At 47.2% G+C, this 72,089-nt stretch overlaps 2 protein-coding genes across 2 annotated transcripts in view; one reads left to right on the top strand and one right to left on the bottom strand.

Moving 5' to 3' along the window:
* The window catches only part of LOC138645074 (BOS complex subunit NOMO1-like), an 81,288-nt gene extending 76,136 nt beyond the window's left edge, over positions 1–5,152 (bottom strand). The window contains exon 1 of the mRNA XM_069734115.1: positions 4,869–5,152. Within this exon, the coding sequence (XP_069590216.1) occupies positions 4,869–5,006 (138 nt within the window). The 5' untranslated portion in view covers positions 5,007–5,152. The remainder of the gene's footprint in view (positions 1–4,868) is intronic.
* Positions 5,153–15,825: 10,673 nt separating this feature from the next.
* On the top strand, positions 15,826–69,947 carry RRN3 (RRN3 homolog, RNA polymerase I transcription factor). Its single transcript, XM_069734114.1, has 18 exons — positions 15,826–15,923; positions 29,243–29,364; positions 30,976–31,032; positions 33,514–33,603; positions 39,510–39,639; positions 40,155–40,214; positions 40,770–40,833; positions 52,636–52,705; positions 53,703–53,801; positions 54,604–54,696; positions 57,420–57,552; positions 61,329–61,459; positions 61,639–61,769; positions 61,917–62,101; positions 65,079–65,187; positions 65,444–65,596; positions 66,279–66,363; positions 68,157–69,947. Exons 2-18 carry the CDS (start codon positions 29,269–29,271, stop codon positions 68,313–68,315), a joined length of 1,845 nt encoding a protein of 614 aa, XP_069590215.1. The 5' UTR covers positions 15,826–15,923; positions 29,243–29,268; the 3' UTR covers positions 68,316–69,947.
* The last annotated feature ends 2,142 nt before the right edge of the window (positions 69,948–72,089 follow it).

The raw sequence follows: 72,089 nt of genomic DNA, 5'->3' as shown, positions 1-72,089 counted from the left end.
GCGGCAGCACCGTATCAGCAAGAGCCGCGCACTCACCGCATGTGCAGCAAAGGCCGATCGCTACATGTGACCCCACTGAAGGAAAAATCAATAATGTTGTTGTTGTCTTCGTTTGTAGCATTCAACTGATATAAACAGCGTGTCATGTGCCATTGGGTGACATATTAAAGGGATTTTCCGGTTTTGAGATACATTTTTGCAGTCACTAATTTTTTTTTTTTTTTTTACAGTATTGAAGGACAGACTTTTGTCCTCAGTCTGATGGAGGCTGCAGGATGTATGTAGCGTTTCCAAAGAAACAAAAGCAATTAAAAACCATGGGGGAGGGAAGGGGGGGTAAAAAAAAAAGGTGCCACAAAAAACACTGGGAGAAGCTAGTAAAATAGAAAAATGCTGGGGAAACGACCAAGAAAATGGTAAAAGAAAGACACTTCAGGTTTACAAAACATCAGAGAAAAGCAGAGTTCCCTGGACAAGATGTGGTGGGCGCAGAACCAAAAAACCCTCGCTGGTGGGCACAAAACCAAAAACCCCTCGCTGGTGGGCACAGTACCCAGAATCCATACTAGTGAGCACAGAATCCATACTGGTGGGCACAGAGCCCCTCGCTGGTGGGCACAGTACCCAGAATCCATACTAGTGAGCACAGAATCCATACTGGTGGCCACAGAATCCATACTGGTGGCCACAGAACCCAGAACCCCTCGCTGCTGGGCACAGAGCCCAGAGCCCTCCGCCGGTGGGCACAGAGCCCCTCGCTGCTGGGCACAGAACCCAGAACCCCTCGCTGCTGGGCACAGAACCCCTCGCTGCTGGGCACAGAACCCAGAACCCCTCGTTGGTGGGCACAGAACCCCTCGCTGTTGGTCAAAAAAAAAAAAAAACCCCTGCTGGTGGGCACAGAACCCCTCGCTAGTGGGCACAGTACCCAGAATCCATACTAGTGGACACAGAATCCATACTGGTGGGCACAGAACCCCTCGCTGGTGGGCACAGTACTCAGAATCCATACTGGTGGGTACAGAACCCAGAACCCCTCGCTGGTGGGCACAGAACCCCTCGCTGGTGGGCACAGAACCCAGAACCCCTCGCTGGTGGGCACAGAACCCAGAACCCCTCGCTGGTGGGCACAGAACCCCTCACTGGTGGACACAGTACCCAGAATCCATACTAGTGGACACAGAATCCATACTGGTGGGCACAGTACCCAGAATCCATACTGGTGGGTACAGAACCCAGAACCCCTCGCTGGTGGACACAGAACCCAGAACCCCTCGCTGGTGGGCACAGAACCCATAGCCCCTCGCTGGTGGGCACAGAACCCCTCGCTGGTGGGCAAAAAAACAAAAACCCCTTGCTGGTGGGCACAGAACCCCTCGCTAGTGGGCACAGTACCCAGAATCCATACTAGTGGACACAGAATCCATACTGGTGGGCACAGAACCCCTCGCTGGTGGGCACAGAACCCAGAACCCCTCGCTGGTGGGCACAGAACCCCTCGCTAGTGGACACAGTACCCAGAATCCATACTAGTGGACACAGAATCCATACTGGTGGGCACAGTACCCAGAATCCATACTGGTGGGTACAGAACCCAGAACCCCTCGCTGGTGGACACAGAACCCAGAACCCCTCGCTGGTGGGCACAGAACCCATAGCCCCTCGCTGGTGGGCACAGAACCCCTCGCTGGTGGGCAAAAAAACACCACCCCTTGCTGGTGGGCACAGAACCCCTCGCTAGTGGGCACAGTACCCAGAATCCATACTAGTGGACACAGAATCCATACTGGTGGGCACAGAACCCCTCGCTGGTGGTGAGCACAGAACCCCTCGGTGGTGGTGAGCACAGAACCCCTCGGTGGTGGGCACAGTACCCAGAATCCATACTGGTGAGCACAGAACCCCTCGCTGGTGGTGAGCACAGAACCCCTCGGTGGTGGTGAGCACAGAACCCCTCGGTGGTGGGCACAGTACCCAGAATCCATACTGGTGGGCACAGAACCCCTCGCTGGTGGGCACAGTACCCAGAATCCATACTGGTGAGCACAGAACCCCTCGCTGGTGGTGAGCACAGAACCCCTCGGTGGTGGGCACAGTACCCAGAATCCATACTGGTGGGCACAGAACTCCTCGCTGGTGGGCACAGTACCCAGAACCCCTCGCTGGTGGTGAGCACAGAACCCCTCGCTGGTGGTGAGCACAGAACCCCTCGCTGGTGGTGAGCACAGAACCCCTAGCTGGTGGGCACAGTACCCAGAATCCATACTGGTGAGCACAGAACCCCTCGCTGGTGGTGAGCATAGAACCCCTCGCTGGTGGTGAGCACAGAACCCCTCGCTGGTGGTGAGCACAGAACCCCTCGCTGGTGGTGAGCACAGAACCCAGAATCCATACTGGTGAGCACAGAACCCCTCGCTGGTGGTGGGCACAGAACCCCTCGCTGGTGGGCACAGTACCCAGAATCCATACTGGTGAGCACAGAACCCCTCGCTGGTGAGCACAGAACCCCTCGGTGGTGGGCACAGTATCCAGAATCCATACTGGTGGGCACAGAACCCCTCGCTGGTGGGCACAGTACCCAGAATCCATACTGGTGAGCACAGAACCCCTCGCTGGTGGTGAGCACAGAACCCCTCGCTGGTGGTGAGCACAGAACCCAGAATCCATACTGGTGAGCACAGAACCCCTCGCTGGTGGTGAGCACAGAACCCCTCGCTGGTGGTGGGCACAGAACCCCTCGCTGGTGGTGGGCACAGAACCTCTCGCTGGTGGTGGGCACAGAACCCAGAATCCATACTGGTGAGCACAGAACCCCTCGCTGGTGGTGGGCACAGAACTGCTTGCTGGTGGGCACAGTACCCAGAATCCATACTGGTGAGCACAGAACCCCTCGCTGGTGGTGAGCACAGAACCCCTCGGTGGTGGTGAGCACAGAACCCCTCGGTGGTGGGCACAGTACCCAGAATCCATACTGGTGGGCACAGAACCCCTCGCTGGTGGGCACAGTACCCAGAATCCATACTGGTGAGCACAGAACCCCTCGCTGGTGGTGAGCACAGAACCCCTCGGTGGTGGGCACAGTACCCAGAATCCATACTGGTGGGCACAGAACTCCTCGCTGGTGGGCACAGTACCCAGAACCCCTCGCTGGTGGTGAGCACAGAACCCCTCGCTGGTGGTGAGCACAGAACCCCTCGCTGGTGGTGAGCACAGAACCCCTAGCTGGTGGGCACAGTACCCAGAATCCATACTGGTGAGCACAGAACCCCTCGCTGGTGGTGAGCATAGAACCCCTCGCTGGTGGTGAGCACAGAACCCCTCGCTGGTGGTGAGCACAGAACCCCTCGCTGGTGGTGAGCACAGAACCCAGAATCCATACTGGTGAGCACAGAACCCCTCGCTGGTGGTGGGCACAGAACCCCTCGCTGGTGGGCACAGTACCCAGAATCCATACTGGTGAGCACAGAACCCCTCGCTGGTGAGCACAGAACCCCTCGGTGGTGGGCACAGTATCCAGAATCCATACTGGTGGGCACAGAACCCCTCGCTGGTGGGCACAGTACCCAGAATCCATACTGGTGAGCACAGAACCCCTCGCTGGTGGTGAGCACAGAACCCCTCGCTGGTGGTGAGCACAGAACCCAGAATCCATACTGGTGAGCACAGAACCCCTCGCTGGTGGTGAGCACAGAACCCCTCGCTGGTGGTGGGCACAGAACCCCTCGCTGGTGGTGGGCACAGAACCTCTCGCTGGTGGTGGGCACAGAACCCAGAATCCATACTGGTGAGCACAGAACCCCTCGCTGGTGGTGGGCACAGAACTGCTTGCTGGTGGGCACAGTACCCAGAATCCATACTGGTGAGCACAGAACCCCTCGCTGGTGGTGAGCACAGAACCCCTCGGTGGTGGGCACAGTACCCAGAATCCATACTGGTGGGCACAGAGCCCCTCGCTAGTGGGCACAGTACCCAGAATCCATACTGGTGGGCACATAACCCCTCGCTGGTGGGCACAGTACCCAGAATCCATACTGGTGGGCACAGAACTCCTCGCTGGTGGGCACAGTACCCAGAATCCATACTGGTGGGCACAGAGCCCCTCGCTGGTGGGCACAGTACCCAGAATCCATACTGGTGGGCACAGAACCCAGAATCCATACTGGTGGGCACAGAGCCCCTCGCTGGTGGGCACAGTACCCAGAGTCCATACTGGTGGGCACAGAACTCCTCGCTGGTGGGCACAGTACCCAGAATCCATACTGGTGGGCACAGAACCCAGAATCCATACTGGTGGGCACAGAGCCCCTCGCTGGTGGGCACAGTACCCAGAGTCCATACTGGTGGGCACAGAACTCCTCGCTGGTGGGCACAGTACCCAGAATCCATACTGGTGGGCACAGAACCCCTCGCTGGTGGGCACAGTACCCAGAATCCATACTGGTGGGCACAGAACTCCTCGCTGGTGGGCACAGTACCCAGAATCCATACTGGTGGGCACAGAGCCCCTCGCTGGTGGGCACAGTACCCAGAATCCATACTGGTGGGCACAGAGCCCCTCGCTGGTGGGCACAGTACCCAGAATCCATACTAGTGGACACAGAATCCATACTGTTGGGCACAGAACCCCTCGCTGGTGGGCACAGTACCCAGAATCCATACTGGTGGGCACAGAGCCCCTCGCTGGTGGGCACAGACCTCTACTGAACCTGCAGGCAGGGGGCTGACGAGAGAGCACAACCCCTCGGAGGGAGCAGAGGTCACAGGGAGGAGGCAGGGAATGAATGGAGGCTGCGGCCTGCCCCACGCCACCAGTGACAGCTCACCCCGGGGGCTGTCACCCCACACTGCCGGCGGCGCCTCACACCCACCTCGATCAGCGAATAGTTGATGTCCACGTCGGATTTGACGAAGCCCCCGCACCCCACCACGATGTCCTCCGCTCCGCAGCGCAGGCACAAGGCGCAGAGCAGCGCCCACAGCGCCCAGCCCTGCCCGGTCCCGTCCATGCCCCCGTCGGTTGGTTCCCCTCTCCCGGGCCCGCACAGCACGTTGCTGGATACGAGTTGCCTGCTTTTTGCTGACACAGTCGAGAGCTGTCAGCTGCGGGCCGTCCGGGCTCCTCCGCGCATGCGCTACTCGCTCTCTGTCATCCGGCTTTGGTTGTTACTATAGTCACAAGTCTATAGAGAATAGATGCAGTGCTGTGCTGCCATCTGTCGGCGCGGAGGAGTGACTGCGTGTGCTCAGTTAACTGTTGTTCGGCATCGCTGATGCAGTGTAGGAGACCGAGTGGGAGTGGTGGTGCGCATGCGCGACCTCCCCGGCTGCAGTCAGATGGGATGGTGCAGGTTTCCCAGTTGGCATAAGCAGTAGGTTTCTTGTGCAAAATACTTTGTAGAACCTCCTTTTGTGGCAATTGCAGTTGCAAGCTGCTTTGGATAAGTCTCAATGAGCTTTTGCCATCTGGCCACTGGGATTTTTGTCCATTCCTCAAGGCAAACTCAAATCAAGAGCGCTGGATGAGAGGCCTACATCTCCGTGAGCACCTCGTCATAAATCCTATTCCAGTCCCTGCTGAGTAAGATTTTGACTAGCGGCAGTTATCACGTCCCCACCCAGCTCCGTCCATTTTGTCGAAAACGGGGTGAAAACTTCAAAAGTTGCAGAATTTTAGTGTAGCCAAAATTATATAATTTTCTTGTACCTTTTTACAGCAGAATATTGGAATAAAAGCTTTGATCAATCAGGCCCACAGTCTTTACACAGACTGAACAGTGGAGGGGGTATCTGACGATTAACTGCTTTACCAGTATATTCTGCTGTATCTGTGTCTAGAAGACACAGCTGAAGTTGGGACATGCTCTTAGCCTCCCAGGACAGCACCCCGAATTTGGGACCGTCCCACTAAATTAGGGACAATTGACCGGCATGGTGTTGATAGGCTGCGTCAATGAAGTCACCTCTACATCACACGTCACCACTGCAGCCAATCACTGGGCTCAGAGTCTTGTGCCAGTTACATCAGCATAGTTTCTGAGCCAAGTGACTACCTGCATCAATGATGTGCTGTAGCTTTTCAACAAAGACTGGAACAGCGGCGAGGAGGCAGCACTGGACCCGGGGAAGGTGAGTAACAGCTATGATTGCTATTTTATAAGTCTGCAACTTATTTTTGGCCTTAAAAAGTTGGATACCAGAACACCCCTTTAAGGTGCCCTAGGTATAATCTTGGGAAATCACTCTGGCCACTCTAGGTGTTAGGAATACTATGAGGATTTATTAATTCTTTGAGTGAAACTGATGTTTTGGGTTCAACAATTTTATGACTGAAAAATGTGATTCGTGAAACACAACTAACTTTTTCAAAACGTAATGTTTGTAAATGCAAACATAAACTAATGTGACATGACAATAGAACACAGCCTATGGGAAAAAAGGCAACGTCTGATCGACAGAACACATCCTATAATTAAAAAGCCAACATCTGATTGACAGAACACCGCCAATAAGTAAAAAGCCAACATCTGATCGACAGAACACAGCCTATAAGTAAAAAGTCAACATCTGATCGACAGAACACAGCCTATAAGTAAAGAGCCAACATCTGATCGACAGAACACAGCCTATAAGTAAAAAGCCAACATCTGATGGACAGAACACAGCCTATAAGTAAAAAGCCAACATCTGATCGACAAAACACAACCTATAAGTAAAAAGTCAACATCTGATCGACAGAACACAGCCTATAAGTAAAAAGCCAACATCTGATCGACAGAACACAGCCTATAAGTAAAGAGCCAACATCTGATGGACAGAACACAGCCTATAAGTAAAAAGCCAACATCTGATCGACAGAACACAACCTATAAGTAAAAAGCCAACATCTGATCGACAGAACACAACCTATAAGTAAAAAGCCAACATCTGATCGACAGAACACCGCCTATAAGTAAAAAGTCAACATCTGATCGACAGAACACTGCCTATAAGTAAAGAGCCAACATCTGATCGACAGAACACAGCCTATAAGTAAAGAGCCAACATCTGATCGACAGAACACAGCCTATAAGTAAAAAGCCAACATCTGATCGACAGAACACAACCTATAAGTAAAAAGCCAACATCTGATCGACAGAACACAACCTATAAGTAAAAAGCCAACATCTGATCGACAGAACACCGCCTATAAGTAAAAAGCCAACATCTGATCGACAGAACACCGCCTATAAGTAAAAAGTCAACATCTGATCGACAGAACACAGCCTATAAGTAAAAAGCCAACATCTGATCGACAGAACACAGCCTATATGTAAAAAGCCAACATCTGATCGACAGAACACAGCCTATAAGTAAAGAGCCAACATCTGATGGACAGAACACAGCCTATAAGTAAAAAGCCAACATCTGATCGACAGAACACAGCCTATAAGTAAAGAGCCAACATCTGATGGACAGAACACAGCCTATAAGTAAAAAGCCAACATCTGATCGACAGAACACAGCCTATAAGTAAAAAGCCAACATCTGATCGACAGAACACAGCCTATAAGTAAAAAGCCAACATCTGATCGACAGAACACAGCCTATAAGTAAAGAGCCAACATCTGATGGACAGAACACAGCCTATAAGTAAAAAGCCAACATCTGATCGACAGAACACAGCCTATAAGTAAAAAGCCAACATCTGATCGACAGAACACAACCTATAAGTAAAAAGCCAACATCTGATCGACAGAACACAACCTATAAGTAAAAAGCCAACATCTGATCGACAGAACACCGCCTATAAGTAAAAAGTCAACATCTGATCGACAGAACACTGCCTATAAGTAAAGAGCCAACATCTGATCGACAGAACACAGCCTATAAGTAAAGAGCCAACATCTGATCGACAGAACACAGCCTATAAGTAAAAAGCCAACATCTGATCGACAGAACACAACCTATAAGTAAAAAGCCAACATCTGATCGACAGAACACAACCTATAAGTAAAAAGCCAACATCTGATCGACAGAACACAACCTATAAGTAAAAAGCCAACATCTGATCGACAGAACACCGCCTATAAGTAAAAAGTCAACATCTGATCGACAGAACACAGCCTATAAGTAAAGAGCCAACATCTGATCGACAGAACACAGCCTATAAGTAAAGAGCCAACATCTGATCGACAGAACACAGCCTATAAGTAAAAAGCCAACATCTGATCGACAGAACACAACCTATAAGTAAAAAGCCAACATCTGATCGACAGAACACAACCTATAAGTAAAAAGCCAACATCTGATCGACAGAACACCGCCTATAAGTAAAAAGTCAACATCTGATCGACAGAACACTGCCTATAAGTAAAGAGCCAACATCTGATGGACAGAACACAGCCTATAAGTAAAGAGCCAACATCTGATGGACAGAACACAGCCTATAAGTAAAAAGCCAACATCTGATCGACAAAACACAACCTATAAGTAAAAAGTCAACATCTGATCGACAGAACACAGCCTATAAGTAAAGAGCCAACATCTGATCGACAGAACACAGCCTATAAGTAAAGAGCCAACATCTGATGGACAGAACACAGCCTATAAGTAAAAAGCCAACATCTGATCGACAGAACACAACCTATAAGTAAAAAGTCAACATCTGATCGACAGAACACAGCCTATAAGTAAAGAGCCAACATCTGATGGACAGAACACAGCCTATAAGTAAAAAGCCAACATCTGATCGACAGAACACAGCCTATAAGTAAAAAGCCAACATCTGATCGACAGAACACAGCCTATAAGTAAAAAGCCAACATCTGATCGACAGAACACAGCCTATATGTAAAAAGCCAACATCTGATCGACAGAACACAGCCGATAAGTAAAAAGCCAACATCTGATCGACAGAACACAGCCTATAAGTAAAAAGCCAACATCTGATCGACAGAACACAGCCTATAAGTAAAAAGCCAACATCTGATCGTCAGAACACAGCCTATAAGTAAAAAGCCAACATCTGATCGACAGAACACAGCCTATAAGTAAAAAGCCAACATCTGATCGACAGAACACAACCTATAAGTAAAAAGTCAACATCTGATCGACAGAACACAGCCTATAAGTAAAGAGCCAACATCTGATGGACAGAACACAGCCTATAAGTAAAAAGCCAACATCTGATCGACAGAACACAGCCTATAAGTAAAAAGCCAACATCTGATCGACAGAACACAGCCTATAAGTAAAAAGCCAACATCTGATCGACAGAACACAGCCTATATGTAAAAAGCCAACATCTGATCGACAGAACACAGCCGATAAGTAAAAAGCCAACATCTGATCGACAGAACACAGCCTATAAGTAAAAAGCCAACATCTGATCGACAGAACACAGCCTATAAGTAAAAAGCCAACATCTGATCGTCAGAACACAGCCTATAAGTAAAAAGCCAACATCTGATCGTCAGAACACAGCCTATAAGTAAAAAGCCAACATCTGATCGACAGAACACAGCCTATAAGTAAAAAGCCAACATCTGATCGACAGAACACAGCCTATAAGTAAAAAGCCAACATCTGATCGACAGAACACAGCTTGTAATTATAAAGCCAACATCTGATCGACACTGACCGAGCAAGAGAAAACGTCACTCATAATTTTACATGTCTATCGTGTTACTTTAAAACACATGACGCCGATCACATCTTGTGTGATGATCCTGGTCATACAGAAGTCGAGCTGGTCCCAGTGTGATTTGCAATACACATAATGTGGCATGCAAACCTCCTGCAACAAGGAGCCTGATGACAAACAGAGCTGAGTGTTCCCAATGACACAGAACTGACCGCATCCACACGGAGAGCACAATGGTGCTCGATTCTGTTGAATACTCTTTCCCTTGTTATCCAGCTGGATGACTGACATGTTCGTGTCACTGGTATTTACCCAGCTGTGCTGTACATACATTACAAATACAGAGAGGCAGCTGTTGGATCTGCCGAATTTTAACCTCTTTACTGTGAGTTATATAGGTATCACCACTAGATTGCACTTTATTACATAAGTCTTCTTTTCGGGAAACCATTGCCATCATGCTAAAGCCACTGAGCGTTAGCAGACTATTTTCTGCTAATCTAACATTTCAATTATTTATTACTAAGGTCGGCCATACAGATTAGATGGCTGTCAGTCGAACGTTGCTTCGACCAATTGTTCCGCTGACAACAATCTCAGCCGACTTTCCCATACGGAAGAGCCGAACGCTCCAGTGTCTCTATGAGAAAGCTGCCGGCTGACACGTTGACCAATGGATTATCTCAGGGAGAACATTGAGATCGACAGTCCGAAATCCATCATGTGCGATAGACTTCTCTCCGGACCATAAGTCGGCTGGCATCACCATACACATTGAACTGTCGGCCGAACTTGTCAATATCGGCTGGATTAGTCAACATTAGTCTAATATGTATGGGGGCCTAAGGCCGGGTTCAGACCGCCGTATTTCTCAAGCAAAAATGGTTAAAAAAGTAACCAGATGAGTATAAACCCTTAAAAATTATTTTCTTAAATTACTTTAATATTAAAATTGTTTACATACAACAATACTACTGGACAATAAACAAGAATGGGAAAGCCAATCCATACATCATGTCACATAGCGCGCTATGCCTTATCAAGCTAGTTGTATCCAATAGAATATAATAATATCGGGGGTTTACTTTCCCCACATATGGATCAATAATTATATCATGGATCCATACATTATAGCATCAAAATGCAGGATGGCAACACTTATTTAGATACAAACTTGAGGGAAGCGTCCCCATCACCCCAACGCACGTTTCGTCTCAATACTTCATCAGGTGCCGTATTTCATAGAATGTATACGGACCACAATGCCGAAACTCACGGTGGGTCTCCTGTCTATGTAATCCTGTGGGGTTGAAAGTTCATGTCAGGAAACCCGTGGTCTGTCCAAACACTGCGCTTAGTTTCAGGCTGCCGTCACACGGTCAGTATTTGGTCAGTATTTTACCTCAGTATTTGTAGCCAAAACCAGGAGAGGAACAATTAGAGGAAAAGTATAATAGAAACATATGCACCACTTCTGCATTTATCACCCACTCCTGGTTTTGGCTTGCTAATACTGATGTAAAATGCTGACCAAATACTGATAGTGTGACGGCAGGCTCAGACTGAAATACAGTGGTCCAATCCCCATGTAAAAGTCAATTCGCAAAAAAATAAATAAATGATGAAATCTCCATGCTGTAAATAGCCAGGACATGGAAGACGGCTGTGAAAGGGTTATTATCACAGTTGTCATCAATGTAATAAGGCTATATAAAAGCTGTGCTCTGCCAGAGCCTCCTGCTTCATTTCTTAATTGTAATATTGTGAGAGGAGAAACAGTGACCTGCAGGTGGGCAAACATACCAGGCTGAGACCAGGGGTCGGACCTGGTCACCCATCTTGAGCCCATTAGGTATGCATTAACGCTGGATGCTTTACGCCATCACTGTTATCATGGCTGGGGCACTTGTCCAATATCTTTTGTATAGGAATAGACATATATTCTATGTGGCCTGATACGTTGCTATGGCAGGATTTCGGTGTTTTGGGTGATCCAGTCCGTTTCATAGGGCCACTGTAGCACATATTTAGTCCCCCGTTTGCATCTTTTGTACCTGTTCGTATAGGTTTTAGTGTGATTTAATAAAGTTTATATATTTTATGGGACTATATGGCTGCTTGTTCGTTTTCTTGGGTGTTCATATTGGTAGTTGGTCTCGTTATTAATCCGTTATTAATCCGTTATTAATCCGTTATTCTACATCCACATTGTGACAAAGTTTAATCATTATTTTAACATGCTTGCCTCAATATTGTTTTGTCAGGCTGAGATCATGCTGCCCGTCGATTGTGCAGCATCTATCAGCTGTCAGTTTCAGTTTAATCCATATTTAATAATTGGGATTTAATCAGCAGAGGTAAATAGATTAAGGATGCTCCAATACTCATGGGACAGTGCTGTGCACCTGCCCCCATGGCTAAGATTTGCCTGACAGCCCCCCTATATTGGGAAGCTGTCGACAAGGCCAGATACACGATATATGACTATACACATTTGTATAAAAGCCAGTACATTAGGGAGAGGTATTGAATTACTACAAGCCCTGGACAGGTGACAATGAGCCCATCATCCTCCAGGACACTCCTACACGCCTGACTGCATGCAGGTCTGGAAAATATACAAATATGTTCTATGCTTCCGCCAGCCATCCACTGCACTAGGGATCCTGTACCCGGGGAAAAAGGGTGTAAAAGGAATGCTGCAGGGAGAACTGGATCTACATTACAGATAAGGTAATGTGCAGCGGCACAGATCATTTTGGTGTTTTTATGTAGAGAATTGCCTGATTTTTATTTGCATGTTTGCATCACCAACTTGGATGCGTTTGACATGTAGGGACCAAACATTTCAAATCAATGATTTATTACGTTAGATACAAACTAAACTAAAATATTTACTATTTATGAATTGTACCTGAACGTCATTGGAAATATGTTTTTGTTTATTTTTCCGAAAATATACATGAAGGTCTTAAGAGATTTATCTAATGGAAACAATATAAGGCAGTGATCACATCCGCAGTCAAGAATTCCATTCTAGAAATTAAGGTCCAAACTGAACCAGTTGCATAACTGATGCAAACAGAAGCAGGGGGTCCCCCACTCATTATTATGGGGACCGTCTGTGTTTTGTTATGTGTCAGTTTTTCGAATAATACAAGAACTTTTGTCATTGATTTTTAAAATCTAACACGTAACAAAACCCAGATGACTCAGTATTAATCAATGGTGTCCCGCTGCATCAGTCACGTAACTGATCTCTATGATTTCCATTTCTCTGGTTCCAGAGTAGAACAGAATTCCTGAAAACATATGTGAATCCAGCCTAAATCTGCTATTAATCACCATTAAAAAGGGTCACTTTTGACAAGGCGATAGATCTACTTTAAATGTTTGTTTGTTTTTTAGCAAAAGAACGTTTTTGAGAGCATAAAAAAAATCAGGCCCTGATTCTCTATTGCATTTGCGCCTTTTAGTATTGTCAAATTTTTGTTGTTTCTTTTTGCCAATTCATCATTTGCACCTATTTTTGTTTAAATTTGCACCTTGTTAAAATCATTTTACACGTATTTGCCTATTTATTTTTTATGTTCGCCATTATGGGCAGCATTTGCAGTTCACAGGTGTATTGGCTGATTCATCAATTGCGACTTTTTAATAAGTGTCAGCATGTTGGTGCAAATGTCCTTCAGTCCCACAGGAGTAATTTAATATATGCCAGATAATTTCGCATCATTTGCAACTTTTTACTCAAAAAGGCACAAAGCAGGTTAAAGGGAACCTGTAGCCAGGTTATAAGATACGGCCATCACCTTTCAGGACTGATATACAGCATTCTATAATTCTGTATATCTGCCCCCAACCCGACCTGTAAAGAGGAGAAGAATGACTTTTATTATACTCACCTGGGGGTGGTCCAGTCCGAGGGGTGTCACTCTTCTTGGTCCGATGCTTCCCTTCCTCTTTCAATGCCGTCATCTCTCTTGATTTATGTGGATGACGTGTCCTACGTCATCCACACAGTCTCCCCGGCATCGTGCTCCTGCGCAGGCATGCTTATCTGCCCTGACAAGGGCAGAGCAAAGTACTACTCTCCGCATGCACTAGAAAAGTCAGAGCCCCGGCGCATGCGCACTGCAGTCTTCAATACAAGTCACGTGCGACTGCAACATATCTGCAATTTTTTTGGGGGGGGCATTTCAACCCACTTAACATTATATAGTAAAGATAATGGTGCAATTCAAAACTACAACTCGTTCTGCAAAAAAATCAATCCGTCATATGTCTATGTCAGCCGAAAAATTAAAAAAAAAAGTTATGGCTCTTGGAAAAGAGGAGGGAAAAAACAAAAGTGCAAAAATGAAAGGTAGATCTGGCAGAAAGACGGTAATAGATCTTACCATACAAAGAACAGGACATTGTACAGTATATCGATGTATGTAACGGTGAACTGCCAAAATGAGGATTATCTGGGGTATTTCAGGATTTGTTGCATATTATCTATTCATCATTCTGTGTATTGTGTTTTTCCTATGGCAGCATGTCTCTGGCCATCAGTTCTGCGTTATCAGAACAGCCTTTGGCGGAGGAGAACTCCGAGGGCTTGAGATTCATACCACGAGGAACTTATATGGGGCCTGATGTCACAGAGAAGAGTAAATGGTCCTATTACCACAAACCCATCACTTTGCTTGTTTTTGGCGGCATTGTTTTTCTTGTAGGAATCCTTTATACAACTTTCTACTTCACCAAATACGTAGATGTGCCGTATGCCTTAGGACCAGTCTTCCTTTCCATTGGATTAATATTTTTGGTAACCGGGCTTGTTTGGTTACCAATCATCACTGAATCTATAAGGCGTAAAGGACTTCTGAGAACGACAACGGCATAGGATGAGAGCCTCCATGTATAGAAAGTCAATGCTCCTTGGTTCATAGAGGTTTTCTGATTTTTTTTTTGCTTTCTTTGATTGCAATTTACCTTCTGTAAAAATGGTGATTATTATCAAGATAATAAAATACTGTATGTTCATTCTCAATTTATTGATGAATCATTTATTGCTCTTTAAGCACTTACTCAACACTGGGATTCTTTACCGCACAGCAGTGCCCCAAAATCTGCTGTGTGGGAGAACATTATGAGATGGGTAAACGCTTTACCAATATTCTAGAAGGCATAATGGGCTGAGCAATCTCTTAGGCTACGTGCACACAGTATTTGATTGCAGAAATTTCTGATGAATTCCCTTTAACATCTATGGACATAGATCTCACTGCCTCCAGACATTGGCATAAATGAATGGGAGAGTTACCAGTGTGAGACATGTAACGACTGACAGTCCGCTCTCCGTCAGTCTCTCTCTGCATGTCTCACACTGGTAACGCACCCTTGCCCGGGGTCACACTTGCAAGTGCAATGCAAGAAACTGGCACGATTCTCTCGCATCAATACCCGGGACCGGAGTGTATTTCTATACAGCTGAACGCTCCTGTCGAACCTCTGGCAGCATTGCCTAGTATTGAGGAGAGAGACTCGCCCGAGTTTCTCACACTGCACTCGCCATACGGTGAAGGTCAAATTATACACTTTTTTGGGTCTGCACTTCGAGACTCTAGCCATATGGAAGCATTAACTCAGCCCACCCTTACAGAAGAAATGACAGCGCTCATGGACAATGCATTACTATAAAATATGACTTTATCTGACAGTTAATTTAGGCTACGTTCACATTAGCGTTTCCCGACGCAGCGTCGGGAAACGCAGCGGCGACGCACGCGTCATGCGCCCCTATGTTTAACATGGGGGACGCATGCGTTTTTCGCGTTGCGTTTTCCGACATGTGCGTCGTTTTTGACGCTAGCGTCGGACGCAAGAAAATGCAACAAGTTGCATTTTTCTTGCGTCCGATTTTCGTCAAAAAACGACGCACGCGTCGCAAAACGCAGCGTTTTTGCGTGCGTTTGCACGCGTTTTTGCGTGCGTCGTGCGTTGCGTCGCCGACGCAGCGGCGCGCAACGCTAATGTGAACGTAGCCTTACAGTGTAGATACTACAAAGTAATCTTTCTAGAGTTCTGCTTCCTCTGGTCTCTGCTCAGTGTCTACTTCTCAGGAGGACACTCCCCTGCTTCTCGCATTCAGGAGCGGTACACACAACATGGCCGCCGCGCTCTGCCGGGTGCGTGCCCCACTTCCTGTCCGCCTCGATTCACTTCCGGTTCGGCTCTGCTGGACGCGTGCGGCGGGTTGAGCACGTTGTGTCGGTTCCGGAACGATTTCCGTCTGCTCAGTCACTTCTCACAGGTAATGTACGATCGCTGACGGTTGTTTTTATTCCTAGCAGGTGATACTGACGTGATTATTGCCGGGGATAAGCAGCAATGGCGCCTATCGTCTATAATCAGCTGCATAAGACGGGTTTCCACGGCCCACAGACACTGGTGGAGGACGTGTGTGCCCACTCGTGTTTCATCACTCAGATTATGGAATAAAGTGCTGTCTGCGCGACCATAGATGCATATGGGAGCCTGTAAGACCCCCATCACACCTCTGTAGTGGAGCACCCGCTTAACCCCTTCCTTCCAGGGTCATTCCCCCCCCCCCCCCGTCTCTTTCTTCCCAAACTTTTTTTTTATCCTTCTTCTTTTTAAGATTCTGCACAGAAAAATACAAATAGTTTGAGACCCCCCAGAAGAGAACCAATCGGTGGGTCGTCTGCGCTGCTGATGGAGATCTGTAGGAGCGGTCCGGGATACCAAGTGGACTCGATGCAGTTTTATGCTGATGATTAAGGCTGTGTGCACACATGGCAGATTAGGCTTAGGGATTTCTGGTGCTGATTCTGCCTCTCCTGGCCGAAAACGCACCTGCGGATTTGTCGTGTTTTTTTGTGCGTTTTTGCTGCGGTTTTCTTGCGGATTTGCTGCGTTTTTTTACCCCTGTGGTTTTCTATAATGGAATGGGTACAAAAACGCTGCAGATTCACAAAAAAGAAGTGACATGCTGCTACTTTTAACCCCTTCATGACCCAGCCTATTTTGACCTTAAAGACCTTGCCGTTTTTTGCAATTCTGACCAGTGTCCCTTTATGAGGTAATAACTCAGGAACGCTTCAACGGATCCTAGCGGTTCTGAGATTGTTTTTTCGTGACATATTGGGCTTCATGTTAGGTCAATAAATTCTGCGTTTATTTGTGATAAAAACGGAAATTTGGCGAAAATTTTGAAAATTTCGCAATTTTCACATTTTGAATTTTTATTCTGTTAAACCAGAGAGGTATGTGACACAAAATAGTTAATAAATAACATTTCCCACATGTTTACTTTACATCAGCACAATTTTGGAAACAAATTTTTTTTTTGCTAGGAAGTTATAAGGGTTAAAATTTGACCAGCGATTTCTCATTTTTACAACGAAATTTACAAAACCATTTTTTTAGGGACCACCTCACATTTGAAGTCAGTTTGAGGGGTCTATATGGCTGAAAATACCCAAAAGTGACACCATTCTAAAAACTGCACCCCTCAAGGTACTCAAAACCACATTCAAGAAGTTTATTAACCCTTCAGGTGCTTCACAGCAGCAGAAGCAACATGGAAGGAAAAAATGAACATTTAACTTTTTAGTCACAAAAATTATCTTTTAGCAACAATTTTTTTATTTTCCCAATGGTAAAAGGAGAAACTGAACCACGTAAGTTGTTGTCCAATTTGTCCTGAGTACGCTGATACCTCATATGTGGGGGTAAACCACTGTTTGGGCGCACGGCAGGGCTTGGAAGGGAAGGAGCGCCATTTGACTTTTTGAATCAAAAATTGGCTCCACTCTTTAGCGGACACCATGTCACGTTTGGAGAGCCCCTGTGTGCCTAAAAATTGGAGCTCCCCCACAAGTGACCCCATTTTGGAAACTAGACGCCCCAGGGAACTTATCTAGATGCATAGTGAGCACTTTGAACCCCCAGGTGCTTCACAAATTGATCCGTAAAAATGAAAAAGTACTTTTTTTTTCACAAAAAAATTCTTTTAGCCTCAATTTTTTCATTTTCACATGGGCAACAGGATAAAATGGATCCTAAAATTTGTTGGGCAATTTCTCCTGAGTACACTGATACCTCATATGTGGGGGTAAACCACTGTTTGGGCACATGGTAAGGCTCGGAAGGGAAGGAGCGCCATTTGACTTTTTGAATGAAAAATTATCTCCATCGTTAGCGGACACCATGTCGCGTTTGGAAAGCTCCTGTGTGCCTAAACATTGGCGCTCCCCCACAAGTGACCCCATTTTGGAAACTAGCCCCCCAAGGAACTTATTTAGATGCCTAGTGAGCACTTTAAACCCTCAGGTGCTTCACAAATTGATCTGTAAAAATGAAAAAGTACTTTTTTTTCACAAAAAAATTCTTTTCGCCTCAATTTTTTCATTATCACATGGGCAATAGGATAAAATGGATCATAAAATTTGTTGGGCAATTTCTCCCGAGTAGGCTGATACCCCATATGTGGGGGTAAACCACTGTTTGGGCGCACGGCAGGGCTCGGAAGGGAAGGCGCGCCATTTGACTTTTTGAATGGAAAATTAGCTCCAATTGTTAGCGGACACCATGTCACGTTTGGAGAGCCCCTGTGTGCCTAAACATTGGAGATCCCCCAGAAATGACCCCATTTTGGAAACTAGTCCACCAAAGGAACTAATCTAGATGTGTGGTGAGGACTTTGAACCCCGAAGTGCTTCACAGAAGTTTATAACGCAGAGCCATGAAAAAAAAAAAAAAATTATTTTCTCAAAAATGATCTTTTAGCCTGCAATTTTTTATTTTCCCAAGGGTTACAGGAGAAATTGGACCCCAAAAGTTGTTGTTCAGTTTCTCCTGAGTACGCTGATGCCCCATGTGTGGGGGTAAACCACTGTTTGGGCACATGCCGGGGCTCAGAAGGGAAGTAGTGACTTTTGAAATGCAGACTTTGATGGAATGGTCTGCGGGCGTCACGTTGCGTTTGCAGAGGCCTGGTGTGCCTAAACAGTAGAAACCCCCCACAAGTGACCCCATTTTAGAAACTAGACCCCCCCAAGGAACTTATCTAGATATGTGGTAAGCACTTTGAACCCCCAAGTGCTTCACAGACGTTTACAACGTAGAGCCGTGAAAATAATAGATCATTTTTCTTTCCTCAAAAATGATGTTTTAGCAAGCATTTTTTTATTTTCACAAGGGTAACAGGAGAAATTGGACCCCAGTAATTGTTGCGCAGTTTATCCTGAGTATGCTGGTACCCCATATGTGGGGGTAAACCACTGTTTGGGCGCACGTCAGGGCTCGGAATTGAGGGAGCACCATTTGACTTTTTGAATACGAGATTGGCTGGAATCAATGGTGGCGCCATGTTGCGTTTGGAGACCCCTGATGTGCCTAAACAGTGGTAACCCCTCAATTCTACCTCCAACACTAACCCCAACACACCCCTAACCCTAATCCCAACTGTAGCCATAACCCTAATCACAACCCTAACCCCAACACACCCCTAACCACAACCCTAACCCCAACACACCCCTAACCCTAACCACAACCCTAATTCCAACTGTAGCCATAACCCTAATCACAACCCTAACCCTAACCCCAACACATCCCTAATCCCAACTGTAGCCATAACCCTAATCACAGCCCTAACCCCAACACACCCCTAACCACAACCCTAATTCCAACCCTAACCCTAAGGTTATGTGCCCACGTTGCGGATTCGTGTGAGATTTTTCAGCATCATTTTTGAAAAATCCGCGGGTAAAAGGCACTGCGTTTTACCTGCGGATTTTCCGCGGATTTCCAGTGTTTTTTGTGCGGATTTCACCTGCGGATTCCTATTGAGGAACAGGTGTAAAACGCTGCGGAATCCGCACAAAGAATTGACATGCTGCGGAAAATACAACGCAGCGTTTCCGCACGGTATTTTCCGCACCATGGGCACAGCGGATTTGGTTTCCATATGTTTACATGGTACTGTACACCTGATGGAACACTGCTGCGAATCCGCAGCGGCCAATCCACTGCGGATCCGCAGCCAAATCCGCACAGTGTGCACATAGCCTAATTCTAAAGGTATGTGCACACGCTGCGGAAAACGCTGCGGATCCGCAGCAGTTTCCCATGAGTTTACAGTTCAATGTAAACCTATGGGAAACAAAAATCGCTGTACACATGCTGCAGAAAAACTGCACGGAAACGCAGCGGTTTACATTCCGCAGCATGTCACTTCTTTCTGCGGATCGGTTTTACAACTGCTCAAATAGAAAATCGCAGTTGTAAAACCGCAGTGAAATGCGCAGAAAAAACGCGGTAAATCCGCCATAAATCCGCAGCGGTTTAGCACTGCGGATTTATCAAATCCGCAGCGGATAAATCCGCAGAGGACCAGAATACGTGTGCACATACCGAAATCCTAACCCTAGCCCTACCCCTAACCCTAGCACTATCCCTAACCCTACCCCTAACCCTATTCTAACATTAGTGGAAAAAAAAATTCTTTACTTTTTTTTATTGTCCCTACCTATGGGGGTGACAAAGGGGGGGGTCATTTATTATTTTTTTTATTTTGATCACTGAGATAGATTATATCTCAGTGATCAAAATGCACTTTGGAACGAATCTGCCGGCCGGCAGATTCGGCGGGCGCACTGCGCATGCGCCCGCCATTTTGGAAGATGGCGGCGCCCGGGGAGAAGACGGACGGACCCCGGCAGGATCGGTAAGTATGATAGGGGGGGGGATCGGAGCATGGGGGGTGAATCGGAGCGCGGGAGGGGTGGAACGGAGCACGGGGGGTGGAACGGAGCACGGAGGGGGGTGATTGAAGTACGGGGGGAGCGGACAAGAGCACGGGGGGGAGCGGAGCACAGGACAGAGGGGAGCCGGAGCAGTGTACCGGACAGATCGGAGGGCTGGGGGGGCGATCGGTGGGGTGGGGGCACACTAGTATTTCCAGCCATGGCTGATGATATTGCAGCATCGGCCATGGCTGGATTGTAATATTTCACCCGTTATAATAGGTGAAATATTACAAATCGCTCTGATTGGCAGCTTCACTTTCAACAGCCAATCAGAGCGATCGTAGCCACGAGGGGGTGAAGCCACCCCCCCTGGGCTAAACTACCACTCCCCCTGTCCCTGCAGATCGGGTGAAATGGGAGTTAACCCTTTCACCCGATCTGCAGGGACGCGATCTTTCCATGACGCCACATAGGCGTCATGGGTCGGATTGGCACCGACTTTCATGACGCCTACGTGGCGTCAAAGGTCGGGATGGGGTTAAACCGCAGCGGATTTTCCGCAAAGTGTGCACAGCATTTTTTTCTCTCATTGATTTACATTGTACTGTAAATCAATTGCAGATCTGCAGCGTTTCTGAACTGCAAAAAAATGCTGCAGATCCGCAGAGAATCCGCAATGTGTGCACATACCCTTAGTCTGAAGACTGCAAAACGTGCTGGTGATAAAAACGTATGTTGTTTTCTGGACCGAACTTTCGGCTCTCCATCAGCAGCGAAGACGACCCACCCACCTATTGGTTCTCTTCTGGGGGGGGGGGGGGGGGTCTCAAACTATTTGTATTTTTCTAATTGCAGATTTTTTTTTTTGAACCACAAAATACGGTATTATTTAAATGGCTTTGGTATCGCTGGACTCATAGGGATCTGTACAATCATGACATTGGGGTATTTTTAACATAGCGACCCACAGATTGGTTCCCTTCTTGCATTTCATCCTGTTTTTACTCGGTGGGACTGCAGCCGCTGACAAATGTAAGCTTGATCCTTGTGTGACACAACCTTACCCGGTGGGCTATTCCCTGCACCTTGTTGTCCTTCTTCATCGGATAAGAAGACCCCCTTTTTTTTCTGCCTTTTTTTTGAGACCCATTACTTTTTTTTCTGTTGACTGGGCTTTTAGTGTTATATGTATATATATATATATATATATATATATATATATATATATATATATATATATATATATATATATAAATCTTGTATTTTCGCAGATGTGTCTTTTGTGGATGTGACGACGTAAAAAAGACGTGAGCGTCTGCAGGGAAGATATAACTTCATTTTCTCCCTGTAGCCGCTGCTTTAGGAAGAAGATTGAACAAGATTTAAAGTAGCACTCCGGGTTATTTTTTTTTAATTTACCATGGAAGTGGTATCAGTATTGTATGTTCCCTGTGCATAGTAAACTGCTTACCAGTCGCTGTCTTCTACTGTTTCCTGTTCCGGTCCTGCTCCGCCATCGTTTGATCACAGCTCCTGACTGGTCAGAGGCCACTGCTATCGGTCACAGTCACTCTTGATGTCTTTTATAGCTTGATTTTGAGTCTCATAGATTAAGGAATCATTCCGATGTCAGTTTTGTTTTGTTTTTTATGTCTTACAAGAAAAACGGACCGAAATTTTCAGTGAGTGTGGCCAGAGTTTTATCGGTTTTTTCTCACTGATAAGAGAAAAAATGTTAGTGAAAAATAGACAACACACGGATGGCATCTGATTTTTTTTTTCACAGCCCCTTAGATTTTCATTGCTGAGGTTGATCTCACTCTCGGATAAATATTGAACATGTCTCCGATTTTGCAGTGAATGACTGGTCCGCCAAAAAAAAATCACTGACGTGAACAGCCCCGTAGACTTTCAAGAATACAAGTGCGATCCGTGAAAAAAAAATATGCAAAAAACTGATGTCTTAAGGAGCCTTTAGGCTAGGTTCACATTGCGTTAATGGGTTAACGCTAGCGGACTCCGTTACATGGTGAAATTGTCGCAATTAACTCCATGCAACGGATCCGTTAGCGCACGCATTGACGGCAATGTGCTAACGGATCTCTAGCACATCGGGTATCTGCGCTAGCGGGATCGGCAAACGCGATCCCTTTTGAGACATTGCGTTAGCACAGTCCGTAGCGCTATGCGCTAAACGGACTGTCCTAACGCAATGTGAACCTAGCCTTAGGCCTCATTCTCATGTCAATATTTGTATGCCAAAACCAGGAGCATCTCCATAACACAGAACTGGTGTCAATCTTTCCTTTATACTTTATGTCTGTAAGTACTACTTTTTGTTTTGGCATACAAATACTGATGCAAAAATAGTGACGTGTAAATGAGGCCTTATAATGAGAAGTGACTTCAGGTCCGCACAGCAAACACTGGAACGATCTGGTTGGTCACACATCTAGTTACGAGGTGCAGAAAAGCAGTGGATTGGTGCTGGGAACAGCAGAAGACTGCAACGGTTGTGCAGAAGAGGAATGGAGCGGAGCTGGGAACAGCCAAAGACTGCAACCGTTCTGCAGCAGAAGTGTGGAGCAGTGCTGGGAACAGCAGAAGACTGCGACCGTTGTGCAGAAGAGGAGTGGAGCGGTGCTGGCAACAGCAGAAGACTGCGACTGTTGTGCAGAAGAGGAGTGGAGCGGTGATGGGAACATCAGAAGACTGCGACCGTTGTGCAGAAGAGGAGTGGAGGGCTGCAGGAACAGCAGAATACTGTGACCGTTGGGCAGAAGAGGAGTGGAGCAGAGCTGGGAACAGCAGAAGACTGACCGTTGTGCAGAAGAGGAGTGGAGTGGAGCTGGGAACAGCAGATGACTGTGACTGTTGTGCAGAAAAGGAGTGGAGTGGAGCTGGGAAAAGCAGAAGACTGTGACCGTTGTGCAGAAGAGGAGTGGAGCGGCGCTGGGAACAGCAGATGACAGCGACTGTTGTACAGAAGTGGAGTGGAGCTGGGAACAGCAGAAGACAGCTACCGTTGTGCAGAAGAGGAGTGGAGCGCTGCTGGGAACAGCAGAAGACTGCAACCATTGTGTACAAGAGGAGTGGAGCGCTGCTGGGAACAGCAGAAGACTGCGACGGTTGGGCAGAAGAGGAGTGGAGCGGTGCCGGTAACAGCAGAAGACTGGAACCGTTAAGTATTTTACAACACACAGGGAACATACATTATAGTAGTGATACCACTGTGGCAATGAAAAAAAAACCAGAGTGGTACTTTCAATTCTAAATACCCACAGGTAGCATATCTGGAGGTGACAGATTCCCTTTAAATACTGCTGTCAGTGGAGCACTCTACATGTACAGTGGATGTCAGGAAGGGGTTAAAACTTGGGAATTATATTGCTACATGTGAATGAGCCCCTAGTAGCTGTATAATAGGGAGTAACACGTTGTGCACCATATAACACTGACCCGTAGTATCATGGACGGTATATACAAGGTTGCGCCTGGGGGCTGCCCTGCAGCAGTGGTCTGATTATAGAAAGATAATATTACATTTTTCCAGGACGTCCCTCCTGACAGCACCCTGGAGGACGTCCTCTTCCCCCTTTGCTGGGACAGGAAACACACGAGAGTTCAAAAGGGCATGTCCCACCCCCAATCCTCAGTGTTTTTCCTGTCCCTGCAAGGGACGCACGAGAGAAGCTGTGCTGGCTTACCGGAGCTCAGGGGGATCGTGCGGCTCGTCCAATACCCTTCCCCCTGTCAAGAGGCTCAGGGCAGAAACCCTCCAGCGGGGGGTCCCTCAGCTCCAAAGAACAGGAAGGTCGAGTTCCTGTTGCGGCCGCTCCTCCCGGAGGGAGGCTCTCGGCCGAGACGCGGTTCAATGTGGCGCAGCATCTAGAGCGGTGCGGCGTCTGGCAGAGCGTCTTCTGACGGAAGTCCCGGGGAACCGCGTCACTTCCGGTTTCGCGGCATCTGCTACCGTCACTTCCGGTGACGAGGTAGAAGTGCGGGGAGAGTGTGTGCGCTCCAGTGTGGGACGCACATGCAGCCGAATCGCTCCTAATCCAGCGTGGACGCTGCGGGGACCTGCCGAGTATCGTCATGGAAAGCACACCAGCGGAAGAAGGGGTGAGTGCGCAGTGCGCTGTCCCCCCTATCCACGCACATATATTCAGGCACTCCATTACTTCTCCCTATCTTATGTCTTTTAAGGATAAGGGAACCCCGCTGCCCCCCCTCCTCAAGTTAAGAAGTCCGGCAAATCATCTGGGAAGACATATAGATGCCCTATATGCAACATTAAGCTCCCGGACACTCATGCAAAGACCTTGTGTGCAGATTGCACTTCCAAGGTTATGAGGGACGAACAGCCGACACTGCTATCAGAAATGAGGTCCCTAATACGAGAAGAAGTTCAGGCTTCTTTGTCCAGTATTGCGGAGAGGTCCAGCCCAGTTCCCAGCCGTAAGAGAGCCAGACGGGAACGAGACATAAAAGAGCCAGAGTATAGCTCGGAGGACATGCCTGCCTCCGATAACTTCTCCTCAGAAGAGGAAGGGGAACTTCCTTCAGGGAGTCAGGACCACCAGAGAAAATACCTCTTCCAGGCTGAGGATACAAATGAACTTGTGCAGGCGGTGCGGACCACGATGCAGATTGAGGAGACATCCAAGCCTCAATCCAGGCAGGATCTGATGTTTGGTGGACTTATGTCACGTAAACAAACGGTCTTCCCAGTAAGCGAGCATATCAAGGCCATGATACTGGAGGAGTGGAAGGAGGCAGAACGTCGGCTGGTTTTAACTAAGGACTTCAAAGCTTGCTTACCTTTCGAGCCAGAAGAAGTCAAACTTTGGGAAGAGATCCCCAAGGTGGATGTTCCTGTGGCAAAGGTTGCTAAAAAGACAGCCATTCCATTTGAGGACTCTTCAAATCTGCGCTATCCTATGGATCGGAAGGCCGACATACTGCTTAAAAGGGCTTGGGAATCTTCTGCAGCCCTAATTAAAACCAACATAGCAGCTACCTCGGTAGCCCGGTCTATGTACCTTTGGATGGGTCAATTGGAGGAACACCTATCCAATAAGACCCCCATGGCTGATATATTAAGCTCCCTATCATGAAATCTGCTACGACCTTTCTATCTGACATGACTGCTGAATCCGTCAGGTTTTCAGCTAGGAATGGTTCCCTATCCAATGCGGCTAGGAGGGCAGTATGGCTAAGATCCTGGTCGGGGGATAACGCCTCAAAAACCAAATTATGTTCTATTCCTTTCTCAGGGGCGAGAGTTTTCGGGCCTTCTCTAGATACCATCCTAGAGTCAGCCTCCAATAAGAAGAAAGGTTTTCCAGAGGACAAACCAAAAAAGGGCCAGTCCTTTCGGAGAGGTTTTCCCTTCAGGAGACAGTCCGATTACAGAGGAGGTAGATCCAACAGAGGATTCAGTAGAGGTTCCCGTAACCAGGGCAATAGAAGCAGGAGTTTCTTCTTTAGCCCATCTTCAAAACCTAAGACACAATGATGCCACCCTTATAGGCGGAAGGCTCCGCCACTTTGCGGAGAATTGGGCCCGAGTCACCCAGAATCAATGGGTTCTTCGGACCGTGTCAGAAGGTTACAGCATCGAGCTTTCCTCCCCTCCTCCGGACAGATACATCGTACCTACGATGGTCTTGAAAAACTCTCCCATGATGTTAGACCTAGAGGACATGCTTTCCTCAGGGGTCATAATTCCAGTACCATCTCTAGATGTAGGTTGGGGTCACTACTCTTCCCTATTCTCTATAATGAAGCCCTCCGGCGACTCGCACACAATAATAAACTTGAAACCTCTAAATGCCTGGGTCAGGTACAAGAGGTTTCGCATGAAGTCCATTCGCTCTGCAATCCTCTTAATAGATCAGGACGCTGTGATGTGCACTCTCGACCTCGAGTGCCTATTATCAGGTCCCTGTTCACCCATCATCTCAGAAACTTCTGAGGTTTGCGGTGGCACTGCCGTCCGGGACCTGTCACTACCAGTTCCAATGTCTTCCGTTTGGACTTGCTTCGGCACCTCGGGTGTTTACAAAGCTGGTGTCAGAAATGGTCGCTTTCCTGAGAAACCAGGGGATCAAGATAGTTCCATATCTAGACGATTTTCTCCTGATCGCAAGTACACCAGAGATTCTGTCAGATCACAGGACCCGAACGGTGTCACTGATGGAGCAATTAGGATGGATCATAAACTGGCAGAAATCCGACCTGAATCCGGAGTGCAAAAAGATCTTCCTGGGAGTATGTCTGGATTCGAGAAACAGGATATCCCGGCTACCCGAGAACAAGTTGGAGGCGATCCAGATACAGATCAGGCGTCTATTAGAATGCAGAGCATCAATAAGAACGGCCATGAAGGTACTAGGTCTGATGACGGCCTGCATACCGTGTGTAAGATGGGCTCAGTTCCACTCAAGACCTCTGCAGAGGTTAATCCTTTCCAAGTGGGACCGTCGTCAGTCTTCTCTGGACAGTTCTTTAAAGCTGACGTATCCAGTACGAAGATCTCTACTCTGGTGGAATCAACCAGAGAAGCTAAGAGTCGGGGTGTTATGGTCTACCAATCCCTATGTAGTGGTAACTACAGACGCCAGTGCCTGGGGCTGGGGAGCCCACCTGAAGGGCAGGATCCTACAAGGGAGGTGGCCAGCAGACGTCGTTCACAGCTCCTCCAACTTCAAAGAGTTGTATGCTGTCTGGGAGGCATTAAGAAGGAACCAACGCACCCTCAGAAATTGTCATGTCAGGATACTATCCGACAACGTTACAACGGTGTCTTTCCTGAAACATCAGGGCGGCTCAAGACACTATCCGCTTCAGGAGCTGGCGGGAAGAATATTCCGCTGGGCAGAAGAGTCTGTCCTATCCATCTCGGCAGTCCACTTAGAAGGCTCGCAGAACACCATAGCAGATTATCTGAGCAGGAGACGGGTGTTTGCAACGGAGTGGGAACTCAATCAGGAGGTCTTCCAGGATCTTTGTCTTCACTGGGGAACTCCCAGTATAGACCTATTTGCAAACAGGAGAAACTCAAAGGTCTCAAAATTCTTCTCGCTGAACCCTCAAGATCTCCCAGAAGGGATAGATGCTCTGAGCCAGGAGTGGACAGAACCTCTCTCTTATGCATTCCTGCCTCTAGCACTGATTCCAGCCGTTCTCAGGAAAATCAAAGAGGATCAGGCTCGGGTCATATTAATTGTACCATTTTGGCCGAGAAGGAGCTGGTTCTCTCTCTTGCTGGATCTGGCAATAGAGAACCCAGTAGAGCTTCCTCTCACAGCAGATGTAATCCATCAGGGTCCGGTGTACCACCCAAGTCCAGAGAATCTCCATCTCTCTGCATGGATCCTGAAAGGAACATCCTGAAGGCAAGAGGGCTATCAGATCAGGTGATCTCTACTATAAAATCCAGCAGAAAGCCAGTCACATCAGCAATTTATTTGAAGATCTGGAAACGTTTCTGTCTGGAGAGTGGCAGGTCTGAGGTTTCGGCAGGCGCCCCCCGACTTACCCAGAATTTTAGATTTCCTGCAGGCTGGGTTTGACAAAGGTCTCAAACCAAGCTCTCTGAAAGTGCAGATCTCGGCACTTAGCTCTTTTCTTGACTACCCCCTAGCATCTTACCCGTGGATAGTTAGGTTCATCAGAGCCACCCAGAGGTTGCGCCCTACCATTAGACAGATATTGCCATCCTGGGACCTAAATCTGGTCCTCAGATTCCTCTGTAAAGATGTTTACGCCTCGGCCGATAATATGCCCATTTCAGTACTCACTCGTAAAACAGCATTCTTAGTGGCAATTACTACGACTAAGAGAGTGGGGGAGATCCAGGCCCTATGTACTAGGGACCCTTACCTTCAGATTAGAGAAGATAGTCTAATTCTTAGATTGGATCCCTCCTTTATTCCAAAAGTGGGGTCAGTAAAAAACAGAAATCAGGAGATCGTGTTACCATCCTTCTGTAATAATCCGGCTAATGAGAAAGAAAGAGTCCTTCATTCCCTCGACGTCAGGCAGACGGTTCTAGACTACCTAGCAGCCACCAACGCGTATCGACCCGAATTTGTTTATTTTGTTTGGAGGGAAGAATAAGGGAAAGAAGGCTTCTAAAGCCTCTATTGCTCGTTGGATCACTTCGGTGATCTCTGAGGCTTATAAGTCTGAGGGACTTCCTTCTCCAAGGGGTCTTCACGCACATTCTACTCGAGGGATAGCTACTTCTTGGGCTGAGAGAGCAGGTGCATCTCTTGAGCAGATCTGTAAAGCAGCCACTTGGGCTAGTGCTAATACATTTTGTAGACACTATAAACTTGATGTTCTGTCTGGTCAACATACGGCATTTGGGAGAAAGTTTCTCCAGGCGGTAATCCCACCCTAAGGAGGTGCTTTGGTACTCTCCAGGGTGCTGTCAGGAGGGACGTCCTGGAAAATAGGTATTAAGCTTACCGTTAATTATGTTTCCAGGAGTCCATACTGACAGCCCTGGTAGTTCCCTCCCTGTAGTACTGAGATCCTCTATGTAGACGCCTGACATAAGATGTATTATGTTCTGGTATAAAATGTATTGCATATTATATTTGACATATGAGTAAATATGTTTCAGACAAATTAATGTATATATTGTTTCTATTAAAAATCTTTTTCTGCATGTCCATGAGGTGGTTCTTGTTACAACACTGAGGATTGGGGGTGGGACATGCCCTTTTGAACTCTCGTGTGTTTCCTGTCCCAGCAAAGGGTGAGGAGGACGTCCTCCAGGGTGCTGTCAGTATGGACTCCTGGAAACATAATTAACGGTAAGCTTAATACCTATTTTCATCCTCCGCAGGTCCTGCCACTCTATAAGGAGACACCATGATGGCTGAAAGTAATGAGTTCCTGAGCTCCCCTCCAAAGAAGACGGTCCGGTTCGGTGGCAAAGTGACGGACGTCCTGTCCAATTATTCCCAGGTGAATATATGTCTGCAGGGCTCCTGATAATTCCTCACGTCACTTGTCCATGTTGATGGGGCTATCGATCACTAATTTCAATAGTCAAAAATATTGTCAATGTATAATCCTTATGGTCTGGGAAAAAAGCACAGTTTCCCATAGTTAATTTTGGGAAAGTTTTTATCCCTTCTCCGACTGCATGTTTTTTCATTTTTGTGTTTTAGGGGCTTTTTTTCGTACCCATCTTCCAAGACAGGGCTTGTTTTTTGCACACCAGGCTGTTTTTATTGATAGTCTTGTATGTATAATGCATTTTTATCTTGTCATGGAGAGAGCGATGGACACAGGACTCTATCGTTCCCTTTGAATAGTTAACCAGGAGTGATCTGAGCGCGCTCTGGTCACTGCCAGTGTTAGGTTGGGGCTGTATAACACAGCCGCCACCTGCATATTAGGAAGTTATTAAAGGGCTGTCCCAAAATCCCAACTTATCACCTTCCCTGAGGATAAATGATAACTGTCTGATCCACTTCTGGGACCCACACTGTTTTTTTTTTTTTTTTTTGACCCCAGAAGCCCCTGTCGATGGATTATGTGATCATTGCCGTTACCACTTGTAGGCCAGGTTCACACTAGCGTATCACATTGGATACGATATGCTAATGACCCACGTCTTCTGCGATTGCTATCTGAGTGTCAGTGCTCTGATCTTCTCGCTTGAGAGAATCGTAGCACAGGTGTGGAGGAGACGGAGAAAGTAATTTCTCCATCTCCTCCATTGTCGGTGGAAATCGCACTGCACTCGGGTGAAATCCATGTGCAGTGCAATGTTTCACACGCATCCGTAGACCTGTATGGGTGTGTGCAATCCAAATTTCGTCTGCTGCTTTTTTTTTTCCGTTTGATCGTGATCCGATTGGAACTAGGAAAAATAGAGGTGAGAACAGGAGCATAGAATTACAATGGTCTGAAGGCATTCGTTCAATTTAATTTTAAGTGTGAGTGAGCCCTAAGGCTACTTTCACACTAGCGTTAACTGCAATACGTTAAAATGCGTCGTTTTGCAGAAAAAACGCATCCAGCAAAATATTTTGCTGGACGCGTTTTTTCCCCATAGACTTGTATTGGCGACGCATTGCGACGGATTTGCATACGTCGGTATACGTCTTTCGATGGATGCGTCGAAATTAGGCAACACGTCGTCTGGAAAAACGTAGGTTACAACGTTTTTTGGCTGCGACAAAAAAACGTGTCTTGGCGCATCCATCGGCATGCGTCTTTGGCTACAATGAAAGTCTATGAGCGACGGATGCGTCGAGACACGTTGTACGACGCAATGCAGCGCTGCAATACGTTTTTTTTCTACTGAGCATGCTCAGAAACAGGATTTTTTTTAGCTAATTGGCCAGACATCCCCAAATAGACGGATCCGTCGAAATGCTGTATGCGTTGCATACATTTTGCACTTTTTTGACACATCCGTTTTTTTGGCAAAAAGACGTTTTTGTGACGGTTTGCAGTTAACGCTAGTGTGAAAGTAGCCTAACTGTGACGTTTGGCTTGTCCTGTCTGTTTCTGGGTTCTGCCGATCCTCATACTTAGTCTTTGCACCTCCTTTTATTCCATCAGGGTAACCAGAATGATTTTGAACTTCTAAAGCACCAGCTGTCTGACCCCGAGATAAAGGTAATGGCCCCTGCAGACCTACCACATGTTATTACTGGTGTATACCAGGCTGAGATCCTGGTTATTTCCACAAACTCATTTGATGCAAATGATGACTGCTTATTTTGTGATGTAATCTGTCGGCGGGATTTAACCCCCCCAAACTATTTATATGCACTTGTAGTTCCTTCAATGACAAGTCCATCAATACCTTTACATGGCCGATCCGTTCTACTGTTACTGAGAAATCAATGTTTGTATAGATAAACAAATGAGGCTGAAGTGCTACTGTAGATCTGAAGCCTCAGTCACTCCTTACCCAACGCCGCCGCCGCCTCCTGCTTGACTGACGGCTCCTTTGCCTGAAGTCACACTACATAGAGGCTGTCAGTCAAATAGATGGTGCTGGGCGAGGAGCAGAGCTGGGGTGATGGAGGCATCAGATCTACACATAGTGTTCTTCATCCTCATTTGCAAATCATTAAAAAAAACTGAGTTCTCTGAGGAGGAATGGACTGGCCATGTGATGGTATTGCTTATTTTGTCCTTGAAAGAAGTACATGCTCATATAAATAGTTTGGGGTGAAATCCTGCTGACATTCCTTTTAATACCGTGTAATTGGGGCTGAAAATCATTTATGCGATTGGGTATCATTAAAAAAATTAACCATTTGCCTTCTATAGTCTCTACACTGTGTGCAGAATTACTAGGCAAGTTGTATTTTGATCACATGATACTTTATATACATGTTGTCCTACTCCGAGCTGTTCAGACTTGAGAGCCAACTACCAATTAAGTAAATCAGGTGATGTGCATCTCTGTAATGAGGAGGGGTGTTGCCTAATTACATCAGAACCCTATATAAGGTGTGCTTAATTATTAGGCAACTTCCTTTCCTTTGGCAAAATGGGTCAGAACAGATTTGACGGGCTCTGAAAAGTCCAAAATTGTGAGATGTCTTGCAGAGGGATGCAGCAGTCTTGAAATTGCCAAACTTTTGAAGCGTGATCACCGAAGAATCAAGTGTTTCATGGCAAATAGCCAACAGGGTCGCAAGAAGCGTGTTGGGCAAAAAAGGCGCAAAATAACTGCCCATGAATTGAGGAAAATCAAGCGTGAAGCTGCCAAGATGCCATTTGCCACCAGTTTTGCCATATTTCAGAGCTGCAACGTTACTGGAGTAACAAAAAGCACAAGGTGTGCGATACTCAGGGACATGGCCAAGGTAAGGAAAGCTGAAAAACGACCACCTTTGTACAAGAAACATAAGATAAAATGTCAAGACTGGGCCAAGAAATATCTTAAGACTGACTTATCAAAGGTTTTATGGACTGATGAAATGAGAGTGACTCTTGATGGGCCAGATGGATGGGCCAGAGGCTGGATCAGTAAAGGGCAGAGAGCTCCACTCCGACTCAGACACCAGCAAGGTGGAGGTGGGGTACTGGTATGGGCTGGTATCAAAGATGAACTTGTGGGACCTTTTCGGGTTGAGGATGGAGTGAAGCTCAACTCCCAGACCTACTGCCAGTTTCTGGAAGACAACATCTTCAGGCAGTGGTACAGGAAGAAGTTGGTATCGTTCAAGAAAACCATGATTTTCATGCAGGACAATGCTCCATCACATGCCTCCAACTCCACAGCGTGGCTGGCCAGTAAAGGGCTCAAAGAAGAAAAAATAATGACATGGCCCCCTTTTTCACCTGATCTGAACCCCATAGAGAACCCGTGGTCCCTCATAAAATGTGAGATCTACAGGGAGGGAGAACAGTCCACCTCTCGGAACAGTGTCTGGAGGCTGTGGTGACTGCTACACGCCATGTTCATCGTAAACAGGTCAAGCAACTGACAGAATCTATGGATGGAGGCTGCTGAGTGTCATCATAAAGAAAGGTGGCTATATTGGTCACTAATGTTTTGGGGGTTTTGTTTTTGCATGTCAGAAATGTTTATTTCTACATTTTGTGCAGTTATATTGGTTTACCTGGTGAAGATAAACAAGTGAGATGGGAATATATTTGGTTTTTACTAAGTTGCCTAATAATTCTACACAGTTAATAGTTACCTGCACAAACAGATATCCTCCTAACATAGCTAAATCTAAAAAAAGAAACCACTCCAAAGTTCCAAAAATATTAAGCTTTGATATTTGAGTCTTTTGGGTTGATTGAGAACATAGTTGTTGATCAATAATAAAAATAATCCTCTAAAATACAACTTGCCTAATAATTCTGCACACAGTGTATGTTGCATTGCCTATTGCTGGCTGCGGATGAGTAAACTAAGAGTTCATCAGTTTTTAGCAGTATATAGTACAAGCAATCAAATGATGGCAGGCTAAAGTCTGGGTGAGGTGAGGACGGCTAAAAAAAATGTAAAAAAGCAGTAGAAAAAATATATGTTATAAAATGCATATATTATATAGATACAATGATTGCAGCTACCGGACTGCAGTAGATTAGATGCTGCATATTCCTCAATGCTGTTTGTCTTTTTTGCAGGACGGACAGATAATAAATTGGCTGCGAGAACTACGGGCCTCAGTTAATTACCTGACAATTGATTATGAGCAGCTGGTCAGCATTGTCCTGGTGAGTAGCCGCAGCCTTAGTTTTGGTCTATTGATTGTCTATAAGCCGTCATGCTGTAAACTAAAGCTGGACTGGTGTGAGAAAGGGAGTTTATACTAATCCTCACCGCAGTGCTCGTTTCACACTTGTGTATCTACAGAGAGAATATATATATTGTGTGTGTGTATGTATGTCCAACATTTAGGATATTGGTCTTGTGTTCAGCAAGGTATTGACACAATATCTTGCTGAACACAAGACCAATATCCTAAATGTTCGACTTAGTTTTTTAATCCCATAACATGAGCGTAAGGTTATTAATACACCATAACTGTAGTGTAATACATGGACCACACATCCATGGCAGTGTCCCTTGAACTATTTTTGTTCTTAGTTCACATTCTGAGAACATATGTGGAAGGTAAGGGTTTGTTTGTTTGTTTTTTTTATAGCTAATTTCACTTGGTGTTGGTGCTTTGTGGTGGCCATTGTTGCTATGGTACTGTGCTTGTGGGGTGGCCTGGAGTCATGGGGACTCGGCGAAACAGCATTCTTCAAGAATGACCTTTTTTAGAGTCTGGATGTAGAGTGACGCTAAACCTGTCTCTTCAGAATTTCCAATCTGTGTTCGGTTGGGTTCATATCAGGAGACACTTAAGGTACCTTCACACTCAGCGATGCTGCAGCGATACCGACAACGATGTCGATCGCTGCAGCGTCGCTGTTTGGTCGCTGGAGAGCTGTCACACAGACAGCTCTCCAGCCACCAACGATCCCGAAGTCCCCGGGTAACCAGGGTAAACATCGGGTTACTAAGCGCAGGGACGCGCTTAGTAACCTGATGTTTACCCTGGTTACCAGCATAAAAGTAAAAAAAACAAACACTACATACTTGCCTACCGCTGTCTGTCCCCGGCGCTCTGCTTCTCTGCACTCCTCCTGCACTGTGTGAGCACAGCGGCCGGAAAGCAGAGCAGTGACGTCACCGCTCTGCTTTCCGGCTGACCGACGCTCACAGCCAGTGCAAGAGGAGTGCAGAGAAGCAGAGCGCCGGGGACAGACAGCGGTAGGTAAGTATGTAGTGTTTGTTTTTTTTACTTTTACGCTGGTAACCAGGGTAAACATCGGGTTACTAAGCCCTGCGCTTAGTAACCCGATGTTTACCCTGGTTACCAGTGAAGACATCGCTGGATCGGTGTCACACACGCCGATTCAGCGATGTCTGCAGGGAGTCCAGCGACGAAATAAAGTTCTGGACTTTCCTCAGCGACCAACGATCTCCCAGCAGGGGCCTGATCGTTGGTCGCTGTCACACATAACGATTTCCTTAACGATATCGTTGCTACGTCACAAAAAGCAACAATATCGTTATCGATATCGTTATGTGTGAAGGTACCTTTAGCTAATGAATCACTTTCACCTTGCTTTTCCTCAGAAATGCAACAGTGACCTTAGATCTGAGTTTTGGATCACTGTCATGTTGAAGTGCGCGTCTACCAATAGAACGGAGTGATGGTAGCATTTTCTATTTCAATATAGAACCGTACGTCTGGGAATTCATGATACCATCAATGAAATGTAGGTCCCTGACACCAGCAGCGCTCGTGCAGCCCCACATAAGATCACTGCCACCACCATGTTTCACTGTGGGCACGATTTATTTTTCTAAATTAATTTCATAAATGCAAGGTACCTACAGTGACACGTTGTGGTGGCAGTGTCCTTATGTGGGGCTGCATGAGTGCTTATGGTGTTGGGGAGCTACATTTAATTGATGCCATGATTAATGCACAGAAGTACTGTCCTATATTGAAATAGAAGATGTCACCATCACTCCGTGCCCTTGGTAGACGTGCACTTATCCAACATGACAGTGATCCAAAACATACATCTGTTGCATTTCTACAGAACTGGGCGAAAGTGATTCGGTGGCCAAGTTTCTCCAGATCTGACCCCAACCGAACACCTATGGGGAATTCTAAAGAGACAAGTTGTCATCACTCTCCATCCCTTATCCAGGCTCTAAAAGAGGTTGTTTTTGAAGAATGGAAAACGATAGATGTTGCAATATGTCACCAACTTGATTTTTACATGCCTAGAAGACTTGGTGCTGTCCTTAAAAATCATGGAGGAGTTATAAAATACTAGAAGTAGAAGTTTTTGATGTTGGGTGTACTCATTTTTACTTACAACAAGTTTAAATAAAACTAAAGATTTGGCAATGAAAGTTATATTATTATATTATGTTTCATGTTAGTGGTTAAAAAAAATGTTCCATGAAACTCATACTTGTCAAAATTTTGGAAATATTTCTTGTTCTCCGTGAGAGATTTTATTAAAATCTTACTTTTCAAAGGGGGGTGTACTCATTTATGTTGAGCAATGCATATAGTGTTGCTTATTGGGTTTTGAATACTTTTTTTAACAGGGACATGGTGCCCACACTGCTATATACTACGTGGGCTGTGTTATATACTACGTGGCCAGTGTTATATACTGCGTGGGCTGTTATATACTATGTAGGCTGTGTTATATACTGCGTGGGCACGTCAACATCTCGCGAGACCGCAATGCCCTCTTGGGAGCGACGGGCACAGTCCGGCCGCTCCCTACTCCCCTGCAGTCAGTGCCCCCTCTATACTAACCCCCAGTCAGCGTCCGCCGCCCACATAGCGTTGTAGCAGTCCGTTAAACCGACTGCGTTATACCGTGGCATAACACAGTCTGTTAACGCTGCTATTAACCCTATGTGACGAACTTTTTACTATTGATGCTGCTTATGCAGCATCAATAGTAAAAAGATCTAATGTTAAAAATAATTAAAAAATCATGATATTCATTCTCACCTTCCGTCGCCTCCGCAGCAGCTTTTCCTGCAGCTCGCGATGCTCTGGTCCCACCACTTCGCTGATTGGTCGCATCGGCAGGTTGCGACCAATCAGCGACATTGGCGCAGGATTTAAATCACGCTTCCCTGATTGGTCGCGCCCAGCCAGCGCGACCAGTCAGCGACATTGGCGCAGGATTTAAATCCTGCTTCGCTGATTGCTCGCGCCCAGCCGGCGCGACCAATCAGCGACATTGGCGCGGGATCTAATTTTAAAAATAATCTTTAATAAATTAAAAATCATTATATACTCGCCTTCCGGATCCAGCCCAGGCCTTTCCCGCTCTTCGCGACGCTCCGGTGACAGGTCCATGCATTGCGGTCATCATCTCACGAGACCGCAATGCACTCTTGGGACCGGAGTGTCGCGAGGAGCATTGGTAAACGCATCGGCTAGCTCCGGGGGGCCGACGGAGGGTGAGTATATAACTATTTTTTATTTTAATTCTTTTTAAACAGAAATATGGTGCCCACATTGCTATATACTACGTGGACTGTGTTATATACTACATCTCTAAGCTCTGCTATATACTACGTGGCTGTGATATATACTACGTGGGCTGTGCTATTTACTACGTGTCTACTATATTCTATGGCTGGGCAATATACTACTTGGCTGTGTTATATACTACGTGGCTCTGTTATATACTACGTGGATGTGTTATATACTATGTGGCTGGGCAATATACTATGTGTCTGTGCTATATACCACGCGGCTGTTACATACTACGTGGCTGTGCTATATACTACGTGGCTGTGCTATATACTACGTGGGCTGTTATATACTACGTGGGCTGTGCTATATACTACGTGGGCTGTGCTATATACTACGTGGCTGTGCTATATACTACGTGGCTGTGCTGTATACTACGTGGCTGTGCTATATACTACGTGGCTGTGCTATATACTACGTGGCTGTGCTATATACTACGTGGCTGTGCAATATACTATGTGGCTGTGCAATATACTATGTGGCTGTGCAATATACTATGTGGCTGTGCAATATACTATGTGGCTGTGCAATATACTATGTGGCTGTGCAATATACTATGTGGCTGTGCAATATACTATGTGGCTGGGCAATATACTATGTGGCTGGGCAATATACTATGTGGCTGGGCAATATACTATGTGGCTGGGCAATATACTATGTGGCTGGGCAATATACTATGTGGCTGGGCAATATACTATGTGGCTGGGCAATATACTATGTGGCTGGGCAATATACTATGTGGCTGGGCAATATACTATGTGGCTGGGCAATATACTATGTGGCTGGGCAATATACTATGTGGCTGGGCAATATACTATGTGGCTGGGCAATATACTATGTGGCTGGGCAATATACTATGTGGCTGGGCAATATACTATGTGGCTGGGCAATATACTATGTGGCTGTGCTATATACTACGTGGGCTGTTATATACTATGTGGGCTGTGTTACACGCTACTTGGCTGTGCTATATTTCTCTGCTGTAGCTGTGCATCATGAACCGTGGTATGTGTTAAAGAAGGGGCCCCACTGAGACTCTTTCGCCAGGGGCCCTCAAAAACCTGGAGCCGGCCCTGGCTTCACTGATTGGTCACGCCCGGCCGCGAACAATCCGCGACAGGCACAGTCCGCCCACGAATTGGTGCGGAATTTGAACCACGCTTCGCTAATTGGTCGCTGCCGACCGGCTGAATCATGTGTATAAATTGCATTATTCTGAAAACTTCATAAATAAACTACATACATATTCTAGAATACCCAATGCGTTAGAATCGGGCCACCATCTAGTCTATCTATATAATTGTCTAAGGGGTACTTCCGTCTGTTTGTCTGTCACGGAAATCCCGCGACGCTGATTGGTCGCGGTCAGCGACGGGCACAGTCTGGCCGCGAATTCGCTCTTCCCTACTCTCCTCCAGTCAGCGCCAGTGTGTTGCCCCATCCCGGACCAACTTTTTACTATTGATGCTGCCTATGCAGCATCAATAGTCAAAAGATATAATGTTAAAAATAATAAAAAAAATTGTGCTATTTTCACCTACCGGCGTCCACCGAAGCTGACCCGCCCTTCGCGATGCAGCCGGCAGCTCCCGTTCTCAGTGATGCATTGCAAAATTACCCAGATGACTTGGCGGTCTCGAGAGACCACTACGTCATCTGGGTAATTTCGCAATGCATCACTGGGAACGGACGCTGCCGGCCGCATCGCGAGGAGCGGGACAGCCTCGGTGGACTTCGGAAGGGGAGTATATAACTATTTTTTATTTTAATTCTTTTTTTTTTTTAACAGGGATATGGTGCCCACACTGCTATATACTACGTGGGCTGTTATATACTGCGTGGCTGTGCTATATACTACGTTTCATGTGCTATATACTACGTTTCATGTGCTATATACTACGTGTCTGTGTTATATACTACATGGCTGTGCTATATACTACGTGGGCTGTGCTATGTACTACGTGGGCTGTGCTATATACTACCTGGCTGTGCTATATACTACCTGGCTGTGCTATATACTACGTGGTTGTGCTCTATACTACGTCGCTGCGTAAGACACTCTTCAAGTGTTGGGGGTAACGTCCTGCCCCGCAGGCCAGAGAGGGTACAATGTGGACGGCACCAAAGTGTTATCTCGGTCGCATAAGTTTTGGGAAAACGGGTTGAGAAGTTACACCTTGTTACCCTTAAGAGAAGAATCTAAAAAAACAAAGGGAAAAGATTAATAAAACACAACAAGGTGACCTAAGGAGAAAAAAAAGAATGGATCTGGGATCAGATCCAAGTCTGCCTCCTACTAACTCTAACTGGCGAGCTTTGTGCCTGTCGGTGGGTGTACCCTGCTGAGGAGGAGCTAGCCCTTTTTTTGCCTAGTGTCCGCCTCCTAGCAACAGCATCATACACCCATAATCACATGTGTCCCCCAATGAAGCGATAGAGAAATATAGATGTATAACTGGAAACCTTATTGGAAATCCACATTGTAACTGTAGAAATGATTCTAACTTAGTTCCTGTTTTTTGTTTTGTTTTGTTTTTTTTTTTGTAGAAACTACCATGGTTGACCAGAAGCAGAGAAGTGGTGGAAGAATATCTGGCCTTTCTGGGCAACCTTGTGTCAGCGCAGACGGTCTACTTGCGGCCTTGCATGAACATGGTCGTCTCCCACTTTGTACCAGGTAATATTTATCTGCATTAATAGACCTCTCGGCATCTTTGTGGAGATGGCTACCTGTCTGCCGTCCCTTTCATGGAAATAAATGTCAACTCAAAGGGGCTATCTCACAGGATATTTCTCACCTATCCACAAACTATAGGGTTAAAGGTCTGTTTGCTCATCCAGTATCCTCTGTGTTCAAGGAGTATTCTCGAGTTATTCCCTATCGATGTTGGATATCTTCCCGATCAGTAGTGACCGCTGGGCCTCCCTTCACTACCTCCACTAGCACCATTAAGAATAAATGTGCATGATCAACCTCCATGTAACCTACAGATAGGGGATAGCTTCTAAACTTGAGAATACTAGTCATGAGCGAATGCCGAAGACACTCGGTTAGGACCCGAGCATGCTCAGATAACACCTTATCCCGAAACGTTTGCTCATAACTAGTGACCAGAACTTTATTCACTTTAGTAGGTCTTCGACAGAAGTATTGGCCCCCAAATAAATCAGATTTTTCTTTATTCCTTTCAGCTCATGTAACTATAAGGGAAGGCAATGTACACATTACAGACTCAGAAGATGAAAATGAAGGTGAGCACCATTTTTATACCGTGATGTGATGTGATACTCTGGAGTTAGGATGCATTTCCATTGATGCAAAGCATTCGACGACCAGCGACCAACAACATGCTTGCCTGTCATTCAACACCCTGATTACAGCGGTGGTCCGCTCTTCATCTGCAGCAATAGATTGCTCTGTATGCAGATGCTGCCACTTTTCTCGGAAGCACAGGTCCTGTTTACACAGTAAGATGTGCTGCCGAGAACGATGATGATGAAGGCAAACTGAAAGATAATTTTAACAGATGAAAGAGCGTTTTGCTAGTTTGTCAGGTGGTCGGCAGCCTGTTTTAGACAGCATAGTTATGAGAAATGAGCGTTCCTAGAATCCGTTCACTATAATCGTGCTGTGTAAATGCCCCTTTAAATCTAGTTTGCATTGATTGTGCTATATAGCTCCCAGTTTTTTTTTTTTTTAAATGTACTAAATTTGCAGTCCAAGCCAGAAGTAAACATGTAACATTCAGGAACTGGAATTGGTCCATTAGTTTCAACTCTCTGGCATGTTTTATTTTTTTTCTCCAGATATTGTTCCTAAATTCAACACCTGTCACCGGACATTGCAGTTGATCGCGCGATACGTTCCTTCGTGAGTATTCTCGAGTGTAAACCACATCCATTGTGAAAAGGCCCCAATATAGAATAAAGTCAGGGGGATCAGCTCATGTCAATGGTTGCTCCTAACAGATTATATCGGGGGACATAAGGATCGGTCGGTTATAGGGAACATCGGATTACGTGGGTTAACATCAGCTGACAGTTTCCCTTCAACAAGTACATTGCTTTAATGGATACAGCATGGTAGCCAAAGACATACTGATAGCGAATCTAGATTGTGAGCCCCAGTGGGGACAGTGATGATAATGTCTGTGAAGCGCTGTGGAATTAATGGCACAACATAAGTGAGTAAAATAAATATAAAATATTTAGATAAAAGTATATATACATATGTGTATATATATGTATGTATATATATATATATATATATATATATATATATATATATATATATATATATATATATATATATATATACACACCGTATTTTTCAGCGTTTAAGACAGCTTTTTAACCCCTGAAAATCGCCTCAAAAGTCGGGGGTCGTCTTATACGCCGGGAATGGCGTGTGCAGGGAGCGGGCTTGGATGGTTCCCAGGATCTGGAGGAGAGGAGACTCTCCTCCAGACTCTGGGATCCATATTCATGTAAAAATAAAAAAATTAAAAATATGGATATACTTACCCTCCGACGGCCCCCGCCTCTCAGCGGTGCAAGCGGTGGCCTCCGTTCCCAAGGATGCATTGCGCGAAGGCAGGAAATAACATCGCGGTCGCGTGACCGCAGCGTCATAAGAGGACCCCCGTCTTATACGGCGAGTATATCCCAAACTCTTACATGGAAAAGTTGGGAGTCGTCTCATACGCCCAGTCGTCTTATACACTAGAAAATGAAGGCATCAAAACTATGAATTAACACATGTGGAATTACAGTGCCTACAAGTAGTATTCAACCCCCTGCAGATTTAGCAGGTTTAATAAGATGCAAATAAGTTAGAGCCTTCAAACTTCAAACGAGCAGGATTTATTAACAGATGCATAAATCTTACAAACCAAAAAGTTTTGTTGCTCAGTTAAATTTTTATAAATTTTAAACATAAAAGTGTGGGTCAATTATTATTCAACCCCTAGGTTTAATATTTTGTGGAATAACCTTTGTTTGCAATTACAGCTAATAGTCTTTTATAAGACCTGATCAGGCCGGCACAGGTCTCTGGAGTTATCTTGGCCCACTCCTCCATGCAGATCTTCTCCAAGTTATCTAGGTTCTTTGGGTGTCTCATGTGGACTTTAATCTTGAGCTCCTTCCACAAGTTTTCAATTGGGTTAAGGTCAGGAGACTGACTAGGCCACTGCAACACCTTGATTTTTTGCCTCTTGAACCAGGCCTTGGTTTTCTTGGCTGTGTGCTTTGGGTCGTTGTCTTGTTGGAAGATGAAATGACGACCCATCTTAAGATCCTTGATGGAGGAGCGGAGGTTCTTGGCCAAAATCTCCAGGTAGGCCGTGCTATCCATCTTCCCATGGATGCGGACCAGATGGCCAGGCCCCTTGGCTGAGAAACAGCCCCACAGCGTGATGCTGCCACCACCATGCTTGACTGTAGGGATGGTATTCTTGGGGTCGTATGCAGTGCCATCCAGTCTCCAAACGTCACGTGTGTGGTTGGCACCAAAGATCTCGATCTTGGTCTCATCAGAACAGAGAACCTTGAACCAGTCAGTCTCAGAGTCCTCCAAGTGATCATGAGCAAACTGTAGACGAGCCTTGACATGACGCTTTGAAAGTAAAGGTACCTTACGGGCTCGTCTGGAACGGAGACCATTGCAGTGGAGTACGTTACTTATGGTATTGACTGAAACCAATGTCCCCACTGCCATGAGATCTTCCCGGAGCTCCTTCCTTGTTGTCCTTGGGTTAGCCTTGACTCTTCGGACAAGCCTGGCCTCGGCACGGAAGGAAACTTTCAAAGGCTGTCCAGCCCGTGGAAGGCTAACAATAGTTCCATAAGCCTTCCACCTCCGGATGATGCTCCCAACAGTGGAGACAGGTAGGCCCAACTCCTTGGAAAGGCTTTTGTACCCCTTGCCAGCCTTGTGACCCTCCACGATCTTGTCTCTGATGGCCTTGGAATGCTCCTTTGTCTTTCCCATGTTGACCATGTATGAGTGCTGTTCACAAGTTTGGGGAGGGTCTTAAATAGTCAGAAAAGGCTGGAAAAAGAGATAATTAATCCAAACATGTGAAGCTCATTGTTCTTTGTGCCTGAACTACTTCTTAATACTTTAGGGGAACCAAACAGAATTCTGGTGGGTTGAGGGGTTGAATAATAAATGACCCTCTGAAAAGACTTTTCACAATTTAAAAAAAAAAATAAACAAAGAAATAACATTCTTTTTTGCTGCAGTGCATTTCACACTTCCAGGCTGATCTACAGTCCAAATGTCACAATGCCAAGTTAATTCCAAATGTGTAATCCAGCTAAATCTGCAGGGGGTTGAATACTACTTGTAGGCACTGTATATACCTAACAAAAAAAGTGTGAAACAACTGAAAATATGTCTTATATTCTAGGTTCTTCAACGTAGCCACCTTTTGCTTTGATGACTGCTTTGCACACTCTTGGCATTCTCTTGATGAGCTTCAAGAGGTAGTCACCAGGAATGGTTTTCACTTCACAGGTGTGCCCTGTCAGGTTTAATAAGTGGGATTTATTGCCTTATAAATGGGGTTGGGACCATCAGTTGTGTTGTGCAGAAGTCTGGTGGACCCACAGCTGATAGTCCTACTGAATAGACTGTTATAATTTGTATTATGGCAAGAAAAGAGGGATTTTTGGTTCTTACCGTAAAATCTCTTTCTTGGAGCCTTCATTGGGGGACACAGGTAAACATGGGTGTATGCTGCTGTCGCTAGGAGGCTGACACTATGCAATAAAGAAACGTTAACTCCTCCTCGACAGTATACACCCTCCGATAGGCACAATTCAACTCAATTCAATTCAACTTAGTTGGTGCTAAAGCAGTCGTAGGAGTAAGTATAAAGACCTCAACCTATGTACCAACCTAAAACAGTGGCACGTTGGCCAACACGGTACAAAATAAAGGGAGGGTGCTGTGTCCCCCAATGAAGGCTCCAAGAAAGAGAATTTACATTAAGAACCAAAAATCCCTCTTTCTTTCTTGCTTCATTGGGGGACAAAGGTAACTATGGGACGTCCAAAAGCAGTCCCAAGGGTGGGAAAAATAGTCAGAGGAAAAAGACTTAGGTCGACCTGTGGGAAACAGCCACCTGCAGTATCTTCCTACCCAGGCTTACATCTGTAGAAACCTGAGTGTGCACCTTGTAGAACCTTATGAAGGTGTGAAGGGACGACCAGGTTGCAGCTTTGCAAACCTGCAAAGTCGAAGCCTGGTGAGGAACAGCCCAAGAAGCTCCCACAGCCCGGGTAGAGTGAGCCGTCATCCCCGGAGGAGGCTGTTTACCCTGAACGCGGTATGCCTCCAGAACTGCCGAACAATAGTGGATTTAGAAGCAGGGAGCCCTTTTCGACAACCTTCAGAGACAACAAACAGAGGATCGGACTGGTGAAAAGAAGCAGTTCTGGTAAGATAGACTCGGATAGCACTGAACAAATCCAGCTTGTGGAGAGATTTCTCCAAGGGATGGACCGGGGAAGGGCATAAGGAAGGAAGGACGATGTCCTCGTTGATGTGAAAAGCCTAAGCTACCTTTGGTAGAAGGGAAGGAACAGGCCACAGGACTACTTTGTCCTGGTGCAAAATCAGGAAAGGAGAACGGCAGGATAATGCTGCCGACTTGGATACCCTCCTAATAGAGGTGATGGCGACCAGGAAGGTCACCTTCCAAGAGAGGAGAGAAAAGGAAATGTCCTGGATTGTTTCAAAAGACGTGCATTGGAGGGCGCCGAGAACGAGGTTTAGATCCCATGGCTCAACCGGGGAATGATAAGGAGGTGCTATGTGGGCAACACCTTGGAGGAAGGTCCTGACTTGGGGAAGGGAAGCTAGGTACCTTTGGAAAAGGATGGACAGGGCGGAAACCTGGCCCTTTAAAGTCCTCAAAGAAAGGCCCGAATCGAGACCCGCCTGAAGGAAGCCAAGGACTGAAGGAAGGGAAAAAACCATAGGGAACAAGCTGCTGTCGTCGTATCATCGGAAAAAGGCCTTCCAACATCTATGATAGAAGCGAGAAGAAGTCGGTTTCCTAGCTTTTATCATGGTCTGTATGAGGCTGTGTGAAAAACCGGCGTCTCTTAGGACCGCGGCCTCAACGGCCATACCATTAAATTCAGAGACCGAGAATTCGGGTGAAAGAGGGGCCCCTGCGATAAAAGATCCGGATGGACTGGGAGTCTCCAGGGGACATCCGACAGCATGTTCACTAGCTCCGCATACCAGGCCCTGCGAGGCCAATCTGGAGCTGTTAAGAGAACGGGGACCCTCTCTGCCTTTATCTTTTTTACAACCCATGGGATCAAGGGAAGAGGAGGAAACGGGGCATGTGGAACTGGGCCCACAGGATCACCAGGGCGTCACAACCGACGTCCATCGGGTCCTGACACCTGGCTACATACTGGGGAACCTTGTGATTCGTTCGGGAGGCCATAAGGTCGACGTCCGGAACTCCCCATCTCTGACATATTTGGTTGAAGACGGTGGGATGGAGATATCACTCGCCTGATGCGAGGCCCTGACTGGTGAGGAAGTCTGCTTCCCAATTATTCACCCCTGTGGACAGCTGAGATGGCGGGAACGTGGTTCTCTGCCCACCGTAGAATATTTGACACCTCCGTCATGATCTGCTGCTGCGAGTCCCTCCCTGGTGGTTTATGTAAGCCAAGGTCGTGGCGTTGTCTGACTGAATGCGGACCGGATTTCCCGCGAGGAGGGGCTGCCAGCGGAGGAGGGCAAGGAAGATGGCCCTGATCTCCAAGAGATTGATGGGGAGAAGGGTCTCTTGAACCTTCCAGAGACCGTGGGCTGTGTGATGGAAAAAGACCGCACCCCACCCCTGAAGACTGGCGTCGGTGGTGACGATCTGCCACTGGAGGAAGAGAAATGACCTCCCGCGTAGAATGGAGGTGGAAAGTGTCCACCAAGTGAGAGACTGTCCCACATTGAGAGGAAGGCGAATTGGGCGACCTAGAGAAAGTGGGCTCTTGTCCAGGCAGACAGGAGAGCCAGCTGGAGAGGGCGAGAGTGGAATTGAGCATAAGGTACTGCTTGCATGGAAGCGACCATCTTCCCTAGAAAGCTCATGCAGAGCCGTAGAGGCAGAGGAATAGGGCGCTTTAGGGCTTTGATGCCCTGTCGGAGAGAGAAGAACTTCTCTTTCGGGAGGATGACCCGAGCTTGGATGGTGTTGAATTCCATGCCCAGTAACTCGAGGCGTTGAGTCGTAACCAAGGTTGACTTGTGCTTGTTGATTATCCAACCGAGGCGGATCTGCGTGTCCAGAGTGATCTGGAGACTCTGAACGCAGTCCCAGCGAGACGGACCCTTGACCAGAAGGTCGTCGAGATAGGGGATTATGAGGATACCTTTTGAACGAAGGATGGCCATGACTGCTGCCATTACTTTCGTGAAGACCCTGGGGGCAGACGCCAGGCTGAGCGGGAGAGCTGTAAATTGGTAATGTTGCTCCTGGATCGCGAAACGAAGGAACCTTTGATGCTGCTGACAAATAGGAATATTCAGGTACGCATCCTGAATGTCCACAGAGCACAGATATTCCCCCGGTTCCATGGAAGCGATCACCGAGCGCAGAGACTCCATCTTGAAGTGTCGAATCCGAAGATGGCGGTTCAACTGTTAGAGATCCAAAATCGGGTGGAGTGATCTGTCTTTTTTCGGAACCACAAACAGATTTGAGTAAAAATCCGAAAACCGCTCGCGGTGAAGAACAGGAACAATCACTCCTGAGGTGAGGAGGGTATTGACGGCATGAAGGAGCCCTGGGGCATGGGAAGGCTACTTGGGTGGACGGGAGAGGAAGAAACTTCTTCCTGGGGGTGAAGGTAATTCTATTTTGTAGCCTGATGTGACGATCTCTCTGACCCAGGCGTCGTTGACTACCGATAACCAAGCCTCCGTGAATAGAAGAAGCCTGCCTCCCACCCTGGAAAGATTTCCAGGTGGGGGTGACCCGTCATTTTGAAGAGAATCTGTGGCCGCGAGATCCGGAAGGTTTAGAGGAGCGGCTCTTAGCACTCCAGTGAGGGGTAGGCCTGAAGGAAGGTTTTCTCCGTTCCCCCTGAGCGGAAGAACGCTCCTGCTGGGAGGAACCTCCTGAGGAGAAGGGCCGAAGGAACGAAAGGACTGGGGTCCCCTTCGATTTAAAGGGACGCTTAGGCTTGGATTGAGGGAGAGAGGTGCTTTTTCCCCCTGTAGCGTCAGAGATGATCTGGTCTAGCTTAGTGCCAAAGAGCCTTGAGCCCTGGAACGGAAGGCCAGTGAGAGACTTTTTAAAAGCGGGGTCTGCGTTCCACGCCTTCAGCCAAAGGACACGGCGAATGGCAATGATGTTGCTGTTTGCTCTTGCGGAACAAGCAGCCACATACAAGGAGGCATTTAACAGACATTTCCCTGCGTGTGCAGTCTGGTCCGCTAAATCGGCTAGTTCCTCCGATGGAGCCGAAGCAACAATGCCCCTGCGAAGTATCTTGGCCCAGGCAGACACACCTTTCGCCACCCAAGAGGAGGTGATATTCGGGCAGAGGGAGGCGCCGGACGCCTCAAAGGCTGATTTGGTTAAAGCCTCAATTTGCCTGTCCTCAGCATCCGTAAGAGATTCTGCATGAGGGATAGACAGAACTGTCTGCGAAGATAGACGAGAGACAGGGGGTCTACCTTAGGGGAATCAGACCATTTGCTGACTAGGTCTGGATTAAAGGGATACAAAATATCCAGGCGCTTTCTTCCTGGAAAACGTTTCCCGGATTGTTCACAGTGTCTAGAGGTAGTATTCTCAAACTCTTTGTGATTGGGAAAAACTCTAGAGGGCCATTTCACCCATTTGAATGAAACTGAGTCCTCCTGGGAGGTAGAATCCTCTTCCTTAAGTAAAAGGGTTTGAATAATAGCCGAAATAAGGCTATCTACCATGTCCTATGTGCCAGAGGTCTGATCTGCATCTGAATCAGACTGAGTGCGAAAATACATCCGACCCGACTTCTGCCCCAGAGGAAGGGGAACGGGTGGAGAAGGGTATTCTAGATAGTGAAGGTATTCTAGATGGTGGAAGGACTGCAGGACAGACAGAAAGGCGACGGCTGGCCTGAAGCCCACTTTCTCTTACAGCGAGCACAAGCGTAATGGGTCACCGTGGGGTTGTAGCCGGAGGCCTGTGTGGGGTTGGGCATAGATAGAGACTGAATGAGGACTGCAGCAGAACACTATAAATGCGATACTGCTGAAGTGAGGGCTGTAGCAGAACGCTATAAAGGCGATGCTGTTGAAGGGAGTAAAGCCGAGGAAGGAGGCCAGGGAGTGCAGAGCCTGCCAGACACCCAGCGATTGCAGAGGCAGCTCAGGTACTGTGTCCCCCTCCGAATCCTGAAGAAGCTGCGGGAGCCCGGTGCCAAGATGGGCGAAGTTCTCTCTGTCCACGTGACGCGCTGGAGCAATCGGTGGGCGGGTAAAGCTGTCTTCAGGCGCGCAGAAAGAGGGGCGTACACAGGAAAAAGGAACCGGCGTCCTGATAGCCCGACACGCCGAGGGCTCATGTCAGAATGGAGATCCAAGGCAGCGCATAGCAGAGGGGGCGTGTCCGGCGCTGGAGAAACTGAAAGTGCGGCGATGATAGGACTATACCGGCAAGGGGCGTGGCCTAACGGGGAATAGAGAAAGGCTGCAAGATGCTGGGAACCTCGCGATTAGAAGAAAAAGTGCGCAAAATGTGAAAATTAAGACCGGTGAGCGCTGCCATAGGGAGGATGAGAGGGGGGAAAAGTGGGCTCCTGTCCCATTTCTACCTTGCTTGAGTCCGGCTCCTTGGTGTATGAGGATCGCGTCAGAATCCCTCGGAGAAGAAGAGGGTCCTGGGAATTAGATCCTACTTCCCGCACCGTCTCCGGACGGTGCAGAAGACGGCGTCAACCCCTTACGAGAAGAGGGGAGGCCACCACAGGTGACCACCGTCTTCCTCTCAGCCCTCTCAGAGGAGAGGGGTGAGGCGGGAAAAGGCGAGGACTGGCCACCAGTAAGTCACCCTGAAACACCCATAAGGGTGACAGGAGACGAAGTCCTGCCAGCGGGTCCGAGAGTGGGCGATGTGGGGAGTACCACAATGCTCACTCGGTCGCTTAAATGTGGGAAAAACAGAGTGAGAAGCTGCACCCTGTTACCCGAAGAAGTGAATCTGAAAGAGAAAGGGAAATGATTAATAAAAACACAAAAACCCTGTAAAAGAAAATAATGCAGATCTGGTGGTTAGATCCAGGTCTGCCTCCTACAGACACTAAGCAAAAACTGGGTTGAATTATGCCTATCGGAGGGTGTATACTGCCTATGAGGAGTTAACGTTTCCTTATTTGCATAGTGTCAACCTCCTAGAGACAGCAGTATACACCCTTGGTTACCTGTGTCCCCCAATGAAGCGAGAAAGAAAAAGCAGCTAAGTAAAGAAAAATGAGTGGCCATCATTACTTTAAGAAATGAAGGTCAGTCAGTCCGAAAAATTGGGCAAACTTTGAAAGTGTCCCCAAGTGCAGTTGCAAAAACAATCAAGCGCTACAAAGAAACTGGCTTACATGAGGACCGCCCCAGGAAAGGAAGACCAAGAGTCACCTCTGCTTCTGAGGATAAGTTTATCCGAGTCACCAGCCTCAGAAATCGCAGGTTAACAGCAGCTCAGATTAGAGACCAGGTCAATGCCACACAGAGTTCTAGCAGCAGACACATCTCTACAACAACTGTTAAGAGGAGACATTGTGCAGCAGGCCTTCATGGTAAAATAGCTGCTAGGAAACCACTGCTAAGGACAGACAACAAGCAGAAGAGACTTGTTTGGGCTAAAGAACAAAAGGAATGGACATTAGACCAGTGGAAATCTGTGCTTTGGTCTGATGAGTCCAAATTTCAGATCTTTGGTTCCAACCACCGTGTCTTTGTGTGGCGCAGAAAAGGTGAACGGATGGACTCTACATGCCTGGTTCCCACCGTGAAGCATGGAGGAGGAGGTGTGATGGTGTGGGGGTGCTTTGCTGGTGACACTGTTGGGGATTTATTCAAAATTGAAGGCATACTGAACCAGCATGGCTACCACAGCATCTTGCAGCGGCATGCTATTCCATCCGGTTTGCGTTTAGTTGGACCATCATTTATTTATCAACAGGACAATGACCCTAAACACACGTCCAGGCTGTGTAAGGGCTATTTGACCAAGAAGGAGAGTGATGGGGTGCTACGCCAGATGACCTGGCCTCCACAGTCACCAGACCTGAACCCAATTGAGATGGTTTGGGGTGAGCTGGACCGCAGAGTGAAGGCAAAAGGGCCAACAAGTACTAAGCATCTCTGGGAACTCCTTCAAGATTGTTGGAAGTCCATTTCCGGTGACTACCTCTTGAAGCTCATCAAGAGAATGCCAAGAGTGTGTAAAGCAGTCCTCAAAGCAAAAGGTGGCTACTTTGAAGAACCCAGAAAATAAGACATAATTTCAGTTGTTTCACACTTTTTTAAGTATATAATTCCACGTGTTAATTCACAGTTTTGATGCCTTCAGTGTGAATGTACAATTTTCAGTCATGAAAATACAGAAAAATCTTAAAATGAGAAGGTGTGTCCAAACTTTTCGTCTGTACTGTATATATGTGTGTGTGTGTGTGTATATATATATATATATATATATATATATATATATATATATATATATATATAGTGTGTGTATATATATATATATATATATATATATATATATATATATATATATATATATATATATATATATATATATATATATGTATATACACACACACACACACACACACACACACACACACACACACACACACACACACACACACACATATATATATACAGTACAGACGAAAACATATATACAGTGGGGCAAAAAAGTATTTAGTCAGTCAGCAATAGTGCAAGTTCCACCACTTAAAAAGATGAGAGGCGTCTGTAATTTACATCATAGGCAGACCTCAACTATGGGAGACAAACTGAGAAAAAAAAATCCAGAAAATCACATTGTCTGTTTTTTTAACATTTTATTTGCATATTATGGTGGAAAATAAGTATTTGGTCAGAAACAAAATTTCATCTCAATACTTTGTAATATATCCTTTGTTGGCAATGACAGAGGTCAAACGTTTTCTGTAAGTCTTCACAAGGTTGCCACACACTGTTGTTGGTATGTTGGCCCATTCCTCTATGCAGATCTCCTCTAGAGCAGTGATGTTTTTGGCTTTTCGCTTGGCAACACGGACTTTCAACTCCCTCCAAAGGTTTTCTATAGGGTTGAGATCTGGAGACTGGCTAGGCCACTCCAGGACCTTGAAATGCTTCTTACGAAGCCACTCCTTCGTTGCCCTGGCGGTGTGCTTTGGATCATTGTCATGTTGAAAGACCCAGCCACGTTTCATCTTCAATGCCCTTGCTGATGGAAGGAGGTTTGCTCTCAAAATCTCACGATACATGGCCCCATTCATTCTTTCATGTACCCGGATCAGTCGTCCTGGCCCCTTTGCAGAGAAACAGCCCCAAAGCATGATGTTTCCACCACCATGCTTTACAGTAGGTATGGTGTTTGATGGATGCAACTCAGTATTCTTTTTCCTCCAAACACGACAAGTTGTGTTTCTACCAAACAGTTCCAGTTTGGTTTCATCAGACCATAGGACATTCTCCCAAAACTCCTCTGGATCATCCAAATGCTCTCTAGCAAACTTCAGACGGGCCCGGACATGTACTGGCTTAAGCAGTGGGACACGTCTGGCACTGCAGGATCTGAGTCCATGGTGGCATAGTGTGTTACTTATGGTAGGCCTTGTTACATTGGTCCCAGCTCTCTGCAGTTCATTCACTAGGTCCCCCCGCGTGGTTCTGGGATTTTTGCTCACCGTTCTTGTGATCATCCTGACCCCACGGGGTGGGATTTTGCGTGGAGCCCTAGATCGAGGGAGATTATCAGTGGTCTTGTATGTCTTCCATTTTCTAATTATTGCTCCCACTGTTGATTTTTTCACTCCAAGCTGGTTGGCTATTGCAGATTCAGTCTTCCCAGCCTGGTGCAGGGCTACAATTTTGTTTCTGGTGTCCTTTGACAGCTCTTTGGTCTTCACCATAGTGGAGTTTGGAGTCAGACTGTTTGAGGGTGTGCACAGGTGTCTTTTTATACTGATAACAAGTTTAAACAGGTGCCATTACTACAGGTAATGAGTGGAGGAAAGAGGAGACTCTTAAAGAAGAAGTTACAGGTCTGTGAGAGCCAGAAATCTTGATTGTTTGTTTCTGACCAAATACTTATTTTCCACCATAATATGCAAATAAAATGTTAAAAAAACAGACAATATGATTTTCTGGATTTTTTTTCTCAGTTTGTCTCCCATAGTTGAGGTCTACCTATGATGTAAATTACAGACGCCTCTCATCTTTTTAAGTGGTGGAACTTGCACTATTGCTGACTGACTAAATACTTTTTTGCCCCACTGTGTATGTATATATATATATATATATATATATATATATATATATATATATATATATATATATATATATATATATATAATGCCTATCCTTATTGATACAGAGAGGGGTACACGGAATCTTACTCTGTTTGCGTGTTTTCCCCTGCAGAGCTCCGCGTTTCCTAATGCCAATTCTTGTGGAAAAATTCCCTTATATCAAGAAATCGTCCAGAGTCATGGTGAGATTTTCACACTAAATTCTTAATGATTTCATTCTTATTTCATTCTTGAATAACAGATCTCATGGTGGAGACCACACCTAGGATAGGAGTAAGGTCTAGCGTTTCCCCCGGCCTCCTGATTGCATTGCTAAGATTTAGTATGACTTTACATATAGTTATGTTGTAGGATTTTTTTTCTGAGTTCAGAGAGGGTGCGAAGGGAAGGTTTTGATTTATTAACAAGACATAGTAATTAGTGATGAGCGAACGTGCTGGGATAAGGTGTTATCTGAGCATGCTCGGGTGCTAACCAAGTGTCTTCGGAGTGCTTGAATAATATGTTCTAGTCCCCACGGTGGCTGCACGTCTCAAGGGTGTTCGACAGCCACAACACATGCAGGGATTGGCTAACAGAGACAATCCTTGCATGTGTTGTGGCTGTCAAACAGCCGTGATACATAACAGTCGTAGGAATTTTTGTGAGAATAAATCTTCTCAACTCCGTGAGCACAGAGGATTCTTTCCTCAAGTGTCAGTCCTCTGTGCTCAGTCAGCCGAGGAGAACATTTGTTTCTTCTGATGTTACCGGAAGTTTCTGCTCACTTACATGCTTACAATACAGCCATTCTGTCAGTTGAGACACAGGTGTCGGGAGCAGGGTTTCTTCAGACTGAGGCCCATCCTGACACATAACTAGGACGGGCTGCCATTTGAATTACATGATGGGGGCTACTTTATTACATTCTTGGAGAACCTCCTTAACATTCAACAGAAGCTTTTTTTTTTTTGTGCAACAAGATGGTGGTCTGTTTAATGTACTGTAGGTAATACATTAGGGAATTACTAGTTCTGCATTTTTTTTTATAATGGTGCTGGTTCACCAGTGGTTGTATCAGGTGCTGCATCTTTATTTCTTGTTCAGCCCCATTACAAGCCATTGCCATATTACCCGAGCAATTTTGTCTCTCTAGTGTTATTGTGCAGCCATGACGCTTATCTCTTCTTCTTTGTGTAGGAGTGTTACATCCACAACCTTCTGCGGATCACTGTCTACTTCCCAATGCTCAGACTGGAAATCTTGCAACTCATTATTGAAAAGCTGCTTAAAATTGATGTAAGTATTTACAGCTTCGATTTATTGGTTGGATCTCTGCTTTCAGTTGTTGCATCCCAAAAATATAGGATTTCTAATTGCCAAATTCTTCAGTGCCAAAGATTGCAAAAATAAAATCGCAAATAAGTTTAGCTCTTAGGTTGGTGTCATTAAAAAGAATCTCCCCTTTTGGCGGATGTTTGGTGGTTTTAAAGGGGTGGTCCAGGGGATAACAAATATTTTCGAAAAGGTCTCAAACACACTAAAAATAAAGGAAGTGATACTCACCCGCACCAATCCACTGCAGCTCCCATATCCCAGTCCTCCTTGGTCCTATCACGACCTGCCACAATTTGCTGGAAATGCCCACTGAGCCAATCATTGCCAATCATCGGTGATTAACTGAGCGGCATATTTAGGCCTTTTCTGGTGTTTTGAGATCGGACCAGTAGGTAGAAATAAGCGGGAAGTGGATACGATTTTGGAAAAAGATCTACAGGGGTCAGAGAGGGTGAATGTTGGTGCTCTAATAGACGTCCCATTAAACCGAGAATATGGTTGTTCAGACTTCACAGTGGCCATGTCCACATTTGGTGGATCTATGGACGGTTTTATAGTATGGGCTTTGCCATTCCCACATTGGGGATTTTCCAAATCCGCAGAGGTCTGTTATTTCACAGGATTGCTATGGATTTAACAAAGGTTTTTAATCTGTGCAGTGCAATGGGTGAAATCCACAGAAGGGAACTTGAGAATTTTGCAAAACTGATATTTTATTCTTTTTATTCTATAATTTTACATCTCGATTATTTATTTTTTTCAGGTGAGTGCATCTCGCCATGACATAGAAGACGCAGAAGAAAATGCATCGACTGCTAATAAGCAGATGAGTACAGAAGAAGCACTATTTAACATGGTAACATTACTCTGCAAGTCAAGTCTAGACCTAAAACTGATTATAGGTATTAAAGGGGATCTCTGCCATTGGGGCCATTTTCTTTTCTTACTTAAATGAATGCATTTTTGGCTAAAAATAAAGTAAAAAATAAATCAATAAAAATAAAATGATTAGGTTTCATAAAAAATGTGCACAGTTTGCTGCTATATAACCTTTATGTTGCATTGTCTACTGGTGCCTGCAGTATGGGTGAACTGGGAATCCATCAGTGATCTCTTTCTGCGGATCCAATAGGGAGGGATTCTAACTCTTTTATGTGTCTTATATTTTTTTTGTTTAGCTCCTCTCAGCTGATTTTAGACCACATCAAAGTATAATATTCAGGAAAACAAAGAGCCTGTAAAAGCCAAACAGTGCAAAATGTGTAATGAAACTGATTTTTAGCCTCCAGTGCATGCATTTAAGTAAAGTACCGTATATACTCGAGTATAAGCCGACCCGAGTATAAGCCGACCCCCCTAATTTTGCCACAAAAAACTGGGAAAACTTATTGACTCGAGTATAAGCCTAGGGTAGAAAATGCAGCATTTACCGGTGAATTTCAAAAATAAAAATAGATGCTCCATACCGTTCATTATTGCCCCATAGATGCTCCATATACAACTGTGCTATATAGAATGCTCTGCACCGTTGATTATGGCCCCATAGATGCTCCTTATAATGCTGTGCCATATATGCTCTGCACCTTTGATTATGGCCCCATAGGTGCTCCTTATAATGCTGTGCCCCTTATATGCTCTGCACCTTTATGGCCCCATAGGTGCTCCTTATAATGCTGTGCCCCATATATGCTCTGCACCTTTATGGCCCCATAGGTGCTCCTTATAATGCTGTGCCCCTTATATACTCTGCACCTTTATGGCCCCATAGGTGCTCCTTATAATGCTGTGCCCCATATATGCTCTGCACCTTTATGGCCCCATAGGTGCTCCTTATAATGCTGTGCCCCATATATGCTCTGCACCTTTATGGCCCCATAGGTGCTCCTTATAATGCTGTGCCCCTTATATGCTCTGCACCTTTGATTATGGCCCCATAGGTGCTCCTTATAATGCTGTGCCCCATATATGCTCTGCACCTTTGATTATGGCCCCATAAATGCTCCTTAGAATGCTGTGCCCCATATATGCTCTGCACCTTTATGGCCCCATAGGTGCTCCTTATAATGCTGTGCCCCATATATGCTCTGCACCTTTATGGCCCCATAGGTGCTCCTTATAATGCTGTGCCCCATATATGCTCTGCACCTTTATGGCCCCATAGGTGCTCCTTATAATGCTGTGCCCCATATATGCTCTGCACCTTTATGGCCCCATAGGTGCTCCTTATAATGCTGTGCCCCATATATGCTCTGCACCTTTATGGCCCCATAGGTGCTCCTTAGAATGCTGTGCCCCTTATATGCTCTGCACCTTTATGGCCCCATAGGTGCTCCTTAGAATGCTGCCCCATATATGCTCTGCACCTTTATGGCCCCATAGGTGCTCCTTATAATGCTGTGCCCCATATATGCTCTGCACCTTTATGGCCCCATAGGTGCTCCTTATAATGCTGTGCCCCATATATGCTCTGCACCTTTATGGCCCCATAGGTGCTCCTTATAATGCTGTGCCATATATGCTCTGCACCTTTATGGCCCCATAGGTGCTCCTTATAATGCTGTGCCATATATGCTCTGCACCTTTATGGCCCCATAGGTGCTCCTTATAATGCTGTGCCCCATATATGCTCTGCACCTTTATGGCCCCATAGGTGCTCCTTAGAATGCTGTGCCATATATGCTCTGCACCTTTATGGCCCCATAGGTGCTCCTTAGAATGCTGCTGGTGCTGCCATAAAAAATAAAAAAAATCACATACTCACCTCTCTTCTCAGGACGCCAGCGCTTTCAATAATTACCTGCTCCTCGTGCGGCTCCGTCTCCAGCACTGACGCTCAGCAGAAGGCGCGCACTGACTACGTCACAGCGCCCTCTAACCTGAGCGTCATTGCTAGAGGACGCTGCAGACGGAGCCGGAGCGAGGAGCAGGTAATTATAGCGCTGCGCTCCCCTTACCTGCTGCGGCGCGGTCCCTGCAGTCCCTGGCTTCTCCGGCCCTGCAGCTTCTTCCTGTAATTGAGCGGTCACATGGCACCGATCATTTACAGCAATGAATATGCGGCTCCTCCCCTATGGGGGTGGAGCTGCCTATTCATTTCTGTAATGAGCGGTGCCATGTGACCGCTCAGTGCAGGAAGAATCTGCAGCGCCGGAGAAGCCAGGGACTGCAGGGACCGCGCTGGGAGCAGGTAAGTATGATTACACAGCCCCCGCTCCCCCTCCCCTGCTGACACCCGGGTATATGACTCGAGTATAAGCCGAGAGGGGGACTTTCAGCCCAAAAAAATGGGCTGAAAATCTCGGCTTATACTCGAGTATATACGGTACATGAAAATTGTCTCCAAAAGTTGACAACCCCGTTAATTTTGTCAGCATCTGATGACAGTCTAATATCTTGGGCTGTGAGGTCTACACCCCATCTACATCTGTGCTTTAGGCAACCAGGGATTCAACTGGTGCTTCAGCCTGGGCGACACAAGGTCTCTGCATATAGCAGCCCTACTAAAGGAGTGAACATGCACTTGGGTTCTTGCAGAAGTGTCTTTTGTCATGTCTTTATAGATGTTAATTTTTTTTGTAGGACGAAGATGAAGAACCAGAGCAGAGCAGTGTAAATTTTATCAGTGAAAAAATGGCTCATCCTGCTGCTGAACGCTTGGACTTGGGTCTCTCTGTTCTCTTCTCTTACATCAGAGACCTCTGCTTCACTACCGGTGAGCTATAATGCTACGTATCGGCGATGGCTCCCAAGCCGAAACATGCACTAGTGAACGGAGCCAGCGTCTCCTTATTTTATTTTTTAAAGGGGTATTCCAGTATAAGCAATTAATCATATCTCCACTGGTGGTCTCTTAGATTGGAGGAGGTTTCACTGCTGGTCCCAGTGGAGGTTCCTCCTCTTATCGCAAGACCGAGGTCAGCAGGAGTTAAATAAAGCTCTATTCAAAGTCTTTGGATCTTTTTTGGACTATGTTCAATTTCTCCTACGCCTCATTGGGGGACACAGCCCGTGGGTGGATGCTGCTGCCACTAGGAGGCTGACACTAAGTGATACAAAGAGTTCTCTCCTCCCCTGCAGTATACACCCTCCTGCTGGCTCTCGGCTCCTCCCCTGCAGTATACACCCTCCTGCTGGCTCTCAGCTCCTCCCCTGCAGTATACACCCTCCTGCTGGCTCTCGGCTCCTCCCCTGCAGTATACACCCTCCTGCTGGCTCTCGGCTCCTCCCCTGCAGTATACACCCTCCTGCTGGCTCTCGGCTCCTCCCCTGCAGTATACACCCTCCTGCTGGCTCTCGGCTCCTCCCCTGCAGTATACACCCTCCTGCTGGCTCTCGGCTCCTCCCCTGCAGTATACACCCTCCTGCTGGCTCTCGGCTCCTTCCCTGCAGTATACACCCTCCTGCTGGCTCTCGGCTCCTCCCCTGCAGTATACACCCTCCTGCTGGCTCTCGGCTCCTCCCCTGCAGTATACACCCTCCTGCTGGCTCTCGGCTCCTCCCATGCAGTATGCACCCTCCTGCTGGCTCTCGGCTCCTCCCCTGCAGTATGCACCCTCCTGCTGGCTCTCAGCTCCTCCCCTGCAGTATACACCCTCCTGCTGGCTCTCGGCTCCTCCCCTGCAGTATACACCCTCCTGCTGGCTCTCGGCTCCTCCCCTGCAGTATACACCCTCCTGCTGGCTCTCGGCTCCTCCCCTGCAGTATACACCCTCCTGCTGGCTCTCGGCTCCTCCCCTGCAGTATACACCCTCCTGCTGGCTCTCGGCTCCTCCCCTGCAGTATACACCCTCCTGCTGGCTCTCGGCTCCTCCCCTGCAGTATACACCCTCCTGCTGGCTCTCGGCTCCTCCCCTGCAGTATACACCCTCCTGCTGGCTCTCGGCTCCTCCCCTGCAGTATACACCCTCCTGCTGGCTCTCGGCTCCTCCCCTGCAGTATACACCCTCCTGCTGGCTCTCGGCTCCTCCCCTGCAGTATACACCCTCCTGCTGGCTCTCGGCTCCTCCCCTGCAGTATACACCCTCCTGCTGGCTCTCGGCTCTTCCCCTGCAGTATACAGCCTCCTGCTGGCTCTCGGCTCCTCCCCTGCAGTATACAGCCTCCTGCTGGCTCTCGGCTCCTCTCCCGCAGTATACAGCCTCCTGCTGGCTCTCGGCTCCTCCCCTGCAGTATACACCCTCCTGCTGGCTCTCGGCTCCTCCCCTGCAGTATACACCCTCCTGCTGGCTCTCGGCTACTCCCCTGCAGTATACAGCCTCCTGCTGGCTCTCGGCTCCTCCCCTGCAGTATACACCCTCCTGCTGGCTCCCGGCTCCTCCCCTGCAGTATACACCCTCCTGCTGGCTCCCGGCTCCTCCCCTGCAGTATACACCCTCCTGCTGGCTCTCAGCTAACCAGTTCTTGCTTAGTGTCTGTAGGAGGCACATGGGTCTGGTTCAGACCCCAACGTTTTTATTTTATTTTTTACATTTCTGTAAATTTTTATTTTTTAATTAACGGAGTGAAGGGGGCGACGGATCCTTTCAAGGTTCCGATCTCCCCCGAACCATCAACCAGCAGTGGATCAGTTGTCCAGGACGGTCTAGATCTAAGGGATCTTGGTTCCAAAATGGAGACTGAAAAGTAAGACCGACCCTGAACCTCAAACTTCTACCAAGCTTGACGAGGTCCCCCTTCTTCGGATGGAGTTCCCCCGCACAGCCATTACTTCAACAGAAAAAGGTGGAGTTTCTGGCATCCACCGACATTCGGGATGCTTACCTTCACATTCCTATGTTTTTCCCTCTTCAAAATTCCTTCGCGAACAGCATTTTCAAATCACGACCTTGTCCTTCGGCCTTGCTACCGCACCCAGAGTGTTCGCAAGGGTTATGGGGCTGTCATGTTCCCCTTGCACCCTAGAAGTGTGGTCGTCCTGCCCTACCTGGTCGACTTTCTAGCCGCTCTTCCAGCCCTGCGCTGAGTTGTCTATATCACTTGCTATACCCTCTCTCTCCTGGGCTGGCAGCTAAACTTACACAAGTTTTTTCCTCATTTCCAGCCCAGCAGATATCCTTTTTGAGGATGATCCTGGAATCTTCCAGAAGTATGGTGATTCTCCCTTGAGACAAGTCTGTGGCCTTTCAACAGGGAGCTCGCGCACTTGTTCACTCATCCCCTCACTCCATTCGATTTGCTAGGAGTGTTCTGAGGAAAATTGGTGACGACAATGGAAGTAGTTTCCCTCGCTCCTCTCGTTTTCTACAGGTCAATCAGGCTTCCAGAGGGTAGTCTCTGAGCTCCTTCCTCATCCAGGGAAGATCCTGTGTCCCAGTTATTAGTGACTACCGCTGCCAGTCCTCTCCTCCTGATCATAGTTTTGGGGATCCGAACGGTACAGCTAGTTTTACAGCAGGTCCACTGCCTTCTGGCAGGTCACCCCATCCGATTCAATCGGACAGTCTGTGCCATACGTCAATCATCTAGCAGGTACCCACGGTCAGGTGTCATGGCCGAGGTACCTCGCATTCTCTGTTGGGCCACGATCTATAATTTGGTGATCTCGGCACTACACCTCTCAGGTGAAGAACTCTGGGTGGCGGACGCAGTCAGGGTCCCGCCTCATGTGAGTGGGATTTTCACCCGGAAGTCTACCATCAGATACGACTTCTCTGGAGCACTCCAGATGTAGGTCGGATGGCATCCAGACTGAACGCCATTGTACTCTAAGTTCATGGTTTGGCCTCCAGGTCCAAAAGCCATCGCAGTTAATGCTCTGGTTCTTCCATGGTACCAGTTCCCTTCACCCCTCTTCCCCTACTTCCGAGATATTTTCGGAAGCAGGAAGGGCCCCAGTGATCCTGGGAGATCCGCACTGACCATGTCAGGTTTTTTCTCGTTTGCTGAACTAGTATTTTTACGTCCTATTGCAACAAAACTGCAAATATGGACTTCCTCGCAGGGAGTCTTCACATGTGGGTCTTCCCTATCGCATACTGTTAGATCTCGAAGACCTTAATGATCCTGGGAGTCTTACAGTAGACTCCTTTTTGATCTGGACAAACTTTACTATCAGGGAAGCTTGCCCTTTTTTCTCTGCGATCTCCTCATCCTGACGAGTCTTCGGAGCTAGCCGCTCTGTTCTTTCAGACCTTTTTCCCTTATTACCATCAAGGCAAGGTTGCCCTCAGGCCATCCCCATCCCATGTTACCAAGGTTGTTTTGTATTCCCACAGTTATGAGGGCATCGTTCTTCCCTCATCTCTTTCGGCACCAGTCCACATAACGGAATGGGTTCCCCATATTCTGGACATGGTGAGTGCTCTGAGTAGGTACGTCTCGAGGACGGCGTCCTTCCGAAGATTGGACACGGAAAGACGGAAGTGACCCATAGACAATTATATACTAGATGTTGAATAAAGGGTTTTGTTTTTTGTTTTTTTCTTTGGTAATAAGTTCTTGCAGTGTATAAGAGAAGAATTAATGCTATATAATGCTTGTATATTTCAGGGAGCTTCGACCTTAATAAAGCAAAGGATTTATACAAAGATCTGCTGGCCGTATTTGACAAGCTGGTGTTGCCCACCCATGCCTCCTGTCACGTGCAGTTTGCCATTTTTTACATTTGCAGCTTCAAGCTGGTGCGTATTGTCTCCTCTTCATTCAAATTCTGCAAATGCTCTTCCTCCGTTTTCCAGGTTCTGGCATAAGGATAACCCCAAGCTGCGTTCTAGGGGGCTTATGCACGGGTCGTTCATTTTATGGGCACTTTATAGCAATTATATTGTGAAGTGTTATCTTTGTGTGATATTGAATGCAGGGACTCGCAGAAGCATTTTTGGAGCATCTTTGGAAAAAGCTGCAAAATCCCAACAACGCCCCGATCATCCGACAGACTGCCGCAAGTTATATCGGAAGTTTTCTGGCCCGGGCCAAGTTTATTCCCGTGGTGTAAGTATTCCGAACAGTCACAGATTGGAGGAAATTACATTGTAAGGTCTACATTTGGCATAACTGTTAAAGCTTAAATTCGTTATAATTATGAGTACAGTGGGTTTGGTTTCCAACGAGTAAGGCCTGTGCTTTGCTATTTTCCAGGACGGTGAAGGCTTGCCTTGATCTCCTTGTGAACTGGCTCCATGGCTACATAGATAATCAGGATGCTGGGAGCAGGGCTTTCTGTGACATTACCTTCCATGGACCCTTCTACGCCGCTTGCCAGGCGGTTTTCTATACCCTGATATTCCGCCATAAGCATCTTTTAGATGGTGACCTGCGCAAAGGTTAGTGTCCTGTTATAATGTATGCGTGACCTATGTTACAATGATCGGTTTTAAAGTGAATGTTTCAGCAGAATTTCACCCAATCCACAAGATTTATCTGCACATACAACTGTTTCAAAGACAAGTCCAGCAATACCTTTACATGGCCGGTCCGTTCCTTCATTACTGAGAAATCGGCGTTTGGATTGCAATGTAGATTAGGCTGAAGAGCTATGGTAGATCTGAAGCCTCTGTCACTCCATCTCTATTCTTTGCCCAGCATCTCCTCCCTCTTGCGTGACTGCTCCTTGAAGTCACACAGCTAGGAGGCATGGACTGGCCATGTAAAAGTATTGCTGGACTTACATGCACATATAGTTTGGGGGTGAAATTCCTGCTGACATATTCCCTTTAAAATACTTTATACCTCATTATATTGAGTTAGCTAGGCGTATAAAGGAGAGCAGGCGGCAGCCTCAGGTGCAGCATGTTGTTAGCGAAACAAGTGAGAAAAGTGTCAGATCTTCGTTATACTTTTCCTTTTGTTAAATAAAACATGCATATCTGCTTGTCCTCAGCGCTGCGCCCTCGTCCTCAGCGCTGCGCCCTCGTCCTCAGCGCTGCGCCCTCGTCCTCAGCGCTGCGCCCTCGTCCTCAGCGCGGCGTCCTCAGCGCTGCGCCCTCGTCCTCAGCGCCGCGCCCTCGTCCTCAGCGCCGCGCCCTCGTCCTCAGCGCCGCGCCCTCGTCCTCAGCGCCGTGCCCTCGTCTTTAGCGTTGTGCCCTCGTCTTTAGCGCCGCGCCCTCGTCTTTAGCGCCGCGCCCTCGTCTTTAGCGCCGCGCCCTCGTCTTCAGCGCCGCGCCCTCGTCTTCAGCGCCGCGCCCTCGTCTTCAGCGCCGCGCCCTCGTCTTCAGCGCCCGCATCCTCAGCGCCTCGTCCTCAGCGCCGCGCCCTAGCCCTCAGCGCCGCGCCCTCGTCCTCAGCGCCGCGCCCTCGCCCTCAGCGCCGCGCCCTCGTCCCCAGCGCCGCGCCCTCGTCTCCAGCGCCGCGCCCTCGTCCCCAGCGCCGCGCCCTCGTCCCCAGCGCCGCGCCCTCGTCCCCAGCGCCGCGCCCTCGTCCCCAGCGCCGCGCCCTCGTCCTCAGCGCGGCGTCCTCAGCGCTGCGCCCTCGTCCCCAGCGCCGCGCCCTCGTCCTCAGCGCGGCGTCCTCAGCGCCGCGCCCTCGTCCCCAGCGCCGCGCCCTCGTCCCCAGCGCCGCGCCCTCGTCCCCAGCGCCGCGCCCTCGTCCCCAGCGCCGCGCCCTCGTCCCCAGCGCCGCGCCCTCGTCCTCAGCGCGGCGTCCTCAGCGCTGCGCCCTCGTCCCCAGCGCCGCGCCCTCGTCCTCAGCGCGGCGTCCTCAGCGCCGCGCCCTCGTCCCCAGCGCCGCGCCCTCGTCCCCAGCGCCGCGCCCTCGTCCCCAGCGCCGCGCCCTCGTCCTCAGCGCGGCGTCCTCAGCGCTGCGCCCTCGTCCTCAGCGCCGCGCCCTCGTCCTCAGCGCCGCGCCCTCGTCCTCAGCGCCGCGCCCTCGTCCTCAGCGCCGTGCCCTCGTCTTTAGCGTTGTGCCCTCGTCTTTAGCGCCGCGCCCTCGTCTTTAGCGCCGCGCCCTCGTCTTTAGCGCCGCGCCCTCGTCTTCAGCGCCGCGCCCTCGTCTTCAGCGCCGCGCCCTCGTCTTCAGCGCCGCGCCCTCGTCTTCAGCGCCGCGCCCTCGTCTTCAGCGCCGCGCCCTCGTCTTCAGCGCCCGCATCCTCAGCGCCTCGTCCTCAGCGCCGCGCCCTAGCCCTCAGCGCCGCGCCCTCGTCCTCAGCGCCGCGCCCTCGCCCTCAGCGCCGCGCCCTCGTCCCCAGCGCCGCGCCCTCGTCTCCAGCGCCGCGCCCTCGTCCCCAGCGCCGCGCCCTCGTCCCCAGCGCCGCGCCCTCGTCCCCAGCGCCGCGCCCTCGTCCCCAGCGCCGCGCCCTCGTCTCCAGCGCCGCGCCCTCGTCTCCAGCGCCGCGCCCTCGTCTCCAGCGCCGCGCCCTCGTCTCCAGCGCCGCGCCCTCGTCTCCAGCGCCGCGCCCTCGTCTCCAGCGCCGCGCCCTCGTCTCCAGCGCCGCGCCCTCGTCTCCAGCGCCGCGCCCTCGTCTCCAGCGCCGCGCCCTCGTCTCCAGCGCCGCGCCCTCGTCTCCAGCGCCGCGCCCTCGTCTCCAGCGCCGCGCCCTCGTCTCCAGCGCCGCGCCCTCGTCTCCAGCGCCGCGCCCTCGTCTCCAGCGCCGCGCCCTCGTCTCCAGCGCCGCGACCTCGTCTCCAGCGCCGCGACCTCGTCTCCAGCGCCGCGACCTCGTCTCCAGCGCCGCGACCTCGTCCTCAGCGCCTCGCCCTCAGCGCCACGCCCTTGCCCTCAGGGCCCTTGCAAGAGGTACAAGAGCTGTCAGTCATTGCAGTTATCACTACCCTATCTGCAATATAGACAAACACCAGGTCATTGGGATGGTTCTTCTTTCATTTGTAAGTGCAGTTTGTTATGCACAGTGACTGCACACTAATCTTCTCCACTTTCCAACCCCATTTTTTAAGCTGCTCCCTCCCTATTGCGCTGTCGGCTAAACAAGCTTTCAGCTGACAGCTAGTTAAGGTGTATATCCATCTTTAGCCCTTAGGGTATGTGTCCACGTTCAAGATTGCATCAGGATTTGGGCAGGATTTTTCATCAGTATTTGTAAGCCAAAACCAGGAGTGGAACAATTAGAGGAAAAGTATAATATAAACAGATGCTCCACTTTTGCATTTATCACCCACTCCTGGTTTTGGCTTATAAATACTGATGAAAAATCCTGACCAAATCCTGATGCAATCCTGAACGTGGACACATACCCTTAGACCAAGGTCTGGGTAGAAACCTCTTGGACCCGGCTGATCCAGCACAGTATTGTGCAAATCCCTTTGTAGACCGCCTGTATAACACTCTGTGGTTTCTCTGCTCTCTTAGGTCTTTCCTACTTGCAAGGTCTCAATTTTGAAAGAATTGTCATGTGCCAGCTGAATCCTCTGAAGATTTGTCTTCCTTCAGTAGTTAATTTCTTTGCTGCAATCACTCGGTAAGTGCCAACGTCTCAGCAGATAACCAAAAAAGAAATGTCCGGTCTCTTGTGTGTCCGTCCTGGTCAGAAATCTCTTGCAGATAAGACGTATGCCGTCCACCGGTAAGATCGCGGTTGTCCGATGTTTTCTGTTTTGCCCCTTGAGAAGCGGCACACCAGAGCCCTCATGTCCCCCTCTTTCATGTTAGTAATGTGACAGTGACCAGAACTCTGGGTCAGAGACTTGTGCTGATATCTCATCTGTGTTCCCCAGGAAATATCAGCTGGTGTTTTGTTACACCATCATCGAACGCAACAATCGGCAGATGATCCCCATCATTAGAAGCAGCGCTGGAGGGGAAATTGCCCAAACAGTGTCGAATCCACTGGACAGCTTCTTCCCATTTGATCCTTGTGTTTTAAAAAGGTTTGTATGTTTCCTCTGTTTTTCATGTGTTACGTGTACCTTAAGTAAATCCTTTTTACCACACACAATAAAAGCAAGAACCTGCTGCCAGCAAGTGTTAATTGGTGAGCATACTAGTCCAATACGTCCAGGAACTGTGCAGATTCTCATGCTTTCCATTTGCTGTTTTGAGTGAGCTGTTCCTCTTCAGCAGCATTTTGCCGGCAATTTAGGTGCTGGAACGTCCTTTTCCACAGTTCAAAGCTGTAGGTATTGAAACTCTTGTTGTTCTTTGGCCTTCCTGTCCTAAACTGAAGCCCATCTCTGTTGTACCTGTATACAGTTTAGAGTAGGGAAACAGGAGCAGAAAGGCAAGGACCTACCCGCACTTTCTGTAATTCATCCGGGTCTCTACACATAACTACATTTCATGTCTATCAAATGAGATCAAGTTGTCTAATTTGAGAAATGTTGCCGGTGTTGTACAAGGCCACGGTGAAAGCTGTCCACCGATCTGGACATATTCTTATCACCGTTGCTTTTTTTTTCTATTATTATTATTAATTCGCAGATCGGGGCCCACAGGTGAACCCACCTTCTTCTGTGGTAGATTATGCTCCATTGGTTACCATTGCAGACTGTTTATAAAACTCGATTACTTGCTTTGTTATAGCAGTTTCCAGTAACTGTTCTTCTTTTTTAGGTGTAAGATCTTGATCGATCCAATTTATCAGCCTTGGGAAGAGTCTAATGCTGAGGAATTGAAAGGACCTCGAACACCAGTGAAGGTATAAAACCTTTTGTGCCAAGAAGGCCCCCTTTACACGTCCGTGTGTCCAGTACGTGGGGAGACACTTACACACGTAGACCCATTCAAATCTATGCGTCTGTGCACCTATCAGTGTGTTTCCACAGTCTGTGAGCAAAACATGTAGACCTGTCCATTTTATGCAATACATCTCGCACACTGATATCACATGGATGATATCAGTGTGACACGCATCGGCGTCTGGGATAAACTTTACAGTTAGAGCTGTTTCCAGGCGCCTGGTGCTGAATCCAACTCTTATTGTCGCCTGGTCTCCTTGCGATCGGCGCGACCAGGCGACGCTGATGAGAGTTGGGAGTCCGCATCCGCTGCCTGTGAATAGTGCTTATTAAGGAAATAAAAAAATAATAAAGAAAAAAATGCTGTGGGGTCTCCCTTAATTTTACTAACCCGCTGAGGGAAAGCAGTCAGCTGGTGTTAGTATTCTGGGAAGGCGCAAATAGCCATAAATGTTCCCAGCCTATTAATAACCGCTCATGGCTGTTTGCTTAGTCCCTGCTAGTTATTAAAAGTGGGGACCCCCCTCCCCCCAAAAAAAAAAAAAAAATGATGTGGGTTCCCCCCTATTTTTAGTAACCATCAAAGACTAAACAGATAACTGCGGGCAGATATTAATAGGCTCGCAAGTAGCCATGGGTATTGGCCCCCTCCCAGACTAATAGCACCAGCCCTTAGCCATCCCAGAAATGGCACATCCTGTATATGCGCCAATTCTGGCGCTTAGCCTCAGCTCTTCCCATTTGTCCTGTTGCATTGGCAAGTGTGCTAATAGTTTTAGGGTTGATATCAGCTGTTCGTTGACATCAAGCCTAGGGGTTATTAACGGAGAGGCGTCTATCAGACCCCATTACTAAGTCCGTAGTGAAAGGTAATGAATGTCTACTTTCAATCAGCTGGTTAGGTTAAAGGGGACCCCCACGTTATTTTATTTATTTAATATGTGCTGTTTCTAGACGGTGGGTGCTGACTCCAACTCTAATCAGTGTCACACTGATCACAGGGAGACCACGTGACAATATTGAGAGTTGGATTCAGCAGCTGGCACCTGGGAACAGCGCTAACTGTACTGCTTTTCCCAGAAGCCGGTGGGTGTCACACTGATGTTACACACTGACACATATATCACCGGTACTGTTTTTTTCCAGTACCGGAAATATCAGGACGTGTAAGAAAGTCCTAACTGTCACTTTGATGTGGTATAAGGGGTAACGGTCGTCCTTATGGAAAGTGACATGCCATTGTAAGGAGACTTACAGGCCGTGCAGTGCTCCTCTGTGAAATGTAATATGCAAATTCTCAGAGAGTAAGAGAACTGGGACTGTAATGCCACATATTGGAAGTAGCCATCCTAAAAGTCAATATCACCCCTATAACGAGCTTTGCCACATGACTCGGGATAAAATCATAGCCAGAAACTCAATTTGCATACACATGTTTCGGGGTGATGGGGTGTAATATAGTTTCTATGTTTTATATGCACCACTGGTCTACAAGCATTACTAGCACTTCACCAAAATTCAAGAGATGAGTATATTGCTAAAACCCTCATTTATATGCGTCTAGCCATCATTGTAGACCTGCTTAAATTGCTGATCCCTTTTTTTTCAATTTTGGATATTAGTAAAAACGCCAAAAGTAATTTACCTTTTATTATACACAATTTTGGATACATTTGATCTGTATTTATTGCATTATATGATTATTCAGTGATTTATAATCTGCATGTAAATTGATGTCTATCTCTTATGCCAGCCCGGTGACACCCCGGATGATGAAGATGATTTCCTCCAAGGAAACACACCTCAGAATGACGGCTTGGTTGAGACCCCGGGTTCCTTTGACCCTTACCTGAAGAGCCCTAGTAGCGTGGGCTCGCCGCCGGCTTACAAGTTTCTTCAGCGGCCGTTCTGAGCTCTTCCGCCACGTGGACGCGGAGGCACTCTCCTGGATCGGATACCTCTTCAGGCACTGCTGTGCTGGTCTCAGAAGGTGCCACAAGCCAAGGGGTAGCCGGGAAGGCTGGCACGGGTCTATGGACAGTCATAGTTGAAGGAAGTTCCTTTTTGTGTCCTGTTGGTCTTAAGGGTTTTCCAAGCTGTTCTTATGTCCGTCATACCACTGCTGGTTTAATTACCAAGTGCTGGTTTAAATACCATACCACTGCTGGTTTAAATACCAAGGTTGGTATGAAGTCTAACCTGCCAGTCACAGAGAAGGCATCGTGCCACCGAGGCTGCGTAAAATCATCTCTAATGCTAGACTTGCAACGGTCAGCAAACTGCGTCCCTCCAGCTGTTGGGAAACTACAACTCCCAGCATCCTCCACATCAAGCCTTGTTGGAGTTGTAGTTTCTCAGCAGAGGGACTGCTCCTTTTTCCTGACGTCTGCACCGCGCAGTAATAATATGTATTATAGTGGCCTTGGTTCCTGTATAAAGTGACGTCAGGCCAGTGTGTGCATTCACGGATGTCTCTTTATTTATTCTGATCGGTGTCCGCTTTTTAACCAGCGAAGCACTTTGTCTCGTGCTAGATCGTCCTTTATAACGCTGGGGTTGTGTCGGCCAAACCCTAACCAGTGCAATCATAAATGTGCATAGGTGCCCATCTTTTATTGCTAACCGCCTATAGAATAAATGGATGATGGGTGCACGCTCCTTCATTTTTGTGTAGTTTTCCCTCCATGTAATATAATAATCATCACTACATGGAAGTGAGCCACAGTTGTGGTCTATGATCTGGTGGCTATTGCCGCATGTCATGCCTGCTTTTTGTGTCACACTGGTCAAGTCTGTCTTTAGTTGGCCATTAGGGGCCACATAGTAATTTAATTTAATCAGTTTCTTGCTATAATTGCACATTTATGAAATTTTTCCTTCTCTGACATGGAAATCCTCATACCTGTTGGTAAAATTGAGCCTGTTGCCTTAATGTTTGCTTGGTCCCTCATCCATATCCAAGCTCAGCCGAGCCTATACATCTCTGGTGGGAACAAAAAGACTGGACATGTTGGAATCCAACAGCCTCATGCTTCTCACCCTTGAAGTCTCCTATCAGGGATTAGTCGTGAGGTGCTTGTATAGCTATGATGGTTATCTAACTTCCTGATACTGCTAAAATCAGTGGGTTCAACTTACATTAAAGAGGTATTCCGGCTTCACTCGCCATTACATTGAGAGGTAAGCGTGCCTGGTAACGTCACATCTACTGATACCTGTCGGCTCTGTTGACGGTGATCTTGATGCAGAGGCGAGTAGAGCTGGATCACGGTATCTGCGCATGTGCAGCCACTTAGGGGGTCGGTGGTCCTAGAGTTGTGGGTATCTCTACAACAAGCGCCATTAGACAAGCCCTCGGGGACACATAGGTTTTATGAATTGTTGGTGTGCTCGGAATCCGTGTCTCATATAACGTCTTGATATGCTTCGTATCTGCTTTTTATTTCTGCATATGATGGCAGACGAGCCATGACTAGAAGATGAATGCTCTTCATTGTATCGTTTTATTTTTCTCTGTTATTGCAATAAACTTTGTGTCTCGTGGGATTTTTGTGCTTCCTTTCATTTTTTTGGGGTTTGCTTCCAGTGCATTAAAATGTGACCTTGTCATGTAGTATAAAGTTCGTCTTCTCGTTGATCGTCCTCGATCCAGTGGATCTGAATGTCTGTGTACAACCGTTCTCTGGGGTCTCTGATGACCCGTGTGTAGTGCACCTCTACAGCAGCTCTGTAGGGTCAGCAGGTTGAAGCCAGGGCTGTGGAGTCGGAGTCACGGAGTCGGAGCCCATTTTGGTAGAGTCGGTGTCATGGAAATTGAGGACTTGTAGGTTTGGCTTACCGACTCCACAGCCCTGGTTGACGCAGCCGCAGCAGAAGACCATGGCTGAGGCCACTCCTGGCGGATGGGAACTGAGGCCACGGTGCTCTAGACCACCATCAGTGGTCAGCTAAGAACTGAAATGTTGTTGCATAATACATGGAGCAGTCGGAGTGACAAAATCCACATGCTCCATGCTTTGTTCACAGAGACCAGTCATGTGTTTTTGCCCGTCTATTCACCCTTTTAGCAAACATCTGGCTGCTGTGTGTACCCTGATGAAGCTATTAACAGCGATATGCTTGGGTCTACATCTACGGCAATATAACCTTGCTCCTTGATGCTCACTATTTGATTTTCTCCCAGAGATTTTGGACATCACATTATAGGTTTTGTATATTTTCTTAGCATATTTTATTTTTATTTATTTTATTTTCCCATGATTATTTACTCTAGGTTTACCAATATTACAATTACTATGTCCTATTGACCCTGTATAGTAGACTGGATTGTATTGGATATTGGTATTATATCTTCTACTGTACCAACAGTCTCTATTAAATTATTTTCACGTCCTAACCTCATTGTATGCACTTTATGTCTCAGACATACTAAGTTACATTATATGGACCTGTCTTTTCTATAATTTGATTATCTGAAACTGGTTTGTAAGTGTATATCCTAATTTTTGCATCTGAGCATACTTGCATGTATCTTATGCCATGATGGATAGGCTTTTTTTTCTAGATTTTAATGATTGCTCAGTATTTTGCTCATGCTATGTTTACAATAAATATTTCATAAATCCATATAGGTGTGCAGACTGCTGTGAGCATTGCCTTTTTTGTTTTTCACCGCCAATACTTACCGTATGTAGCACCCTAATTTTACACGGCTGTGCATTCTCTTTTCGCTTTGTTCGCATGGTGCGGATATCTTCTCACTCTATGATATAATATTATTGTAGGCATATGAAGCGGGCTCATGAGCCAAGTCTGTTCCACACGTCAGGTGCCGGCTGCGTCATACAGCCTGTAACTAGCGCCGATCATTGCTGATTCACTTAGAGGTTGTCCTCTACCTTTTACATTGATGACCTATCCATTGGATAGGTCATCAGTGTCTGATCGGCCGGGGTCTTTCACTTGGCACTCCCACCAATCAGCTGTTAACGGTGTTGTCAGCCGCCAGTACTCTTGTGGACCTGGCCATCTTCTGATGGTGGCTGCAAAAGGCTACTGCACATCCGCCTATTGATCTGAATAACAGGTGGATGTGTAGTACTAAGCCTCAGCCACGGAGCAGCTTCGCAAGTGCATACTCCTGGCCACCAACATAGAAGCTGCCGACACGGGTGCCGGCCCCTGACCGATCAGACATTGATGACCTATCCTGAGGATGGGTCATCAATGTAAAAGTAGTGGACAACCTCTTTAACTTCCAAACTTGAGAATTCCCTTTTATTTTCTAACCAGAGAATAGGGGACAAATTTACAATTGCTGGGGGTCCAACTGATCTGAAGACCCTGTGTGAAGAATAATAATAATAATAATAATTTTTATTTATATAGCGCCAACATATTCCGCAGCGCTTTACAAATTATAGAGGGGACTTGTACATACAATAGACATTACAGCATAACAGAAATACAGTTCAAAACAGATACCAAGAGGAGTGAGGGCCCTGCTCGTAAGCTTACAAACTATGAGGAAAAGGGGAGACACGAGAGGTGGATGGTAACAATTGCTATAGTTATTCGGACCAGCCATAGTGTAAGGCTTGGGTGTTCATGTAAAGCTGCATGAACCAGTTAATTAATTTTTTTTTTTTTTTAATATAGGCCACACAGGGATCGTTAGGTTAATGCA

Source organism: Ranitomeya imitator, chromosome 7, assembly GCF_032444005.1.
Source record: "Ranitomeya imitator isolate aRanImi1 chromosome 7, aRanImi1.pri, whole genome shotgun sequence".
Lineage (NCBI taxonomy): Eukaryota > Metazoa > Chordata > Amphibia > Anura > Dendrobatidae > Ranitomeya > Ranitomeya imitator.
Note: the sequence above shows the minus strand (reverse complement) of the source record. Positions and strands in the feature narration are given on the sequence as shown.

Bases quoted from the DNA above. Each gene is read 5' to 3' on its own strand.
- RRN3 (XM_069734114.1), top strand. From the start codon at position 29,269: ATGATGGCTGAAAGTAATGAGTTCCTGAGCTCCCCTCCAAAGAAGACG. The intron at 29,365-30,975 runs GTGAATATATGT...TTATTCCATCAG, and splicing joins TCCTGTCCAATTATTCCCAG to GGTAACCAGAATGATTTTGA. The intron at 40,215-40,769 runs GTGAGCACCATT...TTTTTTCTCCAG, and splicing joins CTCAGAAGATGAAAATGAAG to ATATTGTTCCTAAATTCAAC.